Below are 72,089 nucleotides of genomic sequence, written 5' to 3' on the forward strand. Positions count from 1 at the left end.
GCTGCTTGTATGTCTTCTTTTGAGAACTATCTGTCCACATCTTTGGCTCACTTTTTAATAGGGTTATTTGGTTTTTTCTTGTTGACCTGTTTGAGTTCCTTGTAGATTCTACATATGAGCCCTTTGTTGGATGCATAGTTTATGAAATTCTCTCCCATCTTGTAGGTTGTCTGTGTACTCTGTTGATTATTTTGCTGTGCAGAAGCTTTTTAGTTCAATTAAGTCCCATTTGTCTATTTTTGTTTTTGTTTCATTTGCTTTTGAGGACATAGTCATAAATTATTTGCCTAGGTCAATGTCCAGAAGAGTTTTTTTCCCAGGTTTTTTTTTTTCTAGGATTTTCATAGTTTCAAGCCTTATGCTTAAGCCTTTAGTCCATCTTGAGTTAATTTTTGTATATGGTAAGATAAACAGGTTCAATTTTATTCTTCTGTATATGGCTATCCAGTTTCCCAGCACCATTTATTAAATAGTGTCATTTCCCCCCAGTGTATGTTTTTATCAACTTTGTCGAAGATCAGTTGGTTGTAGATATGCGGCTTTATTTCTGGGTTCTCTGTTCTGTTCAATTGATCTATGTGTCTATTTTTATATTAGTACAATGCTATTTTGGTTACTGTAGCCTTGTAGTATAATTTGAAGTCAAGTAATGTGATGTTTCCAACTTTGTTCTTTTTACTTAGGATAGCTTTGGCTACTTTGTCTTTTTTTGGGTTGCATATGAATTTTGGAATTGTTTTTTCTAAATCTGTGAAAAATGACCTTAGTAAGTTGATAGAAATTGCACTGAGTCTGTAGATTGCTTTGGGCAGTATGGTCATTTTAATGATACTGATTCTTTCAATCCATGAGCATAAGGTATTTTTCCATTTGTTTCTGTCCTTTATGATTTCTTTCATCAATGTTTTGTAGTTTTTCTTGTAGAGATGTTTCATTTCCTTGATTAAATGTATTCCTAGGGGTGTGTGTGTGTGTGTGTGTGTGCATGTGTGTGTGTGTTTTGTAGCTATTGTAAATGGAATTGCCTTCTTGACTTGATTTTCAACTTGATTATTATTGGTGTATAAAAATGCTACTCATTTTTGTTCATTGATTTTTCTATCTTACAACTTTATTAATTTATCAAATCTAAGAGTGTTTTGAAGGAGTCTTTAGGGTTTTCTAGGTATAAGGTCTTATCTGCATCAAACAGATAATTTGACTTCTTCTTTTCCAACTTGAGTGTCTTTTATTTCTTTCTTTCTCTTGCCTGACAGCTCTAGCTAGGACTTCCAGTACTATGTTGAATAAAAATAGTAAAAATGGGCTTCCTTGTTCTGTTTCAGTTCTTACATGGAATGCTTTAAAATTTTCCTCGTTCAGTGTGATGTTGGCTGTTAGTCTGTCATAGATGGCTTTTTATTATTTTAAGGTATGTTCTTTCAATGCCTAGTTTGTTGAATTTTTTTTAACTATGAATGGATACTAAATTTGATCAAATACTTTTTCTGTACTTATTGAGATGATCATATAGTTTTGGTTTTTAATTCTGTTTAGTGATTTATATTTATTGATTTGCATATGTTGAACTATCATTACATTCTCAGAATAAAACCCACTTGATCATGGTATATTAAATCCACTTGATCATGGTGTATCATCTTTCCAATGTGCTGTTGGATTTCGTTTGCTAGTATTCTGGGGAGGATTTTTGCATCTAGGTTCATTAGGGATATAGGTCTGTAGTTGCCTTCCTTCCTTCCTTCCTTCATTCCTCCTCTCCTTCCTCCTCTCCTCCCTTCCTTCTTTACTCCTCTCCTTCCTTCCTCCTCTCCTTCCTTCCCTCCTTCCTCCTCTCCTTCCTTCCTTCCTTCCTCCTCTCCTTCCTAACTTCCTTTCTCCTCTCCTTCCCTATCCTTCCCTCCCTCCCTCTCTCCTTCCCTCTTCTTTCCGTTCTTTCTTTCTGTGCTGTTCTTTCTTTCCATTCTGTTCTTTCTTTTCTTTCTTTCTCCTTTCTTGACTTTGGTATCAGGGCAATCAATATTGTATTCATAGAATGAGCTAGGAAGGATTCTCTCCTTCTCATTTTTTTGGAACAGTTTCAGTAAGATTGGTACCAGTTCTTCTTTGTAGGTCTGGTAGAATTCAGTTATAAATCTATCTGGTCTTGGGCCTTTTTTTAAATTGGGAGTTTTTTTTAAATTACTAATTTAATTTCATGACTTACTATTCACCTGTTTAGGACTTTTATTTCTTCCTGGTTCAATCTTGGGAGGTTGTATGTTTCCAGGATTTTATCCATTTCTTCTAGGTTTTTCAGTTTATTCCTGTAGAGATGCTCATAGTACTTTCTGATGATCTTTTGTAGTTCTGTGATGCCGGTTGTAACGTCATCTTTATCATTTCTGATTGTGCTTTATTTGAATTTTATCTTTTTTTCTTGGTTAATCTAGTAGCAATCTATCAATTTTGTTTATCTTTTCAAATAACCAGCTTTTGTTTCATTAATCCTTTCTTTTTCTTTTTTCTTTTTTGTTTCTATTTCATTTAGTTCTGCTCTTGTTATTTCTTCTGCCAGCTTTGGGTTTGGTTTGTTCGTGTTTTTCCAGTTCCTTGAGGTGTGACATTGGGCTGTAACTTGAGATATTTCTAATCTTTCAATCTGGTTTTGTTTGTTTGTTTTTTGAGATGAAATCTTGGTCTGTCGCCCAGGCTGGAGAGCAGTGGCACGATCTTGGCTCACTGTAACCTCTGCCTCACCGCTTCAAGCAGTTCTCCTGCTTCAGGCTCCTGAATAGCTGGGATTACAGGCACCTGCCACCAGGCCCAGATAATTTTTGTATTTTTAGTATAGATGGCATTTCACCATGTTGGGCATGCTGTTCTCTAACTCCTGATCTCAAGTGATCCACCTGCCTTGGCTTCCCAAATGCTGGGATTACAGGTGTGAGCCACTGCATCTGACCTTTCTGCTTAATGTAGGCATTTAACCCCATAAACTTCCCTTTCAGCACTGCTTTTGCTGTATCCCACAGGTTCTGATATGTTGTGTCTCTATTTTCACTGGTTAAAAATTTTAAAATATTTTCTGCCATAATTTAATCATTTAACTAAAGATTATTCAAGAATAGGTGTTTAATTGTTTAGTTTTGAGAGCTCATCTTCATATTGATTTCTATTCTTGCTCCCACTGTTGTCCAAGAAGATATTTGTTATGATTTCAATTTTTAAAAATTTATTGAGACTTACTTTGTGGGTTAGCATATGGTATATTTTGGAGACTGTTTCATGCACAGATAATATTCTGTGGTTGTTAGGTAGGCTGTTCTATAAATGTCTGTTCAGTATATTTGATCTCGCTCTGTCGCCCGGGCTGGAGTGCAGTGATGTGATCTCAGCTCACTGCAACTTCCACCTCCTGGGTTCAAGCGATTCTCCTACTTCAGCCTCCCAAGTAGCTGGGATTACCGGCAGGTGTCACCATGTCTGGCTAGCTTTTGTATTTTTAGTAGAGATGGGGTATCGCTATGTTGGCCAGGCTGGTCTCGAACTCCTCACGTGAGGTGATCCACCCACCTCGGCCTCCCAAAGTGCTAGTGCTAGGATTACAGGCATGAGCCACCATGCCCGACTAGTCTATTTGATCTTGAGTACAGTTTAAGTCTAGTGTTACTTTATTGAATTTCTGCCTCAGTGATCTGTCTAGTGCTGTCAGGTGGGGTTTTGACATCCCCCACTGTTATTGCATCGCTATTTTCTTATGTGTAGTAGTATTTGTTTTATGAACTTGGGTGCTCTGGTGTTGGGTGCATATATATTTAGAATTGTTACATCTTGTTTAATCGGTCCCTTTATCATATAATGACTTTTTTTGGTCTTTTTTCACTGTGATTGACTGTTTTACCTGTTATAAAGTCTGTTTTATCTGAGGTACATATAGTTACTCCTGCTTGTTTTTGATTTATGTTTGCATAGAATGTATTTCCCACCCCTTTACTTTGAGTCTGGGAATGTTTTTACCCATTAGGTAAGTTTCTTATAAACTGCGTAAGGTTGGATTCATTCCCCCAGAAAAAATTCATTCCCCCAGACTGTATCTCTTAAGAGGAGAATTTAGTCCATTTAAGTTAAAGGTTAGTATTGATATGTAAGGTTTTGTTCCAGTTATAATGTTGCCCTGTAGTCTCAATTGTGTAATCACTTTATAAGATCTGTGAGTTTTAAACTTTCATGTGCTTTTATGATGGTAAATGTTAACCTTTCATTTCCATCTTTAGAACTCCTTTGAACGTTTCTTGTAGAACCAGTCTGGTGGTGATGAATTCCTTTAGGGTTTGCTTGTCTGGGAAAGACTTTATTTCTCCTTCATTTATGAAACTTAGTTTAGCAGGACACGAAATTATTGGCTGGCAGTGTTTTTCTTAAGAAGACAGAAAATAGGGCTCCTATTTCTTCTGGCTTCTAAGGTTTCTTCTGAGAAGTCCGCTGTAAATCTGATGGGATTGTGTGTATATATACACACGTGTGTGTGTGTGTTTATGTATATATGTTATTAGATGCTTCTGTCTTGTTGCTTTTAGGATTTCTCCTTTTATGATGAGTTTGGAAAGCCTGATGATTATATGCCTTGATGAAGTTCATCTTGCGAAGTATCTCTCAGGTGTTCTTTGAGTTTCTTGTATCTGGATGTCTGAATCTCTAGCAAGACCAATGAAGGTTTCCTGAATTACTTTCTCATAGGTTTTCCAAGTGTTTTGCTTTTTCTTCTTCTCCCTCAAGAATACCTATTACTTTTAGATTTGGTCGATTTACATACTCCCATATTTCTTCAAGTCTTTTTACATTTTTAAAAGTTCTTTGTTCTTTATTTTTGTCTGACAAGTTTAATTTGAAAGAACTGTCTTCAAACTCTGAAATTCTTCTGCTTGGTCTAGTCTATTGTTAAAGCTTTTCAACTGTATTTTGTAATTCCTTCAATGAATTTTTCATTTCCAGAAGTGTTTTTTTTTAAATCTCTTTAGTAAATTTCTCATTTATATTCTGAATTGTTTTTTTTTTTTTTTTTTGATTTATTTGTATTGGTTTTCAACTTTCTCTTGAATTTCTTTTCTCTTCTCTTCTTTTTCTTTTTCTTTTCTTTTCTTTTTCTTTTTCTTTTTCTTTTTTTTTTGAGATGGAGTCTCACTCTGTCACCCAGGCTGGAGTGCAGTGGCAAGATCACAGCTAACTGCAAGCTCTGCCTCCTGGGTTCATGCCATTCTCCTGCCTCAGCCTCCCAAGTAGCTGGGACCACAGGCACCCATCACCACGCCCGGCTAATTTTTTGTATTTTTAGTAGAAATGGGGTTTCACTGTGTTAGCTAGGATGGTCCTGATCTCCTGACCTCATGATCTGCCCGCCTCGGTCTCCCAAAGTGCTGGGATTACAGGCGTGAGCCACTGCGCCTGGCCCTCTCTTAGATCTCATTACAATCTGTATTTTGAATTCTTTATCTGTCATTTCAGAATTTTCATTTTGGTTAGGATTCATTGCTAGAAAGCTAGTGTGATCCTTTGGGTGGTGTTGAAGCACTCCACTTTTTAATATTGCCAAAATACTTATGCTGGTTCCTTCTTATCTGGAGAAGCTGTCACTTCTTATTTTTTAATTTACTTTTGCTTGAATGGGACTTTTAAAAAGCATTTCCCCCACTTGAGGGTGTGACTGTAACGTATATTGTGTGGTTGTTTGGCTTCAATTGTGTGTGCTTTCAGGGGCCCAAGTCTTATGAGTTTCTTGGTTATAAATAGCCTTTGTACAGTAGCTTTCTCAAATGCTGGTTGTAGTAGTGATACACTGAGCATATGAACATGCTTACTGCACATGGTGGGACTAGAATTGCAGAGGTCTTAAGGAACTTACTTTATTTGCCAGTACTGTGCACTTCTGTCAGCACATTTGATTTTTATTTTTTATTCATCTATTCATTTCTTTTGAGACAGGGTCTCCCTCTGCACTCAGGCTGGAGTGCAGTGGAATTATGTTGGCTCACTCCAGCCTCAACCTCTTGGGCTCAAGCAATCCTCCCACCTCAGCCTCCTGTGTAGCTGGGACTATAGGTGCGTGCCACCACACCTGGCTACTTTTTGTATTTTTAGCAGAGATGGGGTTTTTGCCATGTTGCCTAGGCTGGTCTTGAACTCCTGGGCCAAAGCAGTGCCCCCACCTTAGCCTTCCAAAGTGCTGGGATTACAGGCATGTGCCACAATGCCTGGCCTCTATCAGCACATTTTAAATTAGATTATGCAGTTCAACCTCCATATCAGTAGGTGGCACTTATGGGTAAGAGCCAGTTGTGGCAGAAGCTGACTGGTATGCTTTGATCTTTGTTTTCTGGGAGGAGCACTCTGTTGTCTCAGCTGGTGGGCTGGTCTGTGGAATGCCAGGTGTTCTGAGTTCCCTGCTCACCCCTGAGGTGGGGACAAAGCTGGGCAGTACTGCACTGCTAAATTCACCCACAGATACCTCAATGATCCATTCAAGTACCAGACCTGATGGGATTGATGACAGAAGCTGTGGAGGGGAGGGATTCTGCACCAACTCCACATCCTGAGCAGTCAGGAAAACAACCCACATCCCTATCATACCCCTGTCCAGAGGCCCCTGCTTTCAGTTCAGATAGAATCTGTCATTTATCTCCAGTCTGCAACGTAGCTGAAGGCTGTGGAAGACACCAGTACAAAACATCTCTGTGTAAATGACTTCAAGGTGGAACCTCTTCCCTCAGACCCAAGCTGACAGTTTTGCAGCTTGCCTAATCTCCACTGCAGAAATGCTAATACTCCCTATAGAGAGGAGGAGGGGCCAGCCATTCATGCAAGCCCAGGCCTGGTGGGCACATCCTCAGTGGAGGTACAGCTGCCCCTAATAACATTGGAATGGTCATCTATAGGCATACCCATGCCAATCTCTTGCCAGAATAGCTGTGGTTGCATCCAGAGCAATGGGTAAGGGGGAAGAAGTCTCCCTCTCCACATCTGTTTGCAAGCACTGGTACCACTGGCTGCACCCACGTCTCCACTGGGAGAAGAGCAGTCACCTTCAACTCACAAGTGAGGCGCTCTTAGGCACAGGAAAACACACGCTTTGGTGTCCTTAGTCCCAAGGGGTGCTTTGGCACACTGCACTCTTTCTTCCTGTAGGAAGTTTGCACTGAGGGTTAAACCTCTGAGAATCCTGCAGCTCCCTGGGTCTTGCCAGTCCTTTGTGGTTGCCACAGTCCAAGGTGCTGGGAAATGTTTTGCGGAGGGTCCAGTGATGCAGAGACACAGGGACTGAGATGTCCAGGGTGGGACAGAGGCCCACAAAGGGGGCACAACCAGTATGGTGCCTACCATCTCAGCTAAGGTCTGGACTGAGGGCAGTGACCCTGCACAAGCTAGTAGCCTGGTGCTCAGCACTCAAGAAGTTCCCAAATCACTGCCTACACCAGTGCTAGAGCTTGCAAGTGCAGAGTGGCTGTCCAGTAATTCAGAAAAGAGTAGTTTACTGCAGGAGTGAGGGGAGCAAACAACACCCTCACCTACCTTTTCCACAGGACTCCAAGTTCCTCCGGGTTCAATCTCTGCCGTAACCTTGCTTCATTCTTTTTCTTTTCTTTCATTTTTTTCTTTTCTTTTTTGTTTTAGAGACAGGGTCTTGCTTGTCACCCAGGCTGGAGTGCCATGGAGCAATCACTGCTCACTCCAACCTTGACCTCCTGGGCTCAAGCAATCCTCCCACTTCGTCTTCCTAAGTAGCTGGCATGCACCACCACAGCCAGGTAACTTTTTCTCTTTTAGAAGAGATGAGGTCCCTGTGTGTTGTCCAGGCTGGTCTCAAACTCCTGAGCGCAAGCACTCCTCCTGCCTTTGCCTTCCAAAGGATTGGGATTACAGACATGATCCACTGTGCCCAACCTCATTTATTTTCTGCATCTCAACTTTTTCTTGTGATTTCTCTAATAGGCCCTTGCACTCTTCTCTCAGTATTTTACTGGGGCCATGATTATTCACCTGTAACCTTGGTTCATTTTTTTCTGAGAACGGGCATCCATTGTCTCTAGTGAGCCATCTTGAAAAGCCTCTGTCTGTTAATTGAGGTGTTTAGATCATATACATTTATATGATATTATGAGTATTGAAATGTTTGGGTTTAAATCTATCATCTTGCAATTTGTTTTGTTCGTACTACTGTTTTTCACTTTTTTTTTTCTTTTTCTGCCTCATTTTAGATGAACTGAATATTTTATTCTGTTTTATCTCTGTTGTTAGCTTATCAGCTATGATTCTTCTATGGTTTTTTAGTGGTTACTTTATGGTTTACAGTATACATCTTTAACTTAGCACAGTATTTCTTAAAGTGATATTAAATCACTGTTCATATAGTATAACACCTTATAACATTATATTTGCATTTGTTTCCTCCCAGGCTTTGTGGTATTATTGTCACACATTTTACTCTTTCATATGTTATAGACCCCAGAATATATCGTTTTTTTTACTTTAAGCAGTCACTTATCTTTTTAAGAGATTTAAACAATAAGAGATAGTATCTCTATAATTATTCACATAGTTGCCATTTCTGGTGCTCTTCATTCTTTTGTGTAGATGCAGATTTCTATCTGGTATCTGGTATCATTTTTCTTCTGATTGAAGAACTTCCTTTAACTTTTTTTTTTTTTTTAGATGGAGTTTCACTCTTGTTGCCCAGGCTGTAGTGCAATGGTGCGATCTCGGGTCACTGCAATCTCTGCCTCCCAGGTTCAAGTGATTCTCCTGCCTCGGCCTCCTGAGTAGCTGGGATTACAGGCATGTGCCACCAAGCCCGGCTAATTTTGTATTTTTAGTAGACACAGGGTTTCTCCATGTTGGTCAGGCTGGTCTCGACCTCCCAACTTCAGGTGATCCACCTGCCTCGACCTCCCAAAGTGGTGGGATTACGGGCGTGAGCCACCTCACCTGGCCCTTTAACATTTTTTATAGTGAAGTTCTGCTTGCTGGTGATGAATTCTTTTAGGTGTGAAAGAGCTTTTGTTTGCCTGCATTTTTAACAGACATTTTTTCTAAGTATAGAGTTCTAGGTTAATAGTTTATTTCTTTTAGTATTTTAAATATGTTACTCCACTGTCTTCCAGCTTGGATTGTTTACAATGAAATATCTGTGCTCTTTTTTATCTTAGTTCCTAAGTACATAGTGTGTTTTTCCCTGCTGCTTTTAAGACTTTTCTCTTTATCAATAATTTTAAGCAATTTGTTAATGATATGACTTGCTATATTTTTCTTCATGTTTTTCGGCTTATGGTTCATTCATATTTTTAAATATATGAGATTACAGCATTTATTAAATTTGGAAAATTCTTAGATTTTATTTCTTCTAAGGTTCTTTTTTGCTTCCCATCTCTCCTCTCCTTTGGAGACCTCAATTATACTTGTATTAGACTACTTGAAGCTCTTCTGCAGCTTAAAAATGTTCTGTTAATTTTTTTCATCTTCTTTTCCCCTCTAGATTTTTCCTTTTGTATAGTTTCTATTTCTACATTTTTCATTCGCTAATCTTTTCTTCTGCAATGTCTTCCTGTAGTTAATTTCATTCCATATATTTTTCACCTCAGACATTATAGTTTTCATGCATGTTCAATCATTTCTGTAACTTATTGAACATATGGAATATAGTTATATGCTTAAAATATGTGTTTTAATATCCTCTATTGATTTTATAATCTGTGTCATTTCTGGATTAGTTTGTATTGATTCATTTTTATTCTCATTAAGGGTCATTATTCGTCTGCTTATCTGCATGCCTGGTATTTTTGACTATATGTAAGAGATTATAATTTTACCTTGTTGGGTAAAATAAATTACTTTCTATACCTATGAATATTATTGAATTTTTCCTGGGATATGGTTAAGTTACATGGAAATGATTTGATCTTTCTGGATCACATTTTGTTAGGTAGTACCAGAGCAGCATTTACTCTCAGACTTATTTTGCCCCCCTTCTGAGGCAAGATGCTTTTGTGTAATCTACCTTGTATTACACAAATTATGATTTTTCCAATCTGAGTGATGAGAACAGGAATGATTTTCAGTCTTGTTGGAGGATTGTACCTCTGAACCATTGAATGTTTCTTTTTCCTGGTGTCTTGTATTTTCCTTACATGTATACATTGATTAGTACTTGGCTGAATATGCTAAAAGCATCCTCTGCAGACCTCTGGAGTTCTCACTCAGTGCAGATTTCTCTCTCTAGCACTCTGCTTTGTGAATTCTACCTGCTTGGCTGGTCTCGAACTCCTGGCCTCATGTGATCTGCCCACTTCGGCCTCCTAAAATGCTGGAATTACAGGCGTGAGCCACCACACTCGGCCACTTTATCTGTTTTGTATTTAATTGTAAAGCTCACCTAATTTATTTCTTTTCTCTCAGATATGAGTATACTTTTTTGTCTAATGTCCAGTGTATTTTAAGCTGTTGCATAAAACTAAAATGTTTCTACACAGTACAGGAAGCAATCAACAGGATGAAGAGACCACCTATGAAATAGGGGGAAAAATTATAATCCACATATCTGATAAGGAGCTAATATCTTATAAAACATAAGAAACTCAAAAAATTCGATAGGAAGAAACCAAATAACCTGGTTAAAACATGGGCAAAGGGTCTGAATAGAAATTTCTATAAAAAAAAAAAAGACATCCAAATGGCCAACAGGTGTGTGAAAAAATGCCCAATATCTCTAATCAGGGAAATACAAATCAAAACTACAGAGATATTCATACCTATTAGAATAACTATTATCAAAAAGATAAAAGATAACAAGTGTTGGTGAGGATACGGAGAAAAGGAAACACTTGTACATTGTTGGTGGGAATGTAAATTTGTAGAGCCATTTTAGAAAACAGCATGGGGGTTCCTCAAAAACTAAAAATAAAATTATGTGATCTAACAGTACTTCTACTGACTATCCAAAGGAATTGAGGCTGGGCGCGGTGGCTTATGGCTGTAATCTCAGCATATAGGGAGGCTGAGGCAGGTGGATCACTTGAGCTCAAAAGTTTGAGAGCACCCTGACCAATATGGTGAAATCCCATCTCTACTAAAACTACAAAAATTAGCCAGGTGTGGTGGCAGGCACCTGTAATCACAGCTACTCAGGAGGCTGAGGCAGGAGAATCTCTTGAGCCCAGGAGGCGGAGGTAGCAGTGAGCCAAGATTGTGCCATTGCACTGCAGCCTGGGTGACAGAGCAAAGTGAGACTCTGTCTGAAAAAAAAAAAAAAGAATTGAAATCTATATGTCATCAGATATCTGCACTCCCATGTTTGTTGCAGACAAGATGCATAATCAAGCTTAGTGTCCATCAGCACATGAATGGATAAAGAAAATGTGGTACGTGTGCACAATGAAATACTACTCAGCCTTAAAAAGGAGGAAATCTTGTCATTCACAGCAACATAGATAAACCTAGGGGACATTATGCAAAGTGAAATAAACCAGGCACAGAAAGGCAAATATAATCTCTCTCATATGTGGAGAATAAAATTTGAACTTGGCTGGGCATGGTGGCTCACACCTGTAATCCCAGCCCTTTGGGAGACCGAGGCAGGCAGATCACGATGTCAGGAGATCGAGACCATCCTGGCTAACACGGTGAAACCCCATGTACACTAACAATACAAAAAATTAGCTGGGCATAGTGGTGGGTGCCTGTAGTCCCAGCTACTCAGGAGGCTGAGGCGGGAGAATGGTGTGAACCCGGGAGGTGGAGGTTGCAGTGAGCAGAGATAGTGCCACTGCACTTCAACCTGGGCAACAGAGTGAGACTCCATCTCAAAAAAAAAAAAAAATTGAACTCATGGAAGCAGAAAGTAGGATGGTGGTTGCCTGGTCTGGGAGTCAGGAAGTGGGGCAGCAGAAATGAGATGTTGATCACAGGGTACAAAGTTTCAGTTAGGATGAATAAGTTCTGGGAATTTATTGTGCAACATGGTAACTATAATTAATAATTATTATATAATTGAAAATTGCTAAAAGAGTAGGTTTTAAGTGTTGTCACCACAAAAATGCTAAGCGAGGTGATGAATATGTTAATTAACTTGATTTAATTCACAATGTATACATATATCAACATGTTATGTTATACATTGTAGATATATATAATTTGTCAATTATACCTTAATAAAGCTGGAAGAAAATAAAAAATCATATTTTAAAACACTGTTATTTGATATATTTTATCTGATTTTTGGTTATTTCCGGTGGGGCAGTATATCTGGTCCCTGGTACTTCACATTGGTCAGAAATAGACATCCCTCATACCATTTATTTAACTGCCTATTTGCCCAATCAAGTGTAAAGCTTCAGCTTCCTATCTTTGTAAATCAGACTACTCAAAATAACTTCAACTCCAAGAATTTCTGACATCTTCCTCCCATCACCTTATTCCTGCTCATTATTTCTTTGTGTCATGTATTAACTGACTTGTTAATAAGCCAGTGTTAATGAATGTTTTCTATCCTATGCATTGATTTTTAAAGAAAATTTTAAAAAATCATTCTTCTGTTTATAATAGTAAAAATGCTCAGTCTAAAGACACTGTGTCAAGAATAATTTAAAAATCACCTGTAATTACACCACTCAGAGAGAAATGCTGTAAATATTCTGTTGTTAGTTTATCTCAGAATTGTTTCTATATACAGATGCTCCTGGACTTTTGATGGGGATATGTCCCAGTAAACCCATTGTAAGTTGAAGATATTATAAGACAAAAATGCACTAATACATCTAACCTATTGAGCATCACAGCTTATCCTGGCCTACCTTAAATGTGCTCAGAACACTTACACTAGCCTACAGTTGGAGAAAATAAACAAAAAGCTTATTTTATAATAAGCTATTGAATATCTCATGTAAGTTATTGAATACTGCATTGAAAGTGAAAAACAATATGTTGTATCGGTACTTGAAGTGTGGTTTCTACTGCATGCATATTGCTTTCACACCATTGTAAAGTCAAAAATTGTAAAGTTGAACCATGGTAAGTCAGAGACCATCTGCATCTATTTTTTTAATGGAATCATAAAAATATGCAATCTGCATTCTGCTTTTTTTACTCAATATTTTAATAAAATTCTGCTGTATGACTGAAACTTTTTGAGAAGTGATTTAAATGGCTACAGAGTATTTCACTTCACTATAATCATATTCAAATAATTTCTAATACTATTATATATAACACTATACAAAAATATTTTTTATACCTCTGATTATTTTTAGAATAGAGTCTTAAAATGGAACTACTAGACCAAACAGCATAAGCTTGTGTAAGGCTCTTAGTGAATATCATTACTTTCTTTTTCTCCTGTGATTTCATACCAGTTTTTACTCCTGTCAGTTGTATGGGAAAGTGTCTATCTCATTATCTTACTTTAATTGAATATCAAAAGATCAGGGGCTTCCTAGAGAGAGGGAAAACGTTTATTCACAAGGCATTATTTAAATGATGGGAATCTTAGGTGCCATTGTTGATAGTAGCTACCAATGCTTCTGAAGGTAGTTGTGCAGTTTGTCCACTGAACAGAAGCACCTAACTAAGGTGGCTAGGGGAGGCTAAAATCCAGCTTATGTTCTGCTTTCCAAGTTGAATTACCCACAGGGCTTTTTCTAATTGAAAAGAACTGGTGGTGGCCCTGATAGCTACTATTTATCCCTGTAATTACTATGTGTCTGATACCAGGCTAAGGATTTTAAACATATTATCACATAATCCTCATAACAACCTTATATGGAAAGTATTATTCTCATTTTAAAAAGGAAAAAACTGAGAATTAGGGAATTTATATTACCTGATTTAAGTCACAGAATTCATATGTATTGTCTAAATTTAAATTTAAATTAGATTTGTCTGATTCTAAACCAACTATGTTATATTGCCTATGATAGATTTTTAGTTAAGTGTTCCTCAAGTTTCCCTATTAGGTTTTATAGCCAGGTAAAATAATCATGATTTATCAGTCACTAAGAAAAAATATAAAATATAATTGTTTGAAAACCTTTGTACTCTGACTTGGAATGAGAATATCTACTTCGATTACCCGGTGAAAACTTGTTTGTGTAATATGAAGAGAAACAAATTTATAAAATTAGATAATCTTGGAAAAGAATATTGCTGCTTTCTGCCTGTTGTGTTTCATGATGAAACCACTTACAGAATAGTACTTGTTCATACCTCTCACAGAATATTATAACTATATTAATTTTAGTAAAGAGGTATGGGAGAGAGGATTGTGGACAACATAGTGACAAAGTAGGAAAATAATTTATTTAATATCTTGCTAACCTTTTTTTGAGGATACCTGTACTAGATTATTGCGATAATATATATATATATTTTTTGACAGAGTATCACTCCACCCAGGCTGGAGCACAGTGGCGCAACCTCGGCTCATTGCAAGCTCCGCCTCCTGGGTTTGAGTGATTCATGTGCCTCAGCCTCCCAAATAGCTGGAATTACAGGTATGCGCCCCAACACCTGGCTAATTTTTGTATTTTTAGAAGAGACGAGGTTTCACCATGTTGGTCAGGCTGGCCTCAAACTACTAACCTGAAGTGATCTGCCTGCCTCGGCCTCCCAAAGTGCTGGGATTACAGGTGTGAGCCACTGCACCTGGCCTATTGCTATAATCATTAACAAAACTAGTGACAACAAGAGTTATTCATTACAAGGAGATAATTTGGCAGGGTCTACCATGCCTATCTTGTAATTTCCATTAAATCTTGGTTCTGGCTCTTGCTCCATTCAAGAGGGAATGCCTTCCCTACTTAGAGGGAAGCAAGGTCCACCGCAGAATATCATGTTTCGTCACTTGTTATTTGTCTTTCATTAGCTCCATTCTACTCAGGGAAGTGTAACTCAGAAGGTCAGGTTGCTTCTGGCTAAATATTATATTCATTGATATTTGACCCTTGGAAAATAGGGAGGTTATCCATAGAAGTTCCTCCACATCTAACAAGATTTGGTTATATATATTTTTCCTGCTCCCCTCAGCAATAATAATATCTACCTTTTGGAGGCTCCAAATAATTCTGAAGTAATTATTTTGTGAAAGGTAGAAATCATTGAATTTTTACTTACTAATAGAAAATTAAATATAGAGGAGATGCTAGTTATGATTTGAAAGAAAAAAAAGTGTGGTTATTTGCTTTAATTAGTTCAGAGAAGATGTTTGTGAATGTGTTGAATTCTGTGTTTGGACTTCTCATGAGTACAATGTCTTAGATAAACATGTTAATCAAAAATGCAGTAAAAAAAAAAGACAAAAATCCAATTAAGAGTGACATCACCAAGATAGAAGAGTAGAAGATACCAGCTTTAATCCACCAACTCCTTCTAACAAAAACAAATATGGACAGGTATTCCCAAACCAAAAGAGGCCAGGGAGGGTTTGAGAGGCCATTAAATAATCTGCAGCAAAATGGTGGGACTAAAAAACCCCCAGAGAATATCCACATAGGAAAGATCAGTGGTGATTCTGGCATACTGAGATGCCAGAAGATGGCTAGGATCAAAGAACAAAGGTGGAGGCTGTTAGCCACGCAGTGGGAGCCACTATGGTCCCTGGGGGCCTGTTCCACAGAAAACATCAGGATCTTTTGCTATTTCAGTAACCAACAGCTATTCGGGGGATCCCCAAAGAGGGCGATGTGACTCCACACCTCTCCCTTACCCAAGAAGTTACTACTGTTGAGGTACTTTGAAAAAAAAAACGTTACTTCTTCCAATCCTGTGTGTGCCCCAACTGTGGAGCAGTGGCTGCTCTGAGTGCCCATGCTCTGGACCCAGGCTGTATGGTTTCACTGGGCCTGTCCATATCTCAGACACTGAAGCCATCACCAGAGTAAGCTAGTTCACATTCTGGGCCCTGAAGCCAAACTCTCACTGGGCATGCCCATGTTTCAGGTACTAGAACCCTAACCCCAAAGCTGCTTTAACTCTGTGCACAACTATCTACCCATTCCCAACTTCCCTGAGTGCTTCACACATCTTCATGCCTCACATTCTGTTACCAGCATAACAGAAGAGGTGTCTATGCTTCAGGCACCAGTGCCATTATCACTGCTGGTCCTAGAGCTGTAGTCCCTCCATGCATGCTCATGCTTCTGGGTTCAGCTCTGTGGCCACTCCATGGGCACCACTCATCTGATGCTGGCGCCACTGTCACTCCAAGCAAGCCCATGAGCCAGACCCAGTGCCGAGAGGGATCTCTTCAGACACAGTTTCCCCAGTGGGAAAAAAAAGTGGGAGGATCTTAGTAGCCATTGCCACTGAAGACTTCAATAACCCTCACTACCACTGTGGAAATCCACAGCCTTGACCACTGAGGACACCTAGAATCTTCATCAACACTCTCCCTAGCTGATAGAGCTGCACGGAGACTACACAGCTGGCACATTCATTGGTACACCCCAGTGAGCCAGTGCCCTCGTACCCTTCAAAAATATTTCCAAAGTGTAACTAGCCTGTAATGTCTGCAACAGGTGACTGCTCCACCAAATACAAGGACATCAATGTAAGACAACAAGAAACATGACAAACCAAGGAGACATAAAACCACCAAAAGAACACAGCAATCTTCACAGTAGCTGACCCCAAAGAAACAGAGATATATAAACTGCCTGACAAAGTTTTTTTTTTTTTTTTTTTTTCCAGATGGAGTTTCGCTCTTGTTGCCCAGGCTGGAGTACAATGGCACGATTTTGGCTCATTGCAACCTCCACCTCCTGAGTTCAAGTGATTCTCCTGCCTCAGCCACCCAAGTAGCTGGGATTACAGGTGCCCGCCACCATGCCCGGTTAATTGTTTTTTGTATTTTTAGTAGAGATGGTATTCCATAATTTTGGCCAGGCTGGTCTCAAACTCCTGACCTCAGGTGATCCACCCGCTTCGGCCTCCCAAAGTGCTGGGATTACGGGTGTGAGCCACTGTGCATGGCCAAGAATTTAAAATAAATGTCTTAAGGAAGCTCAGTTAACTTCAAGAAAATATAGAAGAACAATGGAATGATATCAGGAAAATACAAAATGACCAAAAGAATAAATCTAACAGAGATTAGCATTACTTAAAAAAAAAAAATCCAGAAATTCTGGAGCTGAAATATACAATAAATGAAGTTTAAAATGCAATAGACAGCATCAACAGGAAAATCAAATAAGCTGAAGAAATCTGTGAACTCAGAGACATGTTATTTAAAAAAATTATCAGAGGGCAAAAAGAATGAAAAGAAAGCTTACAGGATGTATAGGACAGCATCAAAAGAGCAAATATTTAGTTAAAGATATTAAATAAGTCAAAGAGAAAGACAAAGAGGGTAGAAGGCTTATCTAAAAATAGCAGAAAACTTTCCAAATCTGGGGAGAGATAATATCCATGTACCAGAAGATCACAGATTTCCAATCATATTCAATTCAAACAAGATGACACCAAGGCACATTATAATCAAACTGTCAAAAATCAAAGAAGATAAGCAAGTCACATATAACAGAATTTCACCAACACTAGCAGCATATTTCTCAGAAGAACCCTTATAGGTCTGGATAAAGTGAAATGATACAGTCAAAGCACTGAAGGATATATTCAAAAACTGCAAACCAAGAACAATGTACCTAGCAAAACTGTCCTTCAAAAATGAAGGAATGACAAAGACTTTCCCAAACAAAAGCTGAGGAAGTTTGTCACCATCAGACCTACTTTAAAATAAATGCTACAGGGACCTCTTTAAACTGAAAGAAAAAGATGTTAATTAGTAACACATATGAAGCTATAAAACTTACTGCAAAAACTAAGTACACAGAATGTTTACTACTGAAATGGTGGTGTGTAAATCAATGATATATTTAGCATGAAGGTTAAAAGACAAAACTATTAAAAATAATAGCTACAATAGATTGTTGCAGGATACACAATACAAAAAATTATTAATTGGGACATCAAAAACATAAAATGTGTGAGAGATGGAGTAAAGTGTAGAGTTATTTTATGTGATCAAAGTTAAGTTGTTATCAGTTTTGAATATCCCATTGTAACTTTAAAATGTTTTATGTAAGCCTCATGGTAACCATAATAATGTTGATAGTACATATACAAAAGATAAAAAGTAAGGAATCAGGCTGGGCACAGTGGGTCACACTTGTAATCCCAGCACTTTGGAAGACCTAGGAGGGTAGATCACAAGGTCAGGTGTTCGAGACCAGCCTGTCCAATATGGCGAAACCCTGTCTCTACTTAAAAGTACAGAAATTAGCTGGACGTGGTGGCACGCACCTGTAGTCCCAGCTACTCGGAGGCTGAGGCAGAAGAATCACTTGAACCCAGGAGGTGGAGGTTGCAATGAGCCAAGATCACATCACTGCACTCCAGCCTGAGCAACAGAGTGAGACTCTGTCTCAAAAAAAAAAAAAAAAAAAAAATTAAGAATCAGCCAGGCGGCCAGGCATGGTGGCTCACGCCTGTAATCCCAGCAGCACTTTGGGAGGCCAAGGTGGGTGGATCACCTGAGGTCAGGAGTTTGAGACTAGCCTGGCCAACATGATGAAATCCCGTCTCTACTAAAAAAAATTTAAAAATTAAAAAATTAGCTGGGGATGGTGGTGCATACCTGTAATCCCAGCTACATGGGAAGCTGAGGGAGGAGAATCACTTGAATTTGGGAGGCGGAGGTTGCAGTGAGCCAAAATCGTGCCATTGCATTCCAGCCTGGACAACAAAAGTGAAATTCCCTCTTAAAGGAATCAAAGCATACCGATAAAGAAAATTAATCCCGAAGGAAGGCAGCAAGAGAGAATGAAAGAAATGATCTAAAGAACAACCACAAAATAGTTAACAAAATTGCAGTAGTAAGTCCTTACTTATCAATAATTATCTTGAATATAAATGGATTTAATTATCCAATTAAAAGACAGTGGCTGAATGGATAAAAAACAAGACCCAGCTGTATCCTGCCTATAAAAGGTTCAGGTCACCTTTAAGAACACAGATAAATTGAAACTGAGTGGATGAAAATATTCTTTGCAAATGGAAAACGAAGGAAAGCAGAGATAGTGATAGTTATATCAGATAAAATAGAGTGTAAGTCAAAACTATAAAATGATAGAAGGGGTCATATAATGATAAAGGAGTCAACTCATCAAGAAGATACAATTGTAAATATACATGCACCCAACTTCAGAGCACCTAAATATATAAAGCAAATATTAATAGATCTGAAGAGAATAATAAACTGTGACACAATAATGATAGAGGACTTAAATACTCCACTTTCAACAATGAAAAGATTGTCCAGACTGAAAATTAATAGGGAAACATTAGACTCGAACTACACTTTAGACCAAATGAATGTAACAGACATGTGAAGAACATTTCACCCAATAGCAACAGAATACACATTCTTCTCAAGCACACATGCAACATTGTCCAGGATAAATCACGTGTTAGGACATAAAACAAGTCTTAATAAAATTAAGAAGATTGAAATTAATATCAAGCATGTTTTCTAGGCACAATGGTATAAAACTAGAAATCTATATTAGAAAGAATTTTGGAAAATTCACACATGTGGAAATAAAACAGCATGTTCCTAAACAACTAATGGGACAAAGATGAAGTTAAAAGAAAAACTGAAAGAAATCTTAAGACAAACAAAAGTTAAAACACAACATGTAAAAAGAGATGTAGCAAAAGCAGTTCTAAGAGGGAAGTTTGTAGTAATAAATGCCTACATCAAAAAAGAAGAAGATTACAGATAAGCAACATAATGTTATACCTCAAGGAACTAGAAAAAGAAGATGGAATGAGCCCAAAGTTAGTAAGAGTAAGGAAATAATAAAGATTAAAGCAACAATAAATGTAATGGAGACTAAAAAAATAATAGAAAAGGTCAATGAAACTAACAGTTTTGTAAAAAGACAAATTTGAAAAGCCTTTAACCAGGCTAAGAAAAAGGAGAGAAGACTCAAATCAGAAATTAGAGAGAGGACATGACCACTGACAACATGAAAATACAGAGGATCACAAGAAACTACTATATGATTATATATCGACACATTGGATAACCTAGAAGAAATAGATACACTCCTAGACACTACCTACCAAGATTAAATCTGAAGATACAGAAAATGTGAACAGACTGATAACTGATAAGAGACTGAATCAGTAATAAAAAGTGCCCCTTCAAAGAAAAGCCCAGGACACGGTGGTTTCACAGCTGAGTTCTAGTAAACATTTAAAGAGAACTAATATAAATCTTTCTCAAACTTTTCTAGAAAATTGAAGAGGAGGGAATACATCCAAACTCATTTTGTAAGGATTACACTGGTACCAATGCCAGACAAGGATACCTAAGAAAATAAAATTATAGCCAGTATCCCTGAAGAACATAGATGCAAAAATCCTCAACCAAATACTAGTAAACTGAATTCAGCAGCACATTAAAATGATCATTCACCGTAATCGAGTGTGATTTATCCCATGGGATGCAAGGATGGTTCAACATATGCCAATCTATATATGTGATACACCCTATTAACAGAATGAAGGACAAAACCACATGATGATCTCAACTGATGCAGAAAAGGCATTTGAAAAAATTTAACATTCCTTTGTTATAAAAACTCTCAAGAAACTAGGTATAGAAGAAATGCATCTCACCATAAAGACCATATGTGACATACCCATCACTAAGCCTTTGTTACTTCTTTTTTTCTGAAGGACAGTTTTGCTGGGTGTAGTGTTCTTGGTTTATACTTTTTGAAGATACCCTTCGGTGCTTTGACTATATCATCCCTCTTTATCTTGGTCTGTAAGGTTCCTTCTGAGAAATATGCTGCCAGCCTTAATAAAGTTCTGTTACATGTGATTTGCTTATCTTCTCTTGCTGCTTTCAGAATCCTCTCTGTCTTTGATTATAAAGATAAAGAAAAGACAAGGATTTCCCACTTTCTACATTTATTCAACATAGTACTAGAAGTCCTAGCCAGAGCAATTAGGCAAGAGAAAGAAATAAAAGGCTTCTAGATTGGAAAGGAAGATGTTAAACTGTCTCAGTTTTCAGGCAACATGATCTTATATAGAGAGAACCCTAAAGACTCCACGAAAAATGTTAGAACTAATAAATGAATTTAATAAAGTTGCAGGCTACAAAATCAACACAAAACTAAAAAAAAAATTAAGGTAACAATCCCATTTACAATAGCTACAAAAAATATAATACTGAGGAATAAATGTAAGCAAGGAAGTGAAACATTTGTATATTGAAAACTGTAAAACATGGATGAAAGAAATTGAAGATATAACAAATGGAAAGATATTCCCTGTTCATGCATTTACAAATTATTTTTTAAATGTTCATATAATCTACAGATCCAATATAATCTCTATCAAAATTTCAATGTCTTTCTTCACAGAAATAGAAAAAACAGTCTTAAAATTATATGGAACCCACAAGAGATTCCAAATAGCCAAAGCGATCTTGGTAAGTAGAATGAAGTAGGGGGCATCAAACTACCTGGCTTGAAAATGTCCCATAAAACTACAGTACCCAAAACAGCATAAAACAGACACATAGACCAATGGAACAGAAAGACAGTCCAGAAATAAATCCCTGTATTTATGGTCAGTTGATTTTTGACAAGGGTGCCAAGAATACACAATGGGGAAATAACAATCTCTTCAACAAATAGTATTGGCAAAACTGGTTATCCACATGCAGAAGAATGAAACTAGATTCTTATCCCAAACCATATACAAAAATCAACTCAAAATGGATTGAAGACTTCAATGTGAGACCAGAAATGGTAAAGCTACTAACAACAACAACAACAACAACAACAAAAAAAAAAAAAAAAAAAAAAAAACCATAGGGGAAATGCTCCATGACACTGGTTTGGGCAAAGATTTTTAAAATATGATGCCAAAGCACAGGCAACAAAACCAAAAATAGACAAGTGGGATTACATCAAACTAAAAAGCTTCTGCAAAGTAAAGGAAACAATCAGAGTGAAGAAATAACCTAGAGAATGGAAGAATATATTTGTAAACAATCTCAGAAGGGTTTAATAGCCAAAACATGTAAGGAACTGAAACAACTCAGAAGTAAGAAAACAACCCAATTAAAACATGGGCAAAGGGAACCTAAATAGAAATTTTTCAAAAGAAGATATACAAATGGCCAACAGGTCTATGAAAAAGATCCCAATATCTCTAATAATCAGGGAAACACAAATCAAAAGCACAATGAGATATTACTCCACACCTGTCAGAATGGCTATTCAAAAAGACAAAAGATAAATACTGGCAAGAATATGGAGAAAAGGGAACCATTGTATACTGTTGGTGGGAATGTAAATTTGTAGAGCTATTTTGGAAAACAATATGGAGGTTCCTCACAAAAGTAAAAATAGAATTACTATATGATCTAACCATACCACTACTGGTTATGTATCCAAAGGAATTGAAATCCTTGTCAGATATCTACACTCTCATGTTTGCTGTAACATTATGCACCATAGCAAGATATGGAACCAACCTTAGTTTTCATTGACAGATGAATAAATACAGAAAATGTATTATACTAATGAAATACTATTCAGCTTTAAAAAAGAGAGAAATCCTGTCATTTGTAGCAACATGGATAAACCTAGAGGACATTAAGCTAAGTGAAATAAGCCAGGCGCAGAAAGACAAATATTACGTGGTCTCACTTATATGTAGAATGTAAAAGGTTGAACTCATAGTGCAATGGTGGTTACAAGAGGCTGGAGGTTGGGGGATTGGGAAGATGTTAGTGAAAGAACACAAAACTTCAGTTAGGAGGAATAATTTAAAGAGATCTATTGTAGAGTCCAGTGACTAGAGTTAGTTATAATATATTGTATATTGAAAAGTGCTAAAAGATTTTGTGTTCTTACCACAAAAAAAATGTGAAATGGTGCATGTGTTTAGTAGTTTGAATTTATCCATTCCACAGTTGTATATGTATATAAAAACATTGTGTTGTACACCATAAATATATATAACTTTTACTTGTTAAGTTAAAAAATCCATTGAACATTTTGTGTGGAATCCTGGTGGAAAGTAGAACTTGGATGTAATATAAACTCAGCATCTTTTTAGTATGTGATATATGTCTTGAGACACTGGATTGATATATTTAAGAATTTGGGGCTTCCAGTTTAGAGTAAATGAAAGTTGGCTTGAAGTATGATTGAAGTATGATAAATATATATATATATATACACACACACACACACACTAAAAAAATTTTTTAAAGACAGAATCTCACTCTGTCACACAGACAATCACAGCTCACAGCTCACTGCAGCCTCAATCTCTTAGACTCAAGTTATCCTCCTGTCTCAGCCTCTCAAGTAGCTAGGACTACAGGTACACACCAACACGCGTAGCTAGTTTTAAAATTTTTTGTAGCGACAAGGTCTTGTTATGTTGCTCAGGCTGATCTTGAACTCCTGGGCTCATGTGATTCTCCTGCCTTGACCTTTATGGACATGAGCCACTGTGCCCATCTTGGCTCACTGCAACCTCCGCCTCCTGAGTTCAAGTGATTATCCTGCCTCAGCCTCTTGAGTAGCTGGGATTACAGGCACTTGCCAACGCACCTGGCTAATTTTTGTATTTTTAGTAGAGGTTAGGATTTACCATGTTGGCCAGGCTGGCCTCGAACTCCTTACCTTAGGTGAGCCACCCACCTTGGCGCCTCCCAAAGTGCTAGGATTACAGGCGTGAGCCACCACGCCCAGTTGTAGCATAATACTTCTAAAGGACATTCATTATTTGGATCTCATGTAACCAGGGCTTATACTTTTCTTGATTTATACATAAGTTTTAGACAATTTATAAAACTAAGCAAATTTGGAAATCTTAGAAAGTGATTATTCTTTTTTTAAATTTCCATTTTTATTTTAGATTCTGCGGTTACATGTGTAGGTTTGTTACAAGGGTATGTTGTGTGATGCTGAGGTTTTGGGCTTCTATTCATCCTGTCACCTACATAGCCAACATAGTACCCAATAGGAAGTTTTATATCCCTTGTCTTCCTCCCTCCTTCCTTTCTTTCAGAGTCCCCAGTGTTTATTGTTCCCTTCTGTGTCCATGTGCACTCAATGATTAGCTCCCACTTATAAGTGAGAACAGAGGGTATTTGGTTTTTGTTCCTGTGTTAATTTGCTTAGGATAATGGCCTCCAGCTGCATCCATGTTCCTTTAAAGGACACCTTGTTTACTATGGCTGCATAATATTCCATGGTGTATATGTACCACATTTTCTTTGTCTCACCCACTGTTGATGGGCACCTAGGCTGATTACATGCCTTTGCTATTGTGAATAGTGCTACAATGAACATACAAGTGCATGTGTCTTTTTGGTAGAACAATTTATTTTGCGGGCGTATATATGCAGTAATGGGATTGCTGGGTGGAATGGTAGTTCTATTTTTAATTCTTTGAGAAATCTCCAAACTGCTTTTCACAGTAGCTCAACTATTTTGCCACTTTTAATAGCAAAAACCACAATTACTTTTGCACCAACCTAATACTTTACATTCCTACCAGTAGTGTATAAGCATTCCCTTTTCTCCACAGCCTTGCCAACATCCGTTATTTTTTGACTTTTTAATAATAGCCATTCTAACTGGTGTGAGATGGTATCTCATTGTGGTTTTGATTTGTCTTTCTTTGATTATTAGTGATGCTGGGAATTTTTTCATATTTGTTGCCTGCTTGTATGTCTTCTTTTGAGAAGTGCCTGTCCATGTTCTTTGTCCACGTTTTAATGTGGTGGTTTGTTTTTTGCTTGTTGATTTTAAGTTTTTTATAGTCTGGATATTCGTCCTTTATTGGATGCAGAGTTTGCCGGTGTTTTCTCCCATTATTTAGGTTGTCTGTTCACTCTGTTGATAGTTTCTTTTGCTGTGCAGAAGCTCTTTAGTTTAATTAGGCCCTTTTTGCAAATTTTTGTTTTTGTTGCAATTGCTTTTGAGGACTTAGTCATAAATTATTTGCCAAGGCCGATGCCCAGAAAGATATTTTTAGGTTTTCTGCTAAGATTTTTAAGGTTTTGGTCTTACATTTAAATCTTTTGTCTTTTTGTCTATGGCGAAAGAAAGGAGTCCGGTTTTATTCTTCTGCATACTGTTAACAAGATTTTCCAGTACCATTTATTGAATAGGGAGTCTTTTCCCCATTGCTTGTTATTGTCAACTTTGTCGAAGATCAATTGGTTGCAGGCATGTGGTTTTATTTCTGGGGTTTCTATTCTGTTCCATTGGTCTATGTGTCTATTTTTGTACTAATACTATGTTGTTTTTGGTTACTATGATCTTCAAACTGTAGTATGAAGTCAGGTAATGTGATGCCTCCAGTTTTGTTCTTTTTGCTTAGGATTGCTGTGGTTGTTTGGCCTTTTTTTTTTTTTTTTTTTTTTTTTTTGGTTTCATATGAATTTTAGAATAGTTTTTCAGAATTCTGTGAAAACTGATGTTGATGCTTTGATAGGAATAGTGTTGAATTTGTAGATTGCTTGTGACACTATGGGCATTTTAACAATGTTGATTCTTCTAATCCATGAGTATGGAATATTTTTCTATTTGTTTGTGTCATCTATGATTTATTTCATCAGTATTTTGTAGTTCTCCATGTAGAGATCTTTCATCTCCATGGTTAGATGTATCCCTAGGTGTTTTTTTGTGGCTATAATAAGTGGGATTGCCTTCTTGAGTTGGTTGAATGTTAGTGGTATATAGAAGTGCTACTGGGTTTTGAATGTTGACTTTAATATCCTGAAACTTTACTGAAGTTGTTTATCAGGTCTAGGATTCTTTTGGTGGAGTCTTTAGGATTTTCTAGGTATAGAATTATATTGTCAGTGAAGAGAGATAATTTGATTTCCTCTTTTCCTGGTTTAATGTCTTTTTTTTTCTTTCTTTCTCTTGTTTGATTGCTCTGACTAGGACTTCCAGTACTATGTTGAATAGGAGTGGTGAGAGTGGGAATCCCTGTTTAATTACAGTTTTCAAGGGGAATGCTTCCAGCTTTTGCCCATTCAGTATGATGTTGGCTATAGATTTGTCACAGATGCCTTTATTATTTTGAAGTATTGTCTCTTGATGTGTAGTTTCTTGAGGTTTGTTTTCTTTTCACTCATGAAAGGATTGGATTTTATTGAAATATTTCTGCATCTATTGAGATGATCATATGAGTTTGTTTTAATTCTGTTTATGTAGTGCATCACGTTTGTTGATTTGTGTATTGTGAACCAACCTTACATCCCAAGAATAAAGCCCACTTGATCATGGTGAATTAACTTTTCAATGCACTGCCGGATTTGGTTTGCTAGTATTTTATTGAGGATTTTTGCAACTATGTTCATCAGGTTTAATTGGCCTTTGGTTTTATTTTTTCTTGTGTCCTTGCCGGATTTTGGTATTAGGATGATACTGGTTTTGTAAAATGAGTTAGGGAAGAGTTCCTTCTCCTCAGTTTTTTGAAATAGTTTCAGTAGGATTGGTACTAGCTCTTTTTACGTCCGCTAGAATTCAGCTGTGAATCCATCTGGTCCACAGCTTTTTTGGTTTGTGGATTTTTTTTTTTTCAAATTACGGATTCAATTTTGGAACTTGTTATTGGACTGCTCAGGATTTCAATTTCTTCCTGTCAATCTTGGGAAGTTTTGTGTTTTCAGGGATTTATCCATTTCCTCTAGATTTTCTAATTTGTATGCATAGATGTGTTTATAGTAGTCTCTGAGGATCTTTTGTATTTCTGTTGAATCGGTTATAATGCCACCTTTGTCATTTCTGATTGTGTTTATTTGAATTTTCTCACTTTTTTCTTTATTAATCTAGTTTGCAGTCTATTGGTCTTGTTTATCCTATCAAAGAACCCACTTTTTGTTTTGTTGATTCTTTCTATGTATTTTGGGTCTCAATTGTATTTAGCTCTACTCTGATTTTAATTATTTCTTTTCTTCTGCTTACTTTGGAATTAGTATGTTCTTGTTTTTCTAGTCCCTGTAAGTGGTAGAGTGTTAATCTGAGATCTTTCTAACCTCTTGATGTAAGTATTTAGTACAATATATTTCCCTCTTAACACTGCGTTGTTGCATCCCAGAGATTTTGTCATGCTGTGTCTCCATTATCATTTGTTTCAAATAATGTTTTGATTTCTGTATTAATTTTACTGTTTACCCAGAAGCCATTCAGGAGCAAATTATTTAGTTTCCATGTCATTGTGTGGTTTTGAGAGTTCCTCTTGGTTTGATTTCTATTTCCATTCCACTGAGGTCTGAGAATATGCTTGGTATGATTTCACTTTTTTTGAATTTGTTGAGACTTGCCTAATGGCTGAGAATGTGGTAGATTTTAGAGTATGTACCGTGTGCAGATGAGAAGATACATATCCTGTGGTTATTAGGTGGAGTATTCTGTAGATGTCTATTAGAACCAATTGGCCAAGGGCCAAATTTAAGTCCAGAATTTTTCTGTTAGTTTTGTGCCTTGATAATGTAATACTGTCAGTGGGGTGTTGAAGTCTTCCAGTATTATTGTGTAGCTATGTCAAAAATGGATTAATCTTATCAGTTGGCATATCCTGACAATGTTTCTAGCATTTTAAGATTATTATTTATTGACATTATGATATCTTCTGGGGATTTATTTTATTTTATTTTTATTTATTTTTTATTTTTTATTTTTTGAGACGGAGTCTCGCTCTGCCGCCCAGGCTGGAGTGCAGTGGCCGGATCTCAGCTCACTGCAAGCTCTGCCTCCTGGGTTTACGCCATTCTCCTGCCTCAGCCTCCCGAATAGCTGGGACTACAGGCGCCCGCCATGTCGCCCGGCTAGTTTTTTGTATTTTTTAGTAGAGACGAGGTTTCACCATGTTAGCCAGGATGGTCTCGATCTCCTGACCTCGTGATGCGCCCGTCTCGGCCTCCCAAAGTGCTGGGATTACAGGCTTGAGCCACCGCGCCCGGCTGGGGATTTATTTTAATATTTAGTTTAATGAATAAGATAAAGTGGCTGTGATGAAGGTCTGGAACAGCATCTGCCTAAAAGGCAAATATAGTGATTACTTTTTACATATAATCTAAAATCTGGAACAATATAGCATCTAAGGATAAAATAATTTAAATTGTAGGTGCATAAGGTTTGCATCCTGATGTATCTGAAATGTGTTCCATATTACCTTGGCTATCAATTTCTCTAATTTTTCTATTTGATTAGAAGTTACTTATTTTGGAGGAAATGATGCAATTCCAATTTGAACTGCCTCATACCTTTTAATCAGAATTTTCCCAAAGCACAAAAGTGAAAATGTAAAAGTTGCTGTGTTTCATTAGTTTCGTTCTTTTGAATGTTGCTACACTGAAAGCTCTGTGTGAAATTATTAGAAGACAAGTTTTCAAATGGTTGTAAAAGAAGATGCATATATGGGGACTCACTCAAAGGGCATTATTTAAAAAAGAAATTTCCAGCCACCCAGATCTCAGGGTAGCTATGCCCATTCAAGGATAGAGAATCCACCATCTGTATGATTATTTTTACGTCTGAACTTTTTTATACACCAGAGAGACTCAAAACTTTCGGGGTCATTTGCCCAGCAGGTAGTGGAATGTCCTGTGCAATAGATTCCAATTAATATGACCATGTTCAATGGCCCTTTACCACCAATGATGTATAACTGCTTTCCACTTGGCTTTATATGGCACTTCTTTGTTACAGCTGCAACCAGGTCTATCGTCCCTTTGATAAAAATTTCAGTTACCCCAGGGAGAAGCTTTCAACTTTATTAAGTATTGAAGTCTGTACATTTGTTCTTCTTTGGAAGAGCAGATCAAAAGCACGCTTTCTAAGTAAGTAATCTGATAAATTAGGATAGCATTTGTAGACTTGGGCAATATGTTTTTTCCGTAATTGAAACCTGAGAACCTGTGTCAACTGACTATACTATTATAAACTTCTTAGCATTTAACAAGAGTTTCTTTTATTTTTTGAAAGTAAATAGAATTCCTTGATTTGATTTAACCAATTCTTTAGCATGCTGTTTCCTTTTTGTTGTGGTTAGGAAAACCTCAGTGTAGGTTTAGAGATAGAAAACTGATGATCAAGAAAAAAAAGCAATTAGATGATCAAGTTGTGGTATAGACAAGAGCCCATGTTGTCATCTTATCTCTGGCATTAATTTACTGTAAAAACTTGACGAAGCCATTTAATTTTTCTGGGTCACACTTTCCTTATCTTTAAAAAGGGATGATTGGCTAGATTGTGTGTAAAACTTCTGCTGATTCTGAAATTCTCTGATTCTAAGTCTTAGGCAGAATAAGGCTAGAAACAGAATACCTTACATTTGCATGCAGCCATTTTTACTTTGCATCTCCTCCCTGCTTCAATTCCAGGTTGGGTTTGGCAATGGAATAATATGGTGCTATTTTATCTTTGGGTAGGAATGATCACTGGTTAAAACCAGAGTAGTAATACCTTCACAAAGGACACTAGACAGTTGTATTTCTCCCACAGTAGATTCTCCCAATCTACTAGAATGTTGAAAAGGCACCAGATTTATTGAGAAAATTGGCCCTTCTTCGCATACATTTACAATAAAAATACAAATAAATTCAGATTTCTCCATAGCTGATGGGACAAATTTTGCCTTCTGTGTTAGTCTGAATCTGAGGGTTACCCCTGTTATTAGCATTTTCAAAGACTTAGATTGAGACCTTTGAATTCCAATTTGTGGGATTTGGATGCTTAAAAAGGATAACTTGGGCTGGGCATGGTGGCTCACTCTAATCCCAGCACTTTGGGAGGCCGAGGCAGGCAGATCTTTTAGCTCAAGAGTTCTTGACCAGCCTGGCCAATGTGGTGAAATCCTATCTCTACTAAAAATATAAAAATGAGCCAGGTGTGGTGGCAGGCACCTGTAATCCCAGCTACTTGGGGAGGCTGATGCAGGAGAATGGCTTGAACTCGGGAGGTGGAGGTTTCAGTGAGCCAAGATCGCTCCACTGTACTGCAGCCTGCGTGACAGAGTGAGACTCCATCTCAAGCAAGAAAAGAAAGGATAACCTGAATCAAAATGTACGTCATATGTTGCCAAAGACTAAATATAATTTCTTACAGTATTTTGTCAATGGATGCTTACAATATAAACACTCCATGTAGACATCCTCAAAATGTTTTAGCATTAAAAAGTTGGAAACTATTTTGTAGACCAATTCTTTCTAAATTTTAAGTTCTGATGATTGGGGATCAAGTAAGGGCTATGTTCTTCAGAATCTTAAAAAGGCTAAATACTAATAATACAGTTGTGATATTAGTAGAAACTTTTCCTGGGAGGTAGGGATTTAAGAGCCAAGTTTCTCATCTCAGATCCTCAGCAATTTGTTTCTGATATTGGGCTATTCACTTGTTCTGTCTGTTACTGTTTTCTCATTTTTAACATTATATCAAACCTCTGCAAGAGGTTCCTTTTCTTTCCTGTCCTGTCCTGTCTTGTCCTGTCCTGTCCTGTCCTGTCTTGCTCTGTCGTCCAGGCTGGAATGCAATGGAGCGATCTTGGCTCACTGCAACCTTTGCCTCCTGGGTTCAAGCGATTCTCCTGCCTCAGCCTACCGAGTGGCTGGGATTATAGGCACCCGCCACCATGCCTGGCTGATTTTTGTATTTTTGTAGAGACAGGGTTTCATCATGTCGGCCAGGCTGGTCTCGAACTCCTGACCTCGTGATCTGCCTGCCTAGCCTCCCAAAGTGCTGGGATTATAGGTGAGAGTCACCATGCCCACCCAAGAGCTAGTTTCTTAAAGGTTAACTACACTGTAGAACCTTAAATTATATAAATAAATTTTATGTATGTGGTTGTGTTTAAAATCCTCTTATTTGTTTTGAACTTAGAATGGGTTTTTTACTCATGCATGACTTTGTAACATCATTCAATGATAAAAATATTGGTTCACGGACTTATTCAGATTTTCTGAATCTTGACCCATTTCGTTTTACAATATCAAAAATTATTTTGTTAATATCACCACTAATCTCATCAGGAAAGCTTGTAAGTATTGAAAAACTACCAAGTTCATAGCAGTAGATTCCAGGTTTCTAAAATTTTAATTTTCTCTTGAAAGCTCACATTTTGATCATAGGCAATAAATACCATCTGTTGTTTTTCTTGAAGTGACAGGCTTACTTTGTCCATTAAAATTAAAGTCTGCCAAATAATCTGAAAATTCATTTGTCTGTCAGTCTTCTTTTTCAAGTAAAAATGATGTTGTATGAAAATGTATGCTGGTTCCATTTGTAATTCAGTTGCATGAGTTTCTTTTCCTAGAGACAACTATCATATTTCAATATGTGGTAGAAATGCTTCATATGCACTTCTCATTTTATAATAAGGAATATTAATAAGATATATACTCAAGGGTTTAGATTTAATAAAGTTAATCATTTTTATTGCTTTATAAAGGACATTATTAAGTGAAACTGACTAATTTTATTTTTATTGTGAGCATGTGGTGGTGAAGAATGTGATAACTGCCAGTGTAGTTTGGTATCACAGCCTTGATTCTTTCTAAGGAACCTACAGGTTTACCTACCATTGCCTTAGCAACACTGACAATTATCAGCATAATGAAGAAGAAAAATCACATCTTAGTTTTATCATAAAAACAGCTTTGGCCTCGCAGACTTCTTGAAATGGTCTTGGAGATCTCAGGAGTATGTGAATTGCATTTTGAAAATCTCTGAACTAAGCCTGGCCAACATGGCAAAAACCTATCTCTACTAAAAATACAAAAATTAGCTGGGTGTGGTGGTGGGTGCCTGTAATCCCAGCTACTCAGGAGGCTGAGGCAGGAGCACTGCTTGAACCTGGGAGGTGGAGGTTGCAGTGAGCCATGATTGTGCCACTAGACTCCAGCCTGAGAGTCTAGACTGGGCGAAAGAGCAAGACTCTGTCAAAAAAAAAAAAAAAAAAAAAAAAGGTGACTAGAATTCAATATTGTTACAGTCTTGAATTTCCCCTTCTGTTGTCAGAAAAATGGGCCAGCTTCTTACTGCTCCATTTCCCATGAAGTTAAAACATCAAAAGTAAGAAACTATTAACACTGAGGCCCACTCATTAAAAGCAGGGACCGGCTTCTTAATGACCAGATTGCCTTGTCTTGCTAACTGAGACAAAATTTAGTAGCAGTAGGTGGGAACTTGAACTAATGTAGTCAATACCTGGTAAGCAGTACATAGTTGCTTGCTTCTGACTATACTTGCCTCATTTTCCAAAGTGAAATAATAATAAACAGATCTTTAAGAAATTTTTGGGCAGGGCTAGCTCCCAAGGGGCAGGTCGGGGACGGAGAGCAGGTGCCGGGGTCGGGGTGGCAGCGGCGGCCTGAGCCTCGAGGTCCACGCCTGCTGCTGCAGCAGCAGAGGCTGACTGACCCGCCGAAGCGCTGTCGCCGGAGAGTGAGGGCCCTGCTGCCGTGGTGAAACCAGCCCAGATAAGTTACAGGACTGTCCCCCGGGTCTCCTGCCCAGAAAGCCAGCGCCGTGACCAGGTGTGGGGGATGATGGTGGCGGCTCTCACTCACTTGTGAAGGCTAGAACCCAGGGAACCCGCGGTGATCTAGGGCTTCTCCAGACATCGCCGCAGCCCCACCACGACCAGCCGAGGCAGCAACAGCAACAGCTCGGGCACATGAACGGAACCGCTGGACTCCAGGTTCCTTGCCAGGGGCTGAGCGTGGCCTGAGGGACAGGCCCTGGGTCCCGGGATGCCCTGACCAAGCCCAGCGTACAGGAGGGTGAGAGTGGGAAGGCCGACCAGGAGCCATCCCCTGAGCCAGGCACTGACATCGTCCTGGCAGCCTCAGGAAGCCCGGGAAGGTCTCCAAACTGGGCCTGCTCACAGCATCCAACCAAGATGAGGATGGGGTGGGCTTCAAGCCCCAGGAAGTGCACTGCGTCCTGTCGCTGGAGATGACTGGACCCGCCACCTTCGCCAGCACCTTGCAGATCCTGCCAGCTGAGGAGCAGGGAGGGGTGGTCCAGCCAGCCCCCCAGATGCCTAAACAGAAGAGCAGCAAGCTGGACACAGCACCCGCGTTCCCTGGAGTTCCTGAGACACCATTTGGGGGTCGCCTCCAGGTGCTGGAGTCCTTCCTGTACAAGCAGGAGAAGGCTGTGGGGGACAAGGTGTACTGGAAGTGCCACCAGCACCCTGAGCTGGGCTGCCGGGGCCGGGCCATCACCTGAGGTCTGCGGGCCACAGTGTTGCGGGGCCACTGCCACGCACCCCATGAGCAAGGCCTGAAGGCCTGGCGCCAGTGGGAGAAGCTGCCCAGCCTGGCCCTGCCAGAGGGCTTGGGAGATTCCTGGGGTTCTGAGGGCCCTGGAGGCTGAGTGCAGGAGCTGCTGGAGGGGGTGGGCCTGTGGCACTGCCCCAAGGAGCCAGAGCCAGAGCCCACCCCTGGGCTGGTGTTGGGCAAGCCGGCCCAGAGGAGGGCCACGGACCCCAAGCCCTGTCGCTGCTGAGCCTGACGCCCAAGAAGTGCTCGATCCTGGGGCTGGGACAGGCCCGGCCCCTCGAGTTCCTGAGGAGGTGCTATGGGGGCAGCTTCCTGGTGCACAAGTCATTGCCCTACAAGCAGGAGAAGGCCGTGGGGGTGAAGGTGTATTGGACCTGCCGGGACCATGTGCTGCACAGCTGCCTGAGCCAGGCCATCACTCAAGGACAGCGGGTGACCGTGATGCGTGGCTACTGCTACCCGCCTGACGTGGAGGGCCTGGAGGCCCGGCAGCAGCAGGAGAAGGCCATGGAGACTGCAGGCTGTGCAGGACGGCCCTGGGAAGCAAGTGGACACTCTCCTCCTAGGCGTGAACAGTCTTCTCTACCACAGAGGCCCCGGCCCCCTGACTCTCACCAGGCCCCAGCCTGGAAAGTGAGCGAAGGTCGAAGACCAGGAGCTGCCAACCCATCCCCAAACCCTGGAAGGATCCCTGGATGAGGACCAGGACATGGATGCAGACCCCGGAAGCCCTGAGTTCCTGCGGTCCCCGCTGGGGGGCGGGCTTCCTGGTGTACCAGTCCTTCTACAGGCAGATGTATTGGACCTGCGGGGACCAGGCCCGCATGGGCTGCCGCAGCCGCGCCATCACCCAGGGCCAGCGGGTCATGGTCATGCACAGGCACTGCCACCCACTGGACCTGGGTGGCCTGGAGGCCCTGCGGTAGCGGGAGCACTTCTCCATCCTGGCACAGTGGGACTGCCCAGAACCCTTCTGGTCCCTGGAATTCTGAGGACTTCCCTGGGGGGCAGGTTCCTGGTGCCCAAGTCCTTCCTCTACAGGAAGGAGAAGGCAGCCAGGAAGAAGGTGTACTGGATGTACCAGGATCAGGCTTGGCTGGGCTGCCACAGCCGCACCGTCACCTGGGACCGGCGGGTCATGGTCCTACGCAGCCACTGCCACCAGCCAAACCTGGAGGGCACATAGGCCTTGAGGCAGCGGGAGCGGCTCCCCAGCATGACCCAGCAGGAGGACCCAGAAGGGATTCAAGTTCAACTGTGCTTCAAGACGTGTTCTCCTGAAAGCCAGCCGATTTATGGGTAATTGTATTAGTTATCTAATGGTGCATCACCAATTATAACATAACGTAGTGGGCTTAAAACAACAATGACAAAAACAAAAAAAAATTTTTGGTACAGGGGTAAGGCCAGATGTGCATCTTGCCTGAGGCCAAAGCCCATGTACTTGGCCACTACTTTATACTGATCTCTAGGCTGCTACCTAGCTCTGAAAGTCAGTGATTCTGGAAGACAAATATCTTCCTAAAGTGGCAAATAAGGCTGTTGGTAGGATTTGCGGTGGAACTGTAAGGATTTCAGCAAATACAACATATAGTTTTTAACCATATGAAATGTATACTGTGGCCTGGTAGTTAAAAGAGCAGGCTTTGAATATAAGCTGTTCAAAGCCCAAAACTATCATTTACCAGCTTTGTGATTTGGGGAAAGTTGCTTGACCTCTTTTGCTTCAGAGTACTCATTTGTAAGATGAAATGATGAGGGATAATGATAATAATGCTACCTATTGAGGCTTCAATTAGTGATGGTTTGGTAGGTAGCAGAGCACATGGTAAGCATTAGTAAATTTCGGCTTTTATAATTATCTGCTGTGCTGAACACATGATAGCCATGCAGTACAAATTGGCTATTATTATTTAACACACTTCCTCCTTCTTCTCATTACTGGTGCAAACACAAGCGTCATTTGTTATTCATTTATATGTTCATTTGTCTGTTCTACAGTGATCTTCTGAACCTAGTATATAACAGTCACTGTGCCAGGCGATGACCCTGATCTAGTCCTATAGTTGGCAACTCCAACATAGCTATTATTTCCATTTTACTGTAGTTACTAGGGAAGAAAAGTAGTACATTGCTTTTTCATAGGTTTCCTCAGATCATGCAGTTCATGTCGAGCATCCCACCATTTTCCTCTATTATTTCAGATTAAAGACAGGTGCTAATAATTGCATCTTAATCTTTAAGCCAACATTTTAAATCAAACAAACATAGATAGGAAAGTAAGTGTCTCCCATTTCTAATATTGTCATAAAGGTTGTAAAAATTCAAGCCAAAAAAACACTTTATATGGTATATATGTATTTTTTATGAAAGTTAAAACATAAGTTAATATTACATTGATAATTACAAATATATTCTTTGAGAGGAATATCTCTAATCCATTTTTCACCACGTGTGATGCACTTGGTGCTTGAAGATTTCTTAAGAACTGCATATATGCAGATGAAAATGAAGTTCTTTACTATTATCCTTATCACAAATAAATTTCTTGAGAATGTAAAGATTTCCCCGTGAGAACCCAAAAACATAACTGCTAACACTTTATTCACTGAAACTGAAACTAAGATTTGAAAATTTAAAGAAGATAATCTTTGAATGGTAGGAAAAGCTAATCATTTTCCTTTAATAGCTCTTAAGCTTCATTCTTCCTGAAAATTTAAATTCTTCCTAATCTTAGCAAATACTACAACAAGTAAAAATCATACAGGTGTGCAGCAAATGTGTGTTTAAAATTTTATGTCCTACAGATTTGAAAATTAAATTGTATTTTAAATGTATTAAGAGAAATCCCCATATAAGAGAATGCTAGGATGAATCATTTCAGTAAGGAATTCTATTGTTAGCCACAGGAAAATTCTCTCTAAATTATATTTTGAGTATCTGGATTTGTGTATTTCATGTATTTTTAAGGCAAGATATGTTTATAGTAGAAGCTATTACAAAAGCATTTCTTTTCTATTTATCAAGTTAGAATCATACCTTAAGTTATTCTAGTAAAGTATCCTGAAGGAAAACAACAACAACAACAACAACAAAAAACAACTAGGAGTCATGAGCCGAGTCTTCTACCAATAAAAGAATTAACTTAATATGAATTTTCCTTGACCTCACATCATTCAACACCATTGGTTACTCCCTCTTTCTTGAATGTGCTCTTCTTTTGACTTATGCTGACACTTGTTTAAACTGTTTCTCTCTTACCTCTTTGGCTGCTGCTTCTTCAGAGCCCTTTTCTCTCTTCTCCTTTTCTACCATTAGCTATCTCTACCTCTAGATATTAGAGCTTTTTAGGTAACAGTCCTGGGCTGTTCTGTTTTACACAGCTAGACTTCATGGATCCAAATTCTGGTTACAGGGCTTGAACTCACTACAGGCAAGGCTTAAACTCTGTTTGCCTCAGCCTCCTAAAATATAAAAGAGAATAATAATAGTTCCTATTTCATGAGTTTATTGTGAGGATTAAGTAAATACATTTAAAGAATTTAGGCTGGGTGCAGTAGCTAACGCCTGTAATCCCAGCACTTTGGAAGGCCGAGACATGTGGATCACTTGAGATCAGGAGTTCAAGACCAGCCTGGTCAACATGGTGAAACTCGTCTCTACTAAAAATATACAAAAATTAGCTGGGCGTGGTGGTGCACACCTGTAATCTCATCTATTCGGAAGGCTGAGACCAGAGAGAATCACTTGAACCTGGGAGGCGAAGGTTGCAGTGAGCTGAGATTGCACCACTGCACTCCACCCTGGGCGACAGGATGAGACTCCATAAAAAAAAAAAGACCTTAGAACACTGCATTTGGGTTGTTTATTTGTTTTTTGAGATGGAGTCTCACTCTGTCCCCCAGTCTGGAGTGCAGTGGCTAACTACAATCTCTGCCTCCTGGTTTCAAGCAATTCTCCTGCCTCAGCCCCTGGAGTAGCTGGGATTACAGGCGCCTGCCACTATGCCCATCTAATTTTTGTATTTTTAGTGGAGACGGGGTTTCACCATGTTGGCCAGGCTGGTCTCGAACTTCTGACCTCAGATGATCCACCCACCCAGGCCTCCCAAAGTGCTGAGATTACAGGTGTGAGCCACTGCGCCTGGCTGGTATTTTTAATTGTTTTTATTCTGTAGCATATTCGTTCTCTATGTAATGCATCAATTCCCCTCCACATGTTGACAAATCCTAAATTTATATCTCTAGTCGAGGTCTCTCTGCTGAGGCTCAGACTGTATATATCTGACTACTAGTATCTTCACTTGGATGTCTCTCAGATACATCAAATTATGTTCAGAACTGAAAGTTAAATTACTAATCTTCCTTTTTCTAGATGTCTTCCCCACCCGCAAGTTGGTCCTTCTCAAAATATTACAAAGTTAGTAAATGACATCTCTATCCCCTCAGTTCAAACAGAAATAGGACAGGTATTTAAACTTTTTTAAAAAAATTTTAATATGAAGAATTTATAATATATATAAAAATAGAGAGAATCCCTAGCTTCAACAATTAGCATGGCGAATCTTTTTTCATTTATATTTCCACCCACTCCACCACATCCCAAACTAGATTATTTGGAAGTGAATTCTAAACACCATACTATTTTATGTGTATTTAGTTGTGCATGTGTCTCTGAAACAATACTCTTAAAATATTTATGAAAATATTATAACTTGTCACAAAATTTTTTCTTTTATTTCACTATCAATTTAAATCAGAATCCACACAAAGTCCATAAATGGCAAATGTTGATATATGTCTTACATTTTTTAAAACATTCTCATTCTTATTCACCTCATCTCAAATATATTTGTTGAAGAAACGTTTGCCCTGTAGTTTTTTTTTGACCCCCTAATTTCCTGTAAATTGGTAGTTTGAACTGAAGGCTTAACTTGGTTTTGTTCAGGTTTGCTTTTTTATGGGAATAGTTTATGGAAAGTGTTGGGTACTTTCATCAGGAAGCACAGAAAGTCAGATTGTCTTTCCTTTTTGTGTTGTGAACAACTGTTGATGGTCATTGTTTAGAATAGATCCGTTATATCATTAGTGGTTACAAAATGTTAATATTCTATTTTTAAATCAGTGTTTTATTTATTGGTTGAAATTCTTCTATAAAGATAAACTTCCCCTTACAACTTTTGGTTATCCAGCAGTACCTTTCATATAGGAAGACAAAATATTCTTTTCCTTTATTCATCAGCTTTCAGTGTGATTAGTTCATTCTGTATCATCTTCCATGAGTGATCAATGAACTTTTTTTTTTTTTTTTTTGAGATAGAGTCTTGCGCTGTTGCCCAGATTGAAGTGCAGTGGTGTGATCTTGGCTCACTGCAACCTCCACCTCCCGGGTTCAAGCAATTCTCCCACCTCAACCTCCCGAGTAGCTGGGACTACAGGCGCACACCACCACACCCGGTTAATTTTTTGTATTTTTAAGGTAGAGACAGGGTTTCACCATGTTGGCCAGGCTGGTCTGGAGCTCCTGGTTCAAGTGATCTCCCCTCCTTGGCCTCCCAAAGTGCTGGTATTACAAGCATGAGCCACTGTGCCTGGCTGATCAGTGAACTTTTAAAAATGTTTTTAAGTGTTTCAGTCTACTGCATTAGTTATTTTTATTGATGCTCAACTTATGCCATCTTTAAAGAGTAGAGGCTTCTTCAGTTTGGCTCCTGAGTCCTTCTGACAAATTTCAATTGTACTTAATAGCTTATTTTTTTCAATATTATAAGATATATCAAGATTATCATAGATATTTTCTGCTGTAGTAGAGATAGCATCCATTTCTCTAAGGTATTTAGTATTGGGAAATGGTATTTAGAGACCATGGTCTGGGTTTTAGGAGTGCTCATTGTTACTTCATTGGTCATTGTTTCTACACTTGTTCAGTGAACGTAGCTAAGGAATACATACTTTTTTATTTGTTTTTTTTGTTTGTTTGTTTGTTTGTTTGTTTGGTTTTTTTTTTTTGAGACGGAGTCTCGCTCTGTCACCCAAGCTGGAGTGCACTGGCCAGATCTCAGCTCACTGCAAGCTCCGCCTCCTGGGTTCACGCCATTCTCCTGCCTCAGCCTCCCGAGTAGCTGGGACTACAGGCGCCCGCCACCTCGCCCGGCTAGTTTTTTGTATTTTTTAGTAGAGACGGGGTTTCACCGTGTTAGCCAGGATGGTCTCGATCTCCTGACCTTGTGATCCGCCCGCCTCGGCCTCCCAAAGTGCTGGGATTACAGGCTTGAGCCACCGCGCCCGGCCTGTTTGTTTGTTTTGAGACGGAATCTCACTCTGTCACCCAGGCTGGAGTGCAGTGGCATGATCTTGGCTCACTGCAAGCTCTGCCTCCTGGGTTCACACCATTGTCCTGCCTCAGCCTCCTGAGTAGCTGGGACTACAGGTGCCTGCCACCATACCCTGCTAATTTTTTGTATTTTTAGTAGAGATGGGGTTTCACTGTGCTAGCCAGGATGGTCTTGATCTCCTGACCTCATGATCCACCTGCCTCAGCCTCCCAAACTGCTGGGATTACAGGCTGAGCCACTGCGACCAACTGGAATACATATATTTTTTTAAGAGAAAATCTGATTTCATAATATTTTAATTTAGTTTAATTATTATTATTTAAATTTGTTTCCTATCAATTTTTATTTTAGGCTAAGGGGGTACATATGCAGGTTTGTTATATGGATAAATTGCATGTCATTAGGGTTTGTGTACAGATTATTTCATCATCCAGGTAAGAAGTATAGTACTCAATAGGTAGTTTTTCAGTTCTCACCGTCCTCCCACCCTCTGCCTTTAAGGAGGCCCTGGTGTCTATTGTTTACTTTTTTGTGTCCATATGTACTCAATGGTTAGCTCCCACTTATAAGTGAGAACATATGATATTTGGATTTTCTGTTTCTGCATTGCTTCAGTCAGGATAATGGCATCATGCTCTATCCACGTTGCTGTAAAGGACATGACTTCATTCTTTTTTTATAGCTGTGTAGTATTCCATGGTATATATATACCACATTTCCTCACCAGTTCACTGCTGATGGGCGTCTAGGTTGATTTTGTGTCTTTGCTATTGTGAATATTGCTTTGATAAACATACATGTGCATGCCTTTTGATAGAATGATTTACATTCCCTTGGGTGTATATCCAGTAATGGGATTGCTGGGACAAATGGTAATTCTGTTTTATGTTCTTTGAGAAATTTCCAAACTGCTTTCCACGGTGATTGAACTTGTTCACATTCCCATCAGCAGTATATGTGTTCCCTTTTCTCCACAACTTTGCCAGCATCTGTTGTTTTTGACTTCTTAATAATAGCCATTCTGACTGGTGTGAGATGGTATCTTATTGTGTTTTTTTTGTTTGTTTCTCTAGTGATTATTGATGTTGAACATTTTTTTCATATGTTTATTGTTGACATTGTGTAAGATTCTTTTGAGAAATTTTTCATTTATATCCTTTACCCATTTTTTTAAAGGGGTGTTTTTTTTTTAAGGTATGTACTTTTATTGCACTGGTATCAAGTTAGTGTACAGGGAAGCCCAGGCTGCCTCCACCCTCCACCCACTCCCAGGGAGACCAAAAGCCTTCATACATCTCAAGTTGGGAGACAGAAAACAGGGGTCACAATGCCAATCATTCAAAATAAACAAAATAAAAAAGTACTAGGCAAAGATTTAAGAAATTGTGCATTACATGATATACATGAAAGCAATGCTGTCACCTTCCTGGACTTGGAAGAGGATTGGACCATTCTCCCTAGAGAGAAATGGTGGCTTTTTGGAGGGTAAGGGACTTCCTGTAACAATGCATCTCACAATATTTGGAATGACTATTAAAAAAAAGAACAATATACAATCAAAGTCTTCAGCCACATTGTAGAACTTTGAGGGATGCTGGCTCCAGCCGATTGCTGACACTGTCATAGTCTAGTTTTTAAATCCTGAGTCAAACCAAAGACAAAAACAAAAACAAACAAAAAACAAAAACAAACTAATGCATGCCAATGTCATCTTGTTTTCTGCAGGTTTGGTTTTTGTCAAGAAAGAGTGTAACAAAACTAAGGAAACTAAGTGACAGTCTGCCTAGAGGCATCTGCAGTGGACCATGGAGGGGTGGGACTTATGGTACTCCTGCTTGAAAACATATGTCTTTGTATCCTCCCTCCTTTCATGTTCTTCCTTTGTATCTCTCCTTTCTACCAATAAATGGTAACATGTTATACTCACTTTTCTTCAGCTTACTTTTTTCACTTTCCTAGAGATCACTTTTATATAAAGTATATAAAAATAACTGGCTCTGCTAAGCTGGCCTTGCACATGCCAGAGCCATTGTCCGTGACGAGTGCAGCGATATCATTATCTCTGGTGAGCTGGCAGTGGGTGCGGACTCATGGCAGAGCAGCGAGGGCGAGACTCTGCTTATGGGGCAGATGCTGTCTCAGAGGTTAATGTAATCGTTCTTGGCTTGTAGTTTCCCTTTATAGTTACATATTTTTCAATTGAGTGGGTATATCGTGGTTTAGTCAACCAGAACCTTTTGGTAGATATTTGCATTATTTCCAGTTGTGTGCTGGTAAATATTTAACTAGATCTCTATAGGGGAAAAAGTCCTGATTTGGAGTTTGCAAATGTCTGTAGTGTCAATACTCCTACCATGGCTGATTTTAAGCTACTAATATAATGTCACTGAATGGGAAGTGATGTACAGTAGCATATCATTATATAGTATTCCCAGCATTTGGATACAGTACATGTAAATAATCTGAAGAACATAGTTTTGTTTGTTTTTGTTTTTTGTTTTCTAAATTTTGAGACAGGGTCATGCTCTGTTCCCTAGGCTAGATGGTAGTGATATAATCATGGCTTGCTGCAGCCTTGACTTCCCAGCCCAAACAATCCTCCCACCTCAACCCCCCAAGTAGCTGGGACCACAGGTGTGTGCCACCATACCTGGCCAATTTTGTTTGTTTTTTTGTAGAGACAAAGTCTCACTATATTACCTGGGCTAGTCTTGAACTCCTGGGCCCAAGTGACCCTCCCATTTAGGCCTCCCCAAATGCTGAGATTATAACATAATTTCAACAGTGACTGTGTTTAAAAACTAGCTTGCAATTTTTTTTTTTTTTTTTTTTTTTGAGACGGAGTCTCGCTCTGTCGCCCGGGCTGGAGTGCAGTGACCGGATCTCAGCTCACTGCAAGCTCCGCCTCCCGGGTTTACGCCATTCTCCTGCCTCAGCCTCCCGAGTAGCTGGGACTACAGGTAGCTTGCAAAATTACTGGAAATGTAACAATCAATTTTTGCAAGTGGATACAAGCAAGTTCTAGTATATTCACTGGTTGCTATTACAAATTTTTCTGTGGTGAATAGCATTGTACCTGTGTCAATTTGGATATTTGCTGGTATAAATTTGGAACAGGTTTTTAGAAGTGGGGTTATTGAGTCAAAGGATAAATGTTTCTGTTGCTCAGTTGTCTTTGAAAGAGATTATACCATTTGGTATTTCCACCAGCATTAAATGAGAGTGTTTGTTTCCCCGAGTCTCATCAACAGAGAATGTTGTCGAGATTTTGGATTTTTTTTTCAAAAATAAAAGTGAGAAATGTATCTCATTGTAGATCTCATTTGCATTTATCTTATTATGGGTGAGGTTGACCACCTTTTTGTATCTGTTAGTCATTACTGACAGTTCCTTCCTTCCTTATTCTTCATATCTAACCAATTACCAAATATGTTTTTCTTTCTCAGTGTTCATTGCAGCTATACCAGATAAAACTGCAATCTCTTCATCTGGATTAATTTTTGAGCTTCCTATCTTGTCTTTCTGCATACATTTTGCCTTCTCTAATTAATTCTCTACAAATCAGCCAGTGGAATCTTTCCAAGAAAAATGGACTTGTATAACTCACCTTCTCCTGATGCTTCAGTGGCTTCCCATTATAATTTAGAAGCCAAATTGCTTAGTCATACCTATAAGACATTGGAGACAACTTTATCACAAAAGCACACATAGTTATAAAGAAGGCTGGAATTATAGTATGAAAATGAAAGAAAAGATTTTTTTCTCATATTAGCACAAATTAAGTATGTAATTAATTAGATAGCGATTAAGTAAGGTTGGAGTTTATTTGAGAAGCTCTCTTAGAGCAGGTGATGAAAATAACCAGGGAAAGAAAGTAGAAGAAGACTGTGTACAGGCTGGGTGTGGTGGCTCACACCTGTAATCCCAGCACTTTGGGAGGCCAAGGTGGGAGGATTGCTTGAGGCCAGGAGTTCGGGACTACTTAGTCCTGGCCAACATACCAAGACCCCATCTCTATTGAAAAAAAGAAAAAGAAGAAGAATGTATGCAAAGGCCATTAGGCAAAAATTAGCAAGAATTTCCTGGTAGTTGGAGGCAAATGGCAGAGGTAAGTAGAGAAGTAACAGCTAAGTAGAGTCTCTGAGAAGTTGAGAAAGACCTAAGCTATTTCCAGTTTTTGAGGCTTCTGACATATTAAAATAAATAAATTCCAAAGCAGGTCTGCAAAATTTATGGTATATTTCAAATACATCTATGTGATATTTGAAACACCAGAAAGTATGATGCAATATAATGGTAGCATTCACAAGATGATTACAGGATTTACAAAAAGATTTTAATTCATAATACACAGCAGGGGATGTTGAATTTTGTGTCTCCTGGGTCTCTCCCACCGCTGTATTAGGGTTCTCCAGAGAAATGGAACCAATGGGGGTAGGGAGAGAGACAAAGGGAAATTTATTTATTTACTTATTTAGAGATGGAATTTCACTCTTGCTGCCCAGGCAATGGTGCAATCTCAGCTCACTGCAACCTCTGCCTCCTGGTTTAAGTGATTTTCCTGCCTCAGTCTCCCAAGTAGTCTCCCAAGTAGCTGGGATTACATGCCTGGCTAATTTTTTGTATTTAGTAGAGACTGAGTTTCACCATGTTAGGCTGGTCTCAAATTCCTGACTTCAGGTGATCCACCCACCTCGGCCTCCCAAAGTACTGGGATTACAGGTGTGTGCCACCGCACCAGGCCTGAGAGAAATTTATTATTAGGAATTGGCTCATGCAGTTATGGAGGCTGGCAAGTACAAATTTGCAGTGTGGGGCCAGCAGGCTGGAGACCCAGGAGAGCTGATGATGCAGATCAAGTATGAAGACAGTTTGCTGATGAATTCCCTTTTGCTAGGGAAGGCTAGTCTTACTGTTCTGTTCAGACCTTCAACTAATTTGGTGAGGCCAACCCTCATAATGGAGGGCAATATGATTTACACAAAATTTACTGATTTAGATGTTAATCTCATCCAAAACACCCTTCAAGATATACATAACATTAGCCTTCATATACCCAGAGAGATATGTTGAAGTCCTAAGCCTCAGTATCTCAAAATGGGAAGCAACGTTGCTGACACTTCAATTTTAGACTTCCAACTTCCCAAACTGTGAAATGATAAATTCGTATGGCTTAAGCCACGCAGTTTGTGGTACTTTGTGACAGCAGTGCCAGGAAACAAATACAGATTGTATGTATGACCTCAGTTGGAGATAACATCAAAAATGTAAATTTGAAGCCCTTCATTATAAAGTTGACAATTGGATTAAATGTCTTTAGGTCAATTCTAATTCACGATAAGTTCGTTTTCTAAAACCTGTCAGGAACAGTTTAATGATAACCATTTCACCACAGTATCAGGGGAAAGACTAAGTTTTGGGAAATAGTTTTAATAGTTCACCAAACTGGCCTATGTTCACCACTTCAGTCCAACCATCAGTAGACTCTCGGAGCTGCACATGTTAAGGTTCATATCTTACAAAGCAAGTGTGGTCATTTATGGGAGTGGCTGGTATAAGGTAGCTTTGCTCCACACTAGTGAACAGGCCCCCAACCAGTACCACAGCGATTGTTGGGTTCAAGAGACCCATCAAATAGTTGAAACAAAGTTTTGGGAAGAAAGATTCTACTTTATTTAGCAAATTAAATTTCCCCTTAGAATGAAAAGAAGTCATTCTCCTAACAGTATGGTCCTAGTACTTTCTTCAGACCTAGATTCCCATGGTTGGTTTAAGTTGTAAAATTCTGTGTCTTTTCTTCTGTTTCTTGGCTGAAGACATTGTGGCATAGCAGATGTGCTTACCAGAGAGCCTGACACCAAGTTGATGCTCACTGGATTTGTTGAGAGAATAATCCACAAGTCTTGGGGTCAGACTAGTCTCCAATTCTAGCTCTGCCACTTTCTAGCTGATTGACCCAGAGTCAGCCATGGAATCTCTCTGACTTCAAATTTCTTCTTCATTAAAACCATAGGGAAAATCTCTCAACTTTCTCTCCTGTTGTTTTTCACAATATATTTGAAGAAATTTATCTTACTTTGGGAACTAGATAAAAATTAACATGATTTTTTAAAAAGGTAATAATTATTGCTTTGTTTGCTTCACAGAATTGGTATGAAGATTGAAATGATAGTACATGTAATAGCACTTGACAAAGCATAAAGTAATATATAGATGTAATAGATTATTATCTTGCTAATAGCATCACCATTCTCAAATTTCTGATTCAATATTGTCAATGCATATGCTCTTTTGAAAGCTTTAGATAAGAAAATTACTTTAATACGAATTGTAGTTTGTACAAGTATATGCATGTGTATATTTTTGTAGGTTTAAGATGATTAATTTGTTTATTTAAAAATATAACATACACAGTATAAACAAATAAAGCTCCTTTCTAGCATAGTATTGCAGGTCCACAAACTGGTACACTGTATCTGTAATTTCTACATCCAAAAATATCTTAACAAAAGTTTTTCTGTAAATAATTAGTAGAAAAATTGGACTTGAACTGATTATCTATAGTCTATTTCAATTAACATGACTATTCATACATTTTATTATGGAAGTATATGAATCTTCCCTCTCATAAAATGCTTAAGAAAGCCAGACCAACAAAGATGGGGCAATTAAAGAATAGCACAAGTGAGATGTTTAAGCTGCATATATTCAAGAGCTGAAGAGTGTGGTACAAATAATAAGTCCTGTGTATTGTCAAAAAGGGAATAAAATAATTGTAGACTCTAGATCTACCTTCCAGAAAAGCAAAAACAATTTTATTGAATGATTCCTGGTATATTCGTTTAACATAATCCCTTCAAACAGAAAAGGTAGAGTTTCATTTCAGAAACCCTAATTTGTATTTCAAAAAAAACTCCCTAAGTTCTATTTCAAAACCCTAATTTTTCTTGAACAAAGAAAAGTAGCCCGGATTCTTCAGAACTTTACTTTCATCAGAGTTGAACCATAGAATAACAAAGGCTGTGTGTCCTGGATGCTTACAACCCCTTATCACTCCATGAATTGGCCCCAAGAAGTGTAGGATCATTGTAAATCTTAAGAAATAGATAATTCGATTTCCAGGAGTTGGATTGAACTTAGAATAAGACTCATATAGGGTTCTTGACCTCAATATTTGCTCAGCTATCTTTCAAGGCCCTGGCTTGTTCCGTCTCATTTTTACAAGGCAGAGCCCTTCCAGCCCTTGGTTTCTACCCTGTCTGGTCAGTTTCACAGCAAGGTCAGAGTGCCCTGCATTAATTCTGGAAGCACAGTCCTTGCTGCCAGTCTCCTCCATAATGTTTTGCTATTTTCTGTCTCTCTCTCTGTCTCAACTCACTCGCTCACTGTCGCTCTCTCTTTAAGCTGTATTTAAGCCTTAGACTACAGATGTAAGCTCTTGGGTACTTATTTAAAAATCTAAAATACCTTGATTTTTCAATTCATCTGTCCTCCTTCATAAGGTCTTTTTACAATGTGCAATTTATAAAATGAAATAATACTTTTTTCAATAAAATTTATACAACTACCAGAAGATATGATCAAAAGCATTTCCACTGAGCAAATGATTATTGTAGGATAGTGGTTAAAAGAAGGAAATTTAGAATGCAAGAAGCTGGATTCAAATTTCAGCTCTACCACACTTACTAGCTTTGTGACTTTGGGCTAGTAACTCAATCTCTTTGCCTCAACTTTCCCATCTGTAAAATGGAGGCAATAATACAGCAATAGAATATTCTGAGTAATAAATATAAAACACTTAGCCAAATTCTTGACATTTCAGAAACTCAAGAAATATTAACTTTTTGCCATTATCAGCAATGAATAACCCTCCATCATTCCAAATATTTTAGCTTGCAAAATGCTCCTAAAGGGTGTAACCCCATTTCACTATTGTCTGCTTCAGTGGCTGCCACACACCTCATGTTCTAATCTTAACACAGTCACATACCTATGGAATCATGACATTCAAAGTCTGCAAGAACTGTGGGGGAAATCTCACGCTTCATTTATTCAGATGCCACTGGCAAGTGTGACTGTGACCCAGAGTGTTAGCATCACTCTTTAGCTTATTTTACTTTATTTTTTCAGTTCTCAATTTTAACATTTCTGTTAACTACATTCATGCTGTGTCATTTCACTTGAAACTTTCTTTTTCCACCCCCTAATTAGAGACCAGAGACAGTGCTGGTAAGTTTGAACAGTTTGGACAGAACTAGCAGGTGGCCTACCTAGCTACAACCCTTTAAAAACCCTATTTCTATATCTTATTAGTGGACAATGACAGAAGTCAGGCTTATAAGCGTCCAAACACTTGTGAGACAGCATGTCAGCTTTCAAATAGCATGCATTTAGACACACACTCAACTGTATGCACTGGTTCTCACATTCATTCCATTTTTGAGAATGTAATATATCATCTAAAGTGAAAACTAATTTTTGAATTTCTCTTGTTTACTACCTTCTGTGTGTGAGGCATTTAAAATATTTTTTATTGAGGTATTATTTATGAACAGTAATATTCACTCTGTAAGTTTTAACAAATGTATATAAATGCATCACAACTAAATCATGGAACAGTTCCATCACTCCAGAAAAATTTCCCTGGACCCTTAAATCAACTCCTTCCCCCACCTGCAGCCCCTGGCCAACACTAGTCTGCTTTTTTCCTCTATAGTGTAGTAATTTTTCACATACATTATCTCAGTTAATATTACTGATGATCTTCTGAGATAACAATATTACTCTATATTATATGGCTATTTTATCATTAAAATAATATTTCTCATTTTCAATTATAAAAGTAACTGTTATTATAGAAAGTTTGTTTGGAAATTTTGATTATTTGTAACACAACTGCATACTGCTCTAAAGAATAAAGAAGGCTATTATACAGCTAAAGATATGGTCCTAGTTCCTTTTTATTAAAACTCATTCAATCTTAAAGGGACACTTATTCAGAATCAATTTACTCTTTATTTATTTATTTATTTATTTATTTTATTATACTTTAAGTTCTAGGGTACATGTGCATAACGTGCTGGTTTGTTACATATGTATACTTATGCCATGTTGGTGTGCTGCACCCATCAACTCGTCAGCACCCATCAATTCATCATTTATATCATGTGTAACTCCCCACTGCAATCCCGCCCTCCTCCCCCCTCCCCATGATAGGCCCCGGTGTGTGATGTTCCCCTTCCCGAGTCCAAGTGATCTCATTGTTCAGTTCCCACCTATGAGTGAGAACATGTGGTGTTTGGTTTTCTGTTCTTGTGATAGTTTGCTAAGAATGATGGTTTCCAGCTGCATCCATGTCCCTACAAAGGATGCAAACTCATCCTTTTTTATGGCTGCATAGTATTCCATGGTGTATATGTGCCACATTTTCTTAATCCAGTCTGTCACAGATGGACATTTGGGTTGATTCCAAGTCTTTGCTATTGTGAATAGTGCCGCAATAAACATACGTGTGCATGTGTCTTTGTAGTAGAATAATTTATAATCCTTTGGGTATATACCCAGTAGTGGGATGGCTGGGTCATAATTGCTTCAAAGAGAATAAAATACCTAGGAATCCAACTTACAAGGGATGTAAAGGACCTCTTCAAGGGGAACTACAAACCACTGCTCAGTGAAATCAAAGAGGACACAAACAAATGGAAGAACATACCATGCTCATGGATAGGAAGAATCAATATCGTGACAATGGCCATACTGCCCAAGGTTATTTATAGATTCAATGCCATCCCCATCAAGCTACCAATGAGTTTCTTCACAGAATTGGAAAAAACTGCTTTAAAGTTCATATGGAACCAAAAAAGAGCCCGCATTGCCAAGACAATCCTAAGTCAAAAGGACAAAGCTGGAGACGTCACGCTACCTGACTTCAAACTATACTACAAGGCTACAGTAACCAAAACAGCATGGTACTGGTACCAAAACAGAGCTATAGACCAATGGAACAGAACAGAGTCCTCAGAAATAATACCACACATCTACAGCCATCTGATCTTTGACAAACCTGAGAGAAACAAGAAATGAGGAAAGAATTCCCTATTTAATAAATGGTGCTGGGAAAATTGGCTAGCCATAAGTAGAAAGCTGAAACTGGATCCTTTCCTTACCCCTTTTACGAAGATTAATTCAAGATGGATTAGAGACTTAAATGTTAGACCTAATACCATAAAAACCCTAGAAGAAAATCTAGGTAGTACCATTCAGGACATAGGCATGGGCAAGGACTTCATGTCTAAAACACCAAAAGCAACGGCAGCAAAAGCCAAAATTGACAAATGGGATCTAATTAAAGAGCTTCTGCACAGCAAAAGAAACTACCATCAGAGTGAACAGGCAACCTACAGAATGGGAGAAAATTTTTGCAACCTACTCATCTGACAAAGGGCTAATATCCAGAATCTACAAAGGACTCAAACAAATATACAATAAAAAAACAAACAACCCCATCAAAAAGTGGAGAAACGATATGAACAGACATTTCTCAAAAGAAGACATTCATACAGCCAACAGACACATGAAAAAATGCTCATCATCACTCGCCATCAGAGAAATGCAAATCAAAACCACAATGAGATACCATCTCACACCAGTTAGAATGGCAATCATTAAGAAGTCAGGAAACAACAGTTGTTGGAGAGGATGTGGAGAAATAGGAACACTTGTACACTGTTGGTGGGACTGTAAACTAGTTCAACCATTATGGAAAACAGTATGGCAATTCCTCAAGGATCTAGAACTAAATGTACCAATTTACTCTTAAATACCAAAATGGTAGCCCTAAATCCAAATATGTATCTATGATGATAGTAAGTGTAAATTACCTAAACATGCCAGTTAAAAAACAGAGATTGTCAGAATGAGGAAAACAATAATATGCTGCCTATGAGAAACCCACTCTAAATATAACAATATGATAGGTCAAAAATGAAGGAATGTAAAATAATATACCATGCAGACACTATGCAACAGAAAACTGAGTAGCTACATTAATATAAGACAAAGTAGACTTCAGAGAGAGGAAAATTACTAGGGATAAAGAAGGATACTACATAATTATAAAATGGTTAATTACTAAGTAGATTTAGGAAAGATTTATTAAGTAGATAACAATCCTAAATATATATGTGACTTACAACAGAGCTCTAGCAAATACTGATAAAACTGGACAAATAAAAATTATAGTTGGAAACTTCAGCTCAATTTTTCTTGTTCTGTCAACTCAGTAATTGACAAGGCAAGTAGAGAGAAAATTAGCAAAGATGGACTAAAAAACACCATTAACCAACTGAATTTAATTGACATTCACAGACTCTACCCAACAATAGCAGAATACACATTTTCTTCAGGTTGACCAAGAGCATTAACCAAGGTAGACAATATTAAGTATCATAAAACAAAACTCAGCAAATTAAAAAAATGAAAATCATACAAAGTGTGTTTTCTGAATATAATAGAATTAAGCTAAACAAACTCAGAAATTCTAAATTTTAGCTGGTAAATGGTACAGTTTAGTAGATAAGAACTTGGGCCCTTGATTCAAATAGAAATGGATTTGATTGTATTATATATTTTGGAAACGTTGACAGTTTAACTCTGGGTTGCTTTATTTTCTAAGTTATAAAATGAGCTTAGTAATTCTATACAGTTTTATAAAGACTAAAGTGATAATACATTTACATTAAGTGCTTAGGACAGTTTCATCATCTGAATGTATTTAATATGCATTAGCTCTTATGAGGAAGAAGGAACCTTTGCTTGAGGCTCTCTTTTTTTTTTTTTTTGAGGTGGAGTTTGACTCTTGTTGCCCAGACTGGATTGCAATGGCGCGATCTAGGCTCACAGCAACTTCCACCTCCCAGGTTCAAGCAATTCTCTTGCCTCAGCCTACCGAGTAGCTGGGATTACAGGCATGCACCACCATGCCCAGCTGATTTTGTATTTTTAGTAGAGACGGGGTTTCTCCATGTTGAGGCTGGTCTCGAACTCCTGACCTCAGGTGATCCACCCACCTTGGCCTCTCAAAGTGCTAGGATTACAGGTGCGAGCCACCGGGCCTGGCCGAGGCTCTTTATTTTAAAATAATGAAAAGTTTGAAAAATGCCTTGCCATTGATCCAACATAACTTATTTTACTTGAGTATCTTCACTCATCATTGTAAAAACACATACATACTGGGGACTGATTCACATTCCAGAGACCAAATTTTGACTAACTGGTAGACTGTATTTTTTTCAATTTATCCACATAGCCACCCCCTTGACAAGCCCCCTTGACTGATTAATATTTTTATAGTGAGTTAGGGTCTTGCTCTGTCACCCAGGTTGGAATGCGGTGGTGCGACCATGGCTCACTGTAGCCTCAAACTCCTGGGCTCAAGGGATCCTCCCACCTCAGCCTCCCAGTTGCTGGGATTATAGGCATTTGCCAACTTGCCTGGCTCCAATTCTGTTAATAAAAATGGAAACCAGGATTGAGAGAGATGATTCACTCATTTAATAAGTTACTATTCAGTACCTAATTTGTAGCAGGCTCTATGTTAGATAATGGGGAAATAGCAGAACTTAGGATCCAAAGGGGAAGCAAATATAGTAAACTGTAATTAATTGAGCAATTACAATAAAAGGTACTGAATGCTGTGACTATTGAAGTATAGTTTAATAGACAAAGAAGAATACTTTCAGTTCAGCTTCCTTTTGCAGTTGCTAATCCATTATCCACCCTGGTAAGCATGAAGGGTAGAGAATAAGAGTACACCAAAACAGTTGGCTGAACTGGTGGATGACAGGCAGGTTGGGGAAGGGAAACACCCCTCAGATGTGTCCTAGTGTGTTCATAATGGTGTCTAAACCCAAAGAAGATTAGAACACGTAGTTATAGGCTCACCACCCAGGTCATCTTTCAAGTTTAGAGATGCCAGAAGATTTTAAGATTCCAAAATTAGAATCTTCTTGGTTTCTCCAAGTGAATATGCTTACCAGTATTGCCAATGTGATTCTATGAGTATTTATCAAAAGCTGACCTAAGGGAAGGACTATGCTTGTGAAAAGTAGAAAAAATTTTTTTTATAAAGAAGAGGTTTTCAATAACTAAAGACTCTAATGTATTACATTGCGGTTTTTCAGTAATGTAAAGGAAACAGGTGTCTTAAGCCATTAAAAAAAAAAAAAGAGCTAGAACTCAACAGGTGAAATGAGGTGAAATCAGATCTCTTGGTCAGCAAGTTTAAAAGTGATTTCTCCAGATTAGGGAGGGCATGAGGAGCTAGACTGAGAAAAGAATTCCAATGACTGAAATAACAGACTTTTTGACTATACTAGGGAAAACAGTGACTTTAGTTTTGGATCTCTGGGCAAATGCCTACAGAAAAACCAGGGAGTTAAAATTAGCATGAGCATTTTCATTGGCCATTATGTTGGGCTTAGGACTGTTATAGGGACAAGTAAATGCACTAAGAAGCTCGAATCAATTTCGCAAAAGGTTTCAAGTAGCAACATGAAATTCTTTCTTTATGGTAGATTGCCAAAGCTGTAAGAGCAGTGGCCAAACCCTTTAATAGAAACAATGCAACTTTCCTGGGTTGGCAGTGTCTCCCTGGATTGAGTGTGACAGAATAATAAAGAATGACTTTGTCATCTATAGAGCTATTGGACATTCTTAAAAATTAGAAGATCCCCAAAAGGAGAACTTAAGAACTAATATCTGATCTTAGTTAAAATTGCACTGACCACTAGTATAAAGTTTATAAAGCATGCACAAGTATATTCGCTCAATCCTTCTAAGAACTACTAAGACAGGTTTTTGTTCCTTTTTTTATAGATAATCACCCTGAAGCTCAGAGAGGTTAAGTGACTCACCAAAGCTCAAATTACTGATCAGTGACAGATTGGGAACTTCTTCCTTTTTGGATTCTTCACCTTTATTGGAATAGGATACAATTTGGATATGTGAGTAATCTCTATGAAAATAGTGTTCAAAGATACAAAAACAATTTTCAGAGATGCCACTCCTACATAAATACCAAGTTATTTTATGTTGAGTGTAGCTCATACCTTAAGATCTTGTTTCTTGGCTTGGCAAATGTAAACAAATGACTAAATTATTAATTCTTGTCAATAAATGGCACTGTAAGATCTCATTTTTGCTTATTTGCTTAAATAATATGATCTTATTGTAGAAAAATTTGAAAATAGGGATAAACCAAAAGAAAGGTTATCCAATCTCCAAATTTTTGGCCAGAAAAATTACTGAATTAGTGTATCTCTTTCCAGTGCTTCATATAAATATATATATACATATATAAACTAAACATATATACAATAAAATACATGTCTATAAAGACAGTTACACATTTAAAATATATGTGCACATTTTAAATTTATATACACATATTTGTATATATTCAGTTATAAAGTAAAATAGAGACCATTTTATATATTCTGTTTATATATTGAATATTAAAAACTTGTTATGGACATCTTTATACTAAATAAATATGCTTTTACACCATCTTTTTGGGATATTGTTGGACAATTTCAATTTAGATTGTTATAAAAATACTGTGATGTGGTAAAAGGAATTTGAGGAGATACGGAAAAAAAGAAAAAAATTAGAAAAGAAAAATACTGTGATGAACATACTTGTAGTTATAACCTTGCCTAAATTCTCAGTTATCTCCTTAAGACAAATTTCTAGGAGTAATTTGATGCACATTGACAAATTGTCCTCGAGGAAGTTATACTTCCATCAGTAGTAGAGAAAAGCTCTTGTTTTCATACACATTAACATGGAATCTTTTCAGTTGATTTGTTGGCATTTATTAAAGTCCCTATGCGCTTGTAATTCTGTTCTAAATGGTTGGCTGGTCCTGAGATATATATGGGCAACGGTATGACAAGCAGACCAGTTGGGCTGTAAAGTTTAAACGAGATAATCCATGCACAGCATATGTCAGAGTGTCTCTATATGCAGTAAATATTAAGGATATGGTAGCTATTTATTATTGTTGTATTTTAGCTGGGAAACTTCCTCTTCATCTCCATGAAGAAAAGTCTTTTTTTTTTTTTTTAGCATCCAAATAGAATATAATCACCTTTTTGATGCCTTTCTTAATTTCTCAAAGGGATGATTTAGATCCTTTTTCTCTGCACTCAGCACACTCTATATATACTTCTGTTGTATGTCATATCACATTGTAACATAATTATTCTTTTATCTCTTTGACTCTCTCTGTACATTGTGAATGCTTGTGAATAAGGACCATGTCTTATCTCTGCCCACAGCACTAAGTACAGGTCCTGACAATTGATAGAAATGCAATAAATGTTTGTTACATGAGTGAATGGATGAAAAAGCAAAAGAATAAAGATTTTGCTCTTCAGATGGGTGACCTGAAACTTCCTCATGACTCCTTATCATAGGATGTAAAGTATGGAGAAAGTGGATCAGGACTATGGTCCCAGTTCCCTTGGAAGTTGGCAATAGAATTAAGAAATTACGAGGCAGCTGTGCTGAAAACTGTGGTTGAGGGTATCATTGGAGGTATCATCACAATACTTCTGATGTGCAGGTAAAAGCTCCTTCTTTTCTGCCTATGTAGTCAGAGTATGTCGTTGAAGAGGAGAAGCTTGTCCAGTTCTCTGTGAAGGAGGGAAAGCTAACAAGCAGGTTTTGATGAGGCTATCTACCCAGACTACATTCTCGTTTCCTAATTCACATGGGTAGACCATTTCAGTACTGTTATTCCCTCACTCCCTGGCCATAACTGACAGAGTTAGGGTGGATACCTAATCCAGGAGGAACCAATCCATTCATTGTACTGAATCAACTAGATTCTGTCTCTTAGAAATTAAGACCCAGAGCCTGGCCGGACTCCATGTACTAAATGTTGGGACATACCCTTAGGTTAATTGCAAATTTTTCATTTTTACTTGTTATTTGAGCATGTTTGTTACTTCTAATTCAAGGAATTTTAACCAAGGCAGTAGTATCATTGATTTTACATGTATAGTAGTGCTTTGAAAAATATTCTCTCTCATAGTAGTGCCAGGGTTCTGCCTCAAAATACATGTCAGAAGATGTCCTGCTGGTAGGGTGCCTTAAAGGCACTTCAGCCAAGGGGTCAAGATGGGCCTCAAAAATATTCTGTCTTGACTGATTTGGATGGGTCTTGAGGTATACCCTGGCCCATGCTGACCCTGGTGTAACCATGAGAATCTCAGGATTTCTGGATTAGCCTTGCATCTTAGCATATTAGTAGAGAGAAGGATTGAGATCCTTTGGATTGGAAGCAACCTGCTGATATATGGACAAAAGTGGCACAAGTTGCTAGGGGTAAAAATTTAAAAATATACATGTAGGGTGACTTATCATTTAGAGTTTTGGAATGAAAGGGGCATTATTCACAGTTATATCAGAACAACAGTTACAAAGTGAAATTGTCTTTGGCAGACAAGGCTATATTGTCACCATATCTCTGGGTGATTTGTAGCAATTTACATTTCTTTAATTAATAAGGATCATAAGAACTGGTACTTATTTGGGAGTACTCATTTATTTTTCTTATTTTAAAATCAAATTTTTATTCATTGTGCACAAAAATTATAAAATGTAGCTACATAGGAAGAAGGCAATAAAAAAATCCTGTCATCCAGCTTTCAAGGATAATGACTTAATACTTTGGCATACCTCTTTCCAGATTTTTCTATTTACTCATATAATACATTTAAATAAAAAAAATTAGACCATATTGTTTGTATTATTGTATGTATTATTATATTATGTATTATCTCCAGTTTTACTAATTGTGCTTTAAAAGGCCACTCATTCTCCTGCAATATTTTTTCTTGTGAAATAAATGTGAGGAAGTCGGAGTGGTTTGCACACAGGATCGTGCTCTCAAAGATCTCTCAGGTTAGAAATGCGCTGTGAACTGTATACATAAGCCTATTAAAACATTTTAATTGGTCACCAAATCAAATGTCAGGTTTTTTTTCCCTCTTCTTTCCAAATAGACAAAGGGAAACATTTGGAAGCAGGGTCTGTGCACCCCCTTGTGTCACCAGGGTGGAATGTGCTGCTAGCATTCACGTTCCTTCCCTGTTTAAGAACAGACAGGCCTTCCAAATGCTAGAGAGGAAATGAGCTTTGCAAAGGGACACTGTGATGGAAATCAAAATACAAAAAAAGACAATGTAATTTGTCTTTAAATCTGAAGGGATTTTCTGTACTCTCAAGTGACCTTGACTTTTAAGTACATTATTAAATTTTTTTTTCTTTTGTAGCCTTTGGTACAAGGCCATTTTGTATAATTAAAACAGTAACATTCTCATTGTAGAAAATATTGAAAAGTGTATAAAAATTATTATAACAAAAGACCTAAAAATTATTAACATTTTGATTTATTTTCTTTTAGTATTTTTTCTGCATATACACACATATACATATATCCATATATAAACCATATAGTGGATAGTATGCTGTTATAAGGGCTTGCCTCTTGCTTCCTTTAAGTTGACATTAAATTATCATAGGAAAGTCAGATTCCGTATCTATCTTGTTCAGGGCTGAATCTCCAGTGCCTAGCAGAATACATGGCATGTCATAAACCTTTGATAAATGTTCATTTGATTACTGAATCTTACTGTATTTTGTAATTCACTTAACCGTTTCCCTGTTGTACCTCATCTTCAGGTTGTTCATTATTATAAATCACACAGTGATGAATTTCTTTGTGCATAAAGCTTTTTCTACCTTCCTGATTTTTCCCTCAGGTTAAATTTCTTGAATGCAATGCTTAGATAAAGAAAATTAAAAAATTAATGTTCCAATCACATGATGCCAAGCTGCTTTCCAATTCACATAAACATAAGCAGGGTCTATGAGTAAATGGCAGAGCTAGAAATCCAACTAAGATCTCCACTCCAGAGCCTGCTTCCTTGACACTATTCTATGCTGCCTCTCCATCTATCTGGTTAAATAATTGATTGGGCAATGATAATCTGAAGGCTCTGATTAATAAATTCTTATTTATCAGGCCAATAATTCTAGCACAAAGCGGGAAGTTTTAGTTTGGCAGGGCTTTAATTTAGTGAAGCCATTCTGACTCCTGATAACACTGCCACCATTAGTCCAAATAGCACCTTTGTGTAATTTTGAAAAAGATAACCCTTCTCCAAGATATTTTGATGCCCTCTGCAGGAAAATTGTCTTAATAAATACATAAATCTATGAATATAGAGGCATGAATTGCACCTTCTAGAGCCATAAGGCACAAAACCTGGACAATTCTATTTTCTAAGCTCTCGTGAATTCTGTTTAGACTGGAGTTTTGTGAGGCTATAATGTCAAGCAAAATAAATTATATTTTCAAAAGGAAGTCCCTTTTTGAAAATTATGATAACTTGCATCCTTCTTTTAATCTCTTGGTTCCTCTCCAGGTCTCTATGTTTTTAAAATGTTTCCAGTGTTTCTGCAATCTCATCTACAAATTCTCTTGCATCATAAATCCTCACAGTTTAAAGTGTGATGGTGGAAAATGTTGTTTTACAATAAAATTATTTATTTTTAAATGCTTATAAGCTATAATTTTAATATATTTAAAGCCAGTTTCATGTGTATATTTTTATTTGAAATAACTTTAAAAGCATGGTTGTTAGAGAAATGTTAAAGTTTTATTTCTGTAATATATTCACCCAGAAAATTTCCATTATCCCTTCGATTATTTAGCCCTTATAAGATGTTTCCATCAATTTAAAAAGTATATTTCATATTCAAACATGACATCTTAGCCTTCAAGTGTAAATCTGTTAATATAAGCAGTGACTGTTTATGGAAATATTGTTATAAAAAATTTCTGTAAATATCTTATTATCAGTGCCCTGACAAGATGAACAATTATGAAGACATCTGCACATTGATTTTTAATAATTGAAATACTGTTAAAGTATTTCTATAATGAAAGAAAAATTTTTAGTGGTATATTTTGTTTCTAATAACATTCTGAGATTTTTTTTTTACATAGTAGACAAGGAATACATCTCTTTGAGAACAGATTTTTCTCTTCTATTTTGTTCTGCTGCTGCCATCTAGAGTAAAAGTGAAGCAAAGGAAGCAGACTTCCACCAAGTAGTGCAGATTCTAGATTTAATCAGAAACAGGGAAGAGCTTAAACGATTTTTCTTAATTTTTAATTGACAAATAATAATTGTATATGTTTTGGGGTACAATGTGATGTATTAATGCATGTATACATTGTGGAGAAAGCAAATTAGGCCAATTAGCGTATCCATCACCTCACATACTTACCACTTTTTTGTGGTGAGAACATTTAAAATCCACTTTTTTAGAAATTTTTGAAATACACAATACGTTATTACTAAGTGAAGTCACCCTACTGTGCAAAACATCACCAGAACTTATTCCTCTTGTCTAACTGGAACTTTATATGCTCACACCAACATTTCCCCTTTCTCTCTCCACCCTTTTCGCCCCACTCAACTTCCGGTAACTACCATTCTACTCTGTGATTTTTTTATATGCCAAATATAAGTGAGACTACATGATATTTGTCTTTCTGTGCCTAGCTTATTTCACTTAACACAACGTCCTCTAGATAGACTCATGTTGGTGCGAACTTTCTGCTTTTTATGGCTTAGTATTTCATTGTGTGTGTGTGTATATATATGTATATATGTACATATGTGTATATATGTGTGTATATATGTATATATTACAGGTGTGAGCCACAGCACCTGGCCGAATGAATTTAAAGTTATTTAATAACTTTTTGATAACGTCCACTCTAACAGGTACAAGGTGATATCTCATTGTGATTTTGATTTGCATGTCCCTGGTGGTTAGAGATGTTAAGCATTTTTAAAATTTTATTTTTTATTTCAATAGATTTTTGGGGAACAGGTGGTGTTTGATTATACGAATAAGTTCTTTAGTTCTTTATTTAATAACTTTAAATTCATTCGGCCAGGTGCTGTGGCTCACACTTGTAATCCCAGAACTTTGGGAGGCCGAGGTGGGTGGATCGTAAGGTCAGGAGTTCGAGACTAGCCTGGCCAACATGGTGAAACCCATTCTCTACTAAAGATACACAAAAATAACCAGGCGTGGTGGTGCGCACCTGTAACCCTAGCTACTCGGGAGGCTGAGGCAGGAGAATCACTTGAACCCGGGAGGCAGAAGTTGCAGTGGGCTGAGATCATGCCATTGCACTCCAGCCTGGGCAACAGGGCAAGACTCTGTCTCAAAACAAAAAAAAAATATTCATCTGTTGCTGGACACTCAGATTGGTTCCATGTCTTGGCTATTGTGAATAGTGTGGCAATAAACTTGGGGGTACAGCTATTTCATTTACATATTAATTTCACTTTGTTTAGATATATACCCAGTAGTAGTAATGCTGAATCATATAGTAATTCTATTTTTAGTTTTTGGAGGAACTTCCATACTGTTTCCAAAATGGCTCCATGAATTAACATTCCTACAAAATGTACAAAGGCTTCCTTTCATCCACATCTGCAGCAACACTTATCTATCATCTTTTTGATAACGTCCACTCTAACAGGTACAAGGTGATATCTCATTGTGATTTTGATTTGCATGTCCCTGGTGGTTAGAGATGTTAAGCATTTTTAAAATTTTATTTTTTATTTCAATAGATTTTTGGGGAACAGGTGGTGTTTGATTATACGAATAAGTTCTTTAGTGGCGATTTCTGAGATTTTTGTGCACCCATCACCCGAGCAGTGAACACTGTGCCCAATGTGTAATCTTTTATCACTTACCCCACTCCTACCCTTTCCCCCAAGGCCTCAAAGTCCATTGTATCATTCTTATGCCTCTACATCCTCATAGCTTAGCTCCCACTTATGAGTGAGAACATACGATGTTTGGTTTTCCATTCCTGAGTCACTTCACTTATAATGGTCTCCAGTTACTTCCAGGTTACTGTGAATGCCATTATTTTGTTCCTTTTATGGCTGGGCAGTATTCCATGGTACGTATATACCACAATTTCTTTAACCAATCATTGACTGATGGGCAATTGGGCTGGTTCTATATTTTTGCAATTGCGAGTTGTGCTGCTATAAACATGCGTGTGCAAGTATCTTTTTTGTATAATGACTTATTTTCCTCTGGGTAAATATCCAAAAGTGGGATTGCTGAGTCAAATGATAGTTCTACTTTTATTTCTTTAAGGAATCTCCACACTGTTTTCCATAGTGGTTGTACTAGTTTACATTCCCAGCAGCAGTGTAGAAGTGTTCCCTTTTTACTACATCCACACCAACATCTATTATATTTTAATTTTTTGAACATGGCCATTCTTGCAGGAGTAAGGTGGTATTGCACTGTGGTTTTGATTTGCTTTTCCCTGATCATTAGTGATGTTGAACATTTTTTCATATGTTTGTTGCCAATTTGTATATTTTCTTTTGAGAATTGTCTATTCATGTCCTTAGCCCACTTTTTGATGGGATTTTTGTTTTGTTTTGTTTTGTTTTTTACTGCTGACTTTTTTGAGTTCCTTGTAGATTCTGGTTATTAGTCCTTTGTCAGATGTATAGATTGTGAAGATTGTTTCCCACTCTGTGGGTTGTCTGTGTACTCTGCTGATTGTTTCTTTTGCTGTACAAAAGCTTTTTAATTAAGTCCTATCTATTTAATTTTGTTTTTATTGCATTTGCTTTCGGGTTCTTGGTCATGAAGTCTTTGCCTAAGCCAGTGTCTAGAAAGGTTTTTCCAAAGTTGTCTTCTAAAATTTTTAATGGTTTCAGGTCTTAAATTTAAGTCTTTGATCCATCTTGAGTTGATTTTTGTATAAGGTGAGAGATGGGGATCTGGTTTCATTCTTCTACATGTGGCTTGCCAATTATCCCAGCATCATTGGTTGAATAGGGTCTCCTTTCCCTACTGTATGTTTCCGTTTGCTTTGTTGAATATCAGTTGGCTGTAAGTATTTGGCTTTATTTCTGGATTCTCTATTCTATTCCATTGGTCTATGTGCCTATTTTTGTAACAGTATCATGCTGTTTTGGTGACTATGGCCTTATAGTATAAAGTCAGGTAATGTGATGCCTCCAGATTTGTTCTTTTTGCTTCTTCTTGCTTTTGCTGTGCGGGCTCTTTTTTGGTTCCAAATGAGTTTTAGGATGTTTTTTCTAGTTCTGTGAAAAATGATGGTGGTATTTTGATGGGCATTGCTTGAATTTGTAGATTGCTTTTGGCAGTGTGGTCATTTTCACAATATTGATTCTACCCATCATGAGCATGGGATGTGCTTCCGTTTGTTTGTGTCATCTATGATTTCTTTCAGCAGTGTTTTGTAGTTTTCCTTGTAGAGGTCTTTCACCTCCTTGGTTAGGTATTTAATATATTCCTAAGTATTTTAGTGTTTTTTTTTTTTTTTTCCTTTTCAGCTATTGTAAAAGGGATTGAGTTCTTGATTCTCAGCTTGGTCACTGTCAGTGTATAGCAGAGCTTCTGATTTGTGTGTATTGATTTTGTATCCTGAAACTTTGCTGAATTCATTTATCAAAAAGGAGCTTTTTGGAGAAGTCTTTAGGATTTTCTAGCTATATAGTCATATCATCAGCAAACAGCAACAGTTTGACTTCCTCTTTATCAATTTGGATGCCCTTTATTTCTTTCTCTTGTCTGTTTGCTCTGGCTAGGAGTTCCAGTACTATGTCGAATAGAAGTGGTGAGAGTGGGCATCCTTGTCTTACTCCAGTTCGTAGGGGGGAATGCTTTCAACTTTTTTGGTTTGAAATGAATTTTAGGATTTTTTTCTAGTTCTGTGAAGAATGATGGTGGCATTTTAATGGAAATTGCTTGGAATTTATAGATTGCTTTTGGCAGTATGATCATTTTCACAATATTGGTTTTACTCATCCATGAGCATGTATGGATGAGTAGAATCAATATTCTGTATTGATTCAGGTGCAGAATCATTCAGTATTAGGTTGGCTCTGGGCTTGTCATAGATGGCTTTTATTACATTAAGGTATGTCCTTCTGTGCTGACTTTGCTAAGGGTTTTAATCCTAAAGAGATGCTAGATTTTGTCAAATGCTTTTTCTGTGTCTGTTCAGATGATCACGTAATGTTTGTTTTTAATTCTATTTATGTTGTGTATCATATTTATTGACTTGTATGTGTTAAATCATCCCTGCATCTCTGGTATGAAACCCACTTGATCATGGTAGATTATCTTTTTGATATGCTGTTTGATTCAGTTAGTATTTTGTTAAGTATTTCTGCATCTATATTCATCAGGGATATTGGTCTGTAGTTTTAGTGAGGCGGTGTTAGGGTGAGACTGACTTCATAGAATCTCTATCTCTATCTGGTGGAATAGTGCCAATAAGACTGGTACTATTCTTCTTTGAATATCCAGTAGAACTCAGCTGCAAATCCATCTGGTCCCAAACTTGTTTTTGTTGGTAATTTTTAAATTACCATTTCAATCTCACTGCTTGTTATCGGTCTGTTCAGAGTTTCTATTTCTTCCTAGTTTAATCTAGGAGGACTGTATATTTCAGGAACTTATATATGTCTTCCAGGTTTTCTAGTTTATGCTCGTTCATAGTAGCCTTGAATGATCTTTTGTATTTTTGTGGTATTGGTTGCAATATCTCCCATTTTGTTTCTAATTGAGCTCATTTGGATCTTCCCTTTTCCTTCTTAATCTTGCTAATGGTCTATCAATTTTACTTATCTATTTGAAGAAGCAGCTTTTCATTTCATTTATCTTTTGTATTTATCTTTTTTTTTTTTTTTTTAGTTTCATTTTTATTTAGTTCTGCTCTGATCTTGGTTATTTCTTTTCTACTGCTGGATTTGGATTTGGTTTGTTCTCGTTTCTCTAGTTTCTTGAGATGTATCCTTAGATTGTCTGTTTGTGCTCTTTCAGACTTTTTGATGTATGGCTATGAACTTTCCTCTTAGCACTGCCTTTGTTGTATCCCAGGGGTTTTGATAGGTCGTGTCACTATTATTGTTCTGTTGGAAGAATTTTTTATATTTCCATCTTGATTTCATTTTTGACCCAGTGATTTTTCAGGAGCAGGTTATTTAAATTCCATGTATTTGCATGGTTTTGAGGATTCCTTCTGTAGTTAATTTCCAATTTTATTCCACTGTGGTCTAAGATAATACTTCATATAATTTTAATTTTCTTAAATTTGTTGAGACTTGTTTTGTGGCCTATCATATGGCCTGTCTTGAAGAATGTCCCATGTGCTGATTAATAGAATGTATATTCTGCAGTTGTTGGGTGGAATATTCTGTAATTACTTGTTAAGTCCATTTGTTCTAGGGTATAGTTTAAATCCATTATTTCTTTGTTGACTGTCTTAATGACCTATCTAGTGCTGTCAGTGGAGTATTGAAGTCCCCCACTTTATTGTGTTCCTATCTCATTTCTTAGGTCTAGTAGTAATTGTTTTATAAATTTTGGGACCTCTAGTGTTAGGTGAATATATGTATACGGAACTGTGATATTTTCCTGTTGGACTAGCCCTTTTATCAGTATATAATGTCCCTCTTTGTCTTTTTTAACTGCTCTTGCTTTAAAGGTAGTTTTATCTGATGTAAGAATAGCTACTCCTGCTCATTTTTGGTGTCCATTTGCATGGAATATCTTTTCGGTTTACCTTAAGTTTACGTGAGTCCTTATATGTTAGGTGAGTCTCTTGAAGACAGCATATACTTGGTTGGTGAATTCTTATCCATTCTGCCATTCTGCATCTTTTAAGTGGGACACTTAGGCCATTTACATTCAATGTTAGAACTGAGATGTGAGGTACTATTCTATTCATCATGATATTTGTTGCTTAAATACCTTTTTTTAAAGTTGTGGTTTTGTTTTATAGGCCCTGTGAGATTTATGCTTTCAGGAGGTTCTATTTTGGTGTATTCTGAGGACTTGTTTCAAGATTTAGAGCTCCTTTTAGCAGTTCTTATAATGCTGACTTGGTAGTGGTGAATTCTCTCAGCATTTGTTTGTCTGAAAAAGACTGTATCTTTCCCTCATTTATGAAGCTTAGTTTCCCTGGATACAAAATTCTTGACGGATAATTATTTTGTTTAAGGATGCTAACGATAGGGCCTCAATCCTTTCTAGCTTATAGGGTTTCTGCTGAGAAATCTGCTGTTAATGTGATAGGCTTTCCTCTATGGGTTACCTGGTGCTTTTGTCTCATAGCTCTTAAGATTCTTTCTTTCCTTCATCTTGACTTTAGATAACCTGATGACTATATACCTAGATGATGATCGTTTTGTGAAATTTCCCAGGTGTTGTTTGAGCTTCTTGTATTTGAATGTCTAGATCTCTAGCAAGGCCAGGGATGTTTTCCTCGATTATTCTCTCAAATAAGTTTTCCAAACTTTTAGATTTCTCTTCTTCCTCAGGAACACTAACTATTCTTAGGTTTGGTCATTTAACATAATCCCAAACTCTTGGAGGCTTTGTTCATTTTTTTAAATTATTTTTTTCTTTGTGTTTGTTCAATTGGGTTAATTTGAAAACCTGGTCTTTGAGCTCTGAAGTTATTTCTTTTGTTTGTTTGGTTCCATTACGGAGAATTAATAGTGTATTTTGCATTTCTCAAGTGTGTCCTTCATTTCCAGAAACTGTGATTGTTTTTTATTGATGCCATCTAATTTCGCTGAAGGGCTTTCCCTTCATATCTTGTATGATTTTCTTTCTTTTTTTTTAAATTTCATTAAGTTGGACTTCACCTTTCTCTAGTGCCTCCTTGATTAGCTTAATAATTGACCTTCTGAATTCTTTTTCTGGCAATTCAGGGATTTCTTCTTGGTTTGTATCCATTGCTCATGAGCTAGTGTGATCTTTTGGGAGTAGTAAAGAATCTTGTTTTGTCATATTACCAGAATTGTTTTTCTAGTTCCTTCTCATTTGGGCGGACTATGTCAGAGGGAAGATCTGGGACTCAAGGGCTGCTATTCAGATTCTTTTGTTCCACGGGTGCTTCCTTGATGTATTGCTCCTCCCTTTCCCCTAGAGATGTGGCTTCCTGAGAGCCAAACTGCAGTGATTGTTCACACAGCAGAGCTACCAAGCTCCAGGCTAGTACAGGGGAGGGTCTGCACAGAGTCCTGTGATGAAAGTCCCATCTTGAAATCTATGAAAAACAATGATAGCTATAGCAATCTGTTGAGATAGGTAACATAAAAATAATGTAAATTGAGGCAACTAAAAGCCAAAATGTAGGGGGATAGAGTATAGAAATTTTTCTTTTTTAAAAATTTGTTTCTATTCCTTTCTTTTGATCTAAGATAAGTTGTCATCTCTTTAAAATAACTTGTTATATACATAAGAGATTTTATGTAAGCCTCATGGTAACCACAATATAAAAACCTATAATAGATTCACTAAAAATAAAAAGCAACAAATTAAAACATACTACTAGAGAAAAATCACTTAACCACAAAAGAAGACAGTTAAAATGGAAGAGAGGAGTTAAAAAACAACCAAAAACCAAGCAACAAAACAGCAGTAGTAGGTACTTACTTACCAAGAATGACATTAAATGTAAATGAATTCAGTTTTCTAATTAAAAGGCATACTATGGTTGAAAAATAAACAAGTTTCAAGTATATGCTGCCTACAAAAAACCCACCTCACCTATAAAGGCATAAATAGTCTGAAAGCAAAAGGGTAGAAAAAGATATTCTATGCAACTGGAAACCAAAAAGGAGCAGAAGTAGATAGACTAAAAATCAAAGACTGTTAAAAGAAACAAAGTCACTGTAAGATGATAAAGGGGTAAACTCAGCAAAGGATATAACAATTACAAATATTTATCCATCTAACACTGGAGCTTCAAGTATATAAAGTGAACATTAATAGATATAAAGAGAGAGATTGCAAAATGGTAATTGTATATTTCAACATCCCACTTTCAGCAATGGATAGATCATCTAGACAGAAAAATCAGCAAAGAAACATTGGAGTGAAACTACACACTAGACCTAATAGGCCTAATTGACATATACAGAACATTTAACCCAACTGCTATAGAATGCACATTTTTCTCATCAGTTCATGGAACATTCTGCAGAATAGATCATATATTAGGCTACAAAACATTTCTCAAGGAATTTAAAAAAGTAGAACTCATATTAAGTATTTTTTCTGAAGAATAATGGAATTAAACTAGAAATCAATAACAAGAGGAATGTTGGAAACTACACAAATTAGGCAAAATGCTCCTGGGCAACCAATGGGACAATGAAGAAATTAAGAAGGAAATTAAAAAAATGATTGAAACAAAAGAAACTGGAAATACAACATACCAAAACCTATGGGGTATGACAAAAGCAGTTCTAAGAGGGAAATTTATAACAATAAATGCTTAAATTTAAAAACTAGGAAGATTTCAAATAAATAACTTAACAATGTACCACAAGGAGCTAGAAAAGCAAGAACCAGCCAAACCCATAATTAGTAGAAGGAATGAAATAATAAAGATGAGAGCAGAAATAAATAAAATTGAGACAAAAAAAAAAGTACAGATGATCAACAAAATGAAAAGTTGGGCCTTTCTTTTTTTTTTTTTTAAAAAAAAGACACAAAATTAACAAACTTTTAGCTAAACTAGGGGAAAAAAGAGAAAAGACTCAAATAAATAAAACAGAAAACATCTGAGACCACAGAAATACAAAGAATGTGGTGGGCACAGTCACTCATGCCTATAATGCCAGTACTTTGGGAAGCCGAGGCAGGTGGATCACTTGAGGTCAGGAGTTCAAGACCAGCCTTCCCAACATGGCGAAACCGTCTCTACTAAAAGTACAAAAATTAGCTGGGCATGGTGGCACATGCCTGTAGTCCCAGCTGCTTGGGAGGCTGAGCCACAACAATCGCTTGAACCTGAGAGATGGAGGTTGCAATGAGCCAAGATTGTGCCACTGCACTCCAGCCTGGGCAACAGAGCTAGACACTGTCCCTTGTCTCAACAACAACAACAACAACAACAACAACAACAACAACGAATGATGAGAGACTATTATTGTATTAGTTTGTTTCCATTCTGCTGATAAAGGTATACCCAAGGCTAGGTGCGGTGGCTCACACCTGTAATCCCAGCACTTTGGGAGTTTGAGGTGGGTGGATCACCTGAGGTCAGGAGTTCGAGACCAACCTGGCTAACATGGTGAAACCCCTTCTCTACAAAAAAAAAAAAAAAAAAAAAAAAAAAAAAAATACTCGAGACTGGGCAATTTACAAAAGAAAGAGGTTTATTGGACTTACCACTCCACGTGGTTTGGGAGGCCTCACAATCATGGCAGCAGGTAAAAGGCCCATCTCATATGGTGGCAGACAAGAGAGCTTGTGCAGGAAACTCCTGTTTTTCAAAACCATCAGATCTCATGAGGCTTATTCACTCTCACAAGAACAACACAGGAAATACCCACCACCATAATTCAATTGCCTCCCACCAGGTTCCTCCCATGACACATGGGAATTGTGGGTGTCACAATTCAAGATTGTATTGGGTGGGGAAGCCAAACCATAGCAATTATGAACAACTATACACAAAAAAATTGGAAGACCTAGAAGAAATGAATAAATTTTTGGACACATACAAACTATCACCACTGAACTATAAATAAATAGAAAACCTCAACAAACCAATAATGAATAGTGAGATTGAAACCGTAACAAGAAGTCATCCACTAGTGAAAAGACAATGATCTGATGGCTACACTGCTGAATTTTATCAAATATTTAAAGAACTAATAACAATCCTTCTCAAAATCTTCCAAAAAATTGAAAAGAACACTTCCAAACTCCTTCTACGAGGCCAGCACTATTTAGATTTCAAAACCCAGCACACAACAAAAGAAAACTATAGGACAAGACAACATCACTGATGCACACAGATGAAAAAATAATCAGCAAAATGCTAACAAGTGAATTCAACAATACATTAAAAAGATCATTCACCATGATAAAGTGGGATTCATCCCAGGGATGTGAGGATGGCTTAAAACATATGCAAATCAATAAATACGATACATCACATTAACAGAAACAAGAACAAAAAACCATGTGATTATTTCAATAGATGAGAGAAAAGCATTTAATAAAATTCAACATCCTGTTATGATACAAACCCTCAACAAACCATGTATAGAAGGAACACACCTCAAAATAAGAAAGACCGTATTTGACAAACTCATAGCTAACATCATACTAAATAGGGAAAAAATGAAGGCCTTTCCTTTAAGATCTGGAACAAGACAAGGATGCCCACTTTCATCACTTTTATTTGACACAATACTGGAAGCCCTGGCTAGAGTAATTAAAAGGAAGAGAAAAAAATGACATTCCAATTGAAAAGGTAGAGTCGCCGGGGGTGGTGGCTCAAGCCTGTAATCCCAGCACTTTGGGAGGCCGAGACAGGCGAATCACGAGGTCAGGAGATCGAGACCATCCTGGCTAACACAGTGAAACCCCGTCTCTACTAAAAACTACAAAACTAGCCGGGCGAGGTGGTGGCGCCTGTAGTCCCAGCTACTCGGGAGGCTAAGCCAGGAGAATGGTGTAAACCCGGGAGGCGGAGCTTGCAGTGAGCTGAGATCCGGCCACTGCACTCCAGCCTGGGTGACAGAGTGAGACTCCGTCTCAAAAAAAAAAAAAAGAAAAGGTAGAGTCAAATTAGCCTTGTTCACAGATAACATGATCTTATACTTAGAAAAACCTAAAGACTCCACCAAAAAAATGGTTAAAATTTATAAATGAATTCAGTAAAGTTGTAGGATACAAAATCACCATACGAAAATCAGTAGCATTTATATATGCCAACAGCAAACAATCTGAAAGAGAAAGCAATCTCATTTACAATAGCTACAAAGAATATTAAAAAACTAGGAATCAATTTAACCAAAATGAAAGATCTATACAAGGAAAACTGTATTAGTCCATTCTCACATTACTATAATGAACTACCTAGGCCGGGCACGGTGGCTTATGCCTGTAATTCCAGCACTTTGGGAGACTGAGGCGAGTGGATGAGGAGGTCAGGAGTTCGAGACCAGCCTGGTGAAACCCTGTCTCTACTAAAAATACAAAAAAATTTAGCTTAGCATGGTGGCACACGCCTGTAATATCAGCTACTTGGGAGGCTGAGGCAGGAGAATTGCTTAAACCTGGGAGGCAGAGGTTTCAGTGAGCCGAGATCGCACCACTGCACTCCAGGCTGGGTGACAGAGCAAGACACCGTCTCAAAAAAAAACAAACAACAACAAAAAAGAACTACCTGAGACCGTGTAATTTATAAAGAAAACAGGTTTAATTGATCCACAGTTCCACAGTCTATACAAGAAGCATGGCTTCAGGAAATTTACAATCATGGTGGAAGGTGAAGAGGAAGGAGTCATGTCCTACATGGCTGGAGAAGGAGGAAGAGAGAGTGGAGGGGAAAGTGCTAAACACTTTTAAATAACCAGATCTCATGAGAACTCACTCACTATCACAAGAACAGCAAAGGGGAAGACTACCCCTTTGCTTAATTAAATCACCTCCCACCAGGCCCCTCCTCAAACACTAGGAATAAAAATTCAATGAGATTTAGGTGGGGATACAGAGCCAAGCCATATCAAAAACTATAAAACAATGATGGAAGAAATTGAAGAGGACATTAAAAAAAGATATTCCATGCTCATGGATTGGAAGAATTAATATTGTTAAAATGACATTACTACTCAAATCAATTTATAGATTCAATGCAATCACTATCAAAATACCAATGAAATTCTTCATAGAAATAGAAAATAAATTCCAAAATTTATATGAAACTGCAAGAGACCCTGGATTGCCAAAGCAATCCTGAGCAAAAAGAACAAAGCTGGAGGCATTACACTACCTGACTTCAAAACCTACTACTATAGTAACCAAATCAGCATGGTACTGGCATTAAAACAGACATGTAGACTAGTGAACCAGATATAAATCCATGTATTTACAGCCAATTCATCTTTGACAGAGGTGCCAAGAACATACAATGGGAAAAGGACAGTCTCTCCAGTAAACAAGATTTTATAATTTTCAAATAGACTATATATATACATATATAAATTTAGCCTGTATGCTGTCTGTCTACTTTTCAGATGTTTTGAGATTTTCTAACTGGCCTATATGTGATCATGTATTTTCATTTTTGGCCGTCATATGTTTTATATGAAACTATTAGTGCAAACTACTAGTGATATAACCCAAATTTTTTAATATCTTTATTTATTTTCCATCAACCTGATCTGTAGACTTTAAGAGAATCATATTAAATGTCTCCTTGCATCTCCTTTCTCTTTTTATTACCGAACATTTCAAATATATACAATAGCACAGAGGAAAATATAACAGACACCTGAGTACCCATCATCCTTCCTTTTCATATCTTAACATTTGTCACATATACTTCTGAAAGTATTGTTTTTATTTTAGCTGTTTATTATGAGTTACACTTACCAAGAGAATAGGGAGTATGAATGTACAGTTTAAATGGTATTAGCTATTAAATAAATACATATGTAATTATGACTTTCCTGCAGAAATAGAAAATCACCAACGTCTATGAAGCCTTTTAGGTATCCCTCCTCAATTGAGGCCTCTCTTTTTTCTCTGAGGTACAACTACCCTGGGTTTTGTCTTCATCATTACCTAACTTTTTTTGAAGGTTTATTGCACATGTATGAATAATAAACATTATATGGTTAAGTTTTGCCTGTTTTTGCACTTCATATAAATGGAGGGTACTTTTTGCACTCTTCTGACTTGGTTTTTTTTTTTTCTTTTTTTTTTTTCAACAGAATCTTGCTCTGCTCTGTCACCCAGGCTGGAATGCAGTGGTGCAATCTCGGCTCACTGCCTTCTGGGTTCAAGTGATTCTGCTGCCTTAGCCTCTCGAGTAGCTGGGATTAAAGGTAAGTGTCACCACACCCAGCTAATTTTTGTATTTTTAGTAGAGACAGGATTTCACCATGTTGGCCAGGCTGGTATTGAACTCCTGACCTCAAGTGATCCACCCGCCTCGGCCTCCCAAAGTGCTGGGATTACAGGCATGAGCCACTGCGCCTGGCCCTGACTTGACTTTTTCCTCATATGTTTTTGAGATTCTTCCACATCAATGTGTGTAGCTGTAATTAATTCATTTTCATTGCTGTATATTACAAATATTAATTTATCATGATTTATTTTCCACATAATTGTTGATAAACATTGGAGTTGTTTTCTGAGTTTTTTCTTTCAACTGGAGAATTTAGTCCTTTTGGATTTATTGGAATTATCAATATA

At 37.7% G+C, this 72,089-nt stretch overlaps 1 pseudogene; it reads left to right on the forward strand.

Annotated features, from left to right (window-relative positions):
* The first annotated feature begins 32,097 nt into the window (after window positions 1-32,097).
* Window positions 32,098-34,664, forward strand: LOC104653531 (annotated as a pseudogene).
* The last annotated feature ends 37,425 nt before the right edge of the window (window positions 34,665-72,089 follow it).

The sequence above is a fragment of the Rhinopithecus roxellana genome, chromosome 1 (assembly GCF_007565055.1).
Source record: "Rhinopithecus roxellana isolate Shanxi Qingling chromosome 1, ASM756505v1, whole genome shotgun sequence".
Lineage (NCBI taxonomy): Eukaryota > Metazoa > Chordata > Mammalia > Primates > Cercopithecidae > Rhinopithecus > Rhinopithecus roxellana.